The sequence below is a fragment of the Chenopodium album genome, chromosome 9 (assembly GCF_948465745.1).
Source record: "Chenopodium album chromosome 9, dcCheAlbu1.1, whole genome shotgun sequence".
Taxonomy (NCBI): Eukaryota; Viridiplantae; Streptophyta; class Magnoliopsida; order Caryophyllales; family Amaranthaceae; genus Chenopodium; species Chenopodium album.
Window position 1 is genome coordinate 68434245 of NC_137842.1, and position 53740 is coordinate 68487984.

The 53740-nt window shown below is 35.4% G+C and overlaps 8 protein-coding genes and 1 pseudogene across 8 annotated transcripts; 7 read left to right on the top strand and 2 right to left on the bottom strand.

The window, feature by feature from the left end:
* Positions 1–2969: 2969 nt before the first annotated feature.
* On the top strand, positions 2970–8592 carry LOC145558052 (aspartic proteinase nepenthesin-2-like). The gene is made up of 4 exons (XM_081619203.1): positions 2970–3229; positions 3287–3360; positions 4033–4764; positions 8300–8592. The coding sequence occupies exons 1-4, from the start codon at positions 2970–2972 to the stop codon at positions 8590–8592; spliced, it is 1359 nt and encodes a 452-aa protein (XP_081475329.1).
* LOC145561041 (small nucleolar RNA R71) lies at positions 8530–8614 on the bottom strand (annotated as a pseudogene).
* LOC145558053 (uncharacterized) lies at positions 8589–13351 on the top strand. The gene is made up of 5 exons (XM_081619204.1): positions 8589–8750; positions 8847–11322; positions 11437–12146; positions 12443–12771; positions 12805–13351. Exons 1-5 carry the CDS (start codon positions 8589–8591, stop codon positions 13349–13351), a joined length of 4224 nt encoding a protein of 1407 aa, XP_081475330.1.
* A 7236-nt stretch (positions 13352–20587) lies between these two features.
* Positions 20588–23326, top strand: LOC145558055 (aspartic proteinase nepenthesin-2-like). Its single transcript, XM_081619205.1, has 2 exons — positions 20588–21089; positions 22593–23326. The coding sequence occupies exons 1-2, from the start codon at positions 20588–20590 to the stop codon at positions 23324–23326; spliced, it is 1236 nt and encodes a 411-aa protein (XP_081475331.1).
* A 2013-nt stretch (positions 23327–25339) lies between these two features.
* LOC145558056 (uncharacterized) lies at positions 25340–31234 on the top strand. The gene is made up of 4 exons (XM_081619206.1): positions 25340–25733; positions 26480–27220; positions 28128–28721; positions 30486–31234. The coding sequence occupies exons 1-4, from the start codon at positions 25340–25342 to the stop codon at positions 31232–31234; spliced, it is 2478 nt and encodes an 825-aa protein (XP_081475332.1).
* Positions 31235–32328: 1094 nt separating this feature from the next.
* Positions 32329–34320, top strand: LOC145558057 (aspartic proteinase nepenthesin-2-like). Its single transcript, XM_081619207.1, has 2 exons — positions 32329–32785; positions 33569–34320. Exons 1-2 carry the CDS (start codon positions 32329–32331, stop codon positions 34318–34320), a joined length of 1209 nt encoding a protein of 402 aa, XP_081475333.1.
* Positions 34321–35604: 1284 nt separating this feature from the next.
* LOC145558058 (aspartic proteinase nepenthesin-1-like) lies at positions 35605–37356 on the top strand. Its single transcript, XM_081619209.1, has 2 exons — positions 35605–36190; positions 36608–37356. Exons 1-2 carry the CDS (start codon positions 35605–35607, stop codon positions 37354–37356), a joined length of 1335 nt encoding a protein of 444 aa, XP_081475335.1.
* A 10781-nt stretch (positions 37357–48137) lies between these two features.
* On the top strand, positions 48138–49650 carry LOC145558059 (scopoletin glucosyltransferase-like). The gene has a single exon (XM_081619210.1). The coding sequence runs from the start codon at positions 48138–48140 to the stop codon at positions 49551–49553; it is 1416 nt and encodes a 471-aa protein (XP_081475336.1). The 3' UTR covers positions 49554–49650.
* Positions 49651–50091: 441 nt separating this feature from the next.
* On the bottom strand, positions 50092–52928 carry LOC145560331 (putative acetyltransferase At3g50280). The gene is made up of 2 exons (XM_081621588.1): positions 52240–52928; positions 50092–51551 (listed from the first exon to the last, which is right to left on the bottom strand). The coding sequence occupies exons 1-2, from the start codon at positions 52699–52701 to the stop codon at positions 50613–50615; spliced, it is 1401 nt and encodes a 466-aa protein (XP_081477714.1). The 5' UTR covers positions 52702–52928; the 3' UTR covers positions 50092–50612.
* Positions 52929–53740: the final 812 nt, after the last annotated feature.

A 53740-nucleotide genomic window follows, 5' to 3' on the forward strand; every position in this document is an offset into this window, starting at 1 on the left:
GTTCTTTTTCGGTTCGGTTTTCTTTCACTTCGGTTTATATTCGGTTTGGTTTGTTAACGGGTTCGGTTCTTATACAGTTTAACATTATTCGGGTCGATTCGGTTTCGGGTTTACTAAAATACGGTTCGGGTCGGTTTTCGGTTTCAAAAAAATCGGTTTTTAATCGGTTCGGTTCTCATTTGGGTCGGTCGGTTTCGGGCAGTTAAACGGTTTCGGTTTGAAATTTGACAGCACTAGCTCATACATATGGTCATATTCAGTTATAACTCACCGTTTGCATGTTGATTTAGGTGATGCTGATCGATGCATGACAAAATGGTGTACTCAATAGCTAGATAAGATGAAGCAAGACGTAATTGCAATATTGTACCAGCTGGACATATTAGCCGGAAATATCGTCAATTTTTGAAGGCTACAATGGTTAGGAAATTCAAGAAATATCTTGATGCCCTTTGAAAGTCACATAAAGTGAGCAGTGTGTTGGAGGTCGTGTTTTAGATTAGGGATGCTCATCAAGTGAGTTAAGTTGTGTTTGAATTGACTTGACTTGACTTGAAATTTGTCATGCACAATACTTCAAAACTCGAACTTGAAGAAACTGACTCTATTTGAGTAACTAAAGTTTACATAAATAAGAGACATTTTTTATGGGTAGCGGGCCATTATAAGTGTCAGAGGCGCGCGGGGCTACAAATACTAACACGTTACTGGAAATGCCCAAGTGCAATTTTGTTAAATTGGGTCCTAAAATCATTTCTTTAAGGAAAAATATTTCACTAGTACTTAATTACAAATTTCATGAAAAAATAGGGCTATCTTATGGTAGTTTCATTAAGGGGTCCTGTGCGATCGATCACCCTGCACATGTTCATAACTGCTCCTGATAAGTGTTGAGTCAGTTCATAGTATGGAGACTTACGTTGTTGATGTTGCATTTTTCTATATTTTTCTTGCTTTTTCATTGTGCAACTATAAACATTAATGGGTAGCGGGCTATCATAATAAGTGGTGATCTAAATTAAGTTGTTAATATGAGACCTACATTATTGATGTCGCATTTTTCTAGATTTTCTGGCTTTTTTCATTGTGCAACGACTTAAAAAGCGTGAAATTGTGACTTGTAAGATTAAACTAATTAGATATCACGTATATAAGTGTGGATCATATTGTAGCAGTACGTGCGTATAGAGAGTGATAGATGTATTTGTGATAATGCATGCAAAACAGCTTAGCTTATATTTGCTGTCAATTTGTCAAATATATGATGGTTGTTTGTTGTCAATTTTCCATGCATGTCATTGTCTACCACAATAATCATACTTATAGTTGAAGAGTTGGTTCATGCTAAACGTGTTCATATACCATCTGTAACGGATTTTTGCATATACTACGTGTGTGCAAAACAAAATTAATTATAATAAAACTCAAATCATGTAGTACAATTTATAATTTTTTGGTGAAAATGTGTATTTAGAGTTTGTTGAATAGTAAAATAAATAGTTTTAATACAATAATATATACTTCCTCCGTTTTCTTTTACTTGCAACACACCTTTTAGGCACGCAGTTTTAGGAGATGATTAGTGAGGATAAACGAGCGATTTTATCAATATAATTTTTACACGAAAATTAGAATAGGGTTAAGTATCATTTGTAAAAATTATAATGAATAATTTATCCGTTTACATTACATAAACCCGACCTCAAAACACGTGCCACAAGGCTGTGTTGCAAGTAAAAAGAAACGGAGGAAGTAGTAGCTAGTAAGAATTAGAAAGATGATTGACCTTAACAAATAAATTGGGTGTTAAAATAAAGCTTTACACCCACTTAATAATTCAATTTGGTTTGAGTCAATAAGTTCTCAACCAAATATAAATCCAATGTAGCCAACCTAACCAGATTCGACCACACTAAATTTGTTCAACACCTTTTATATACACCAGAGTGCATATAAAGATAGGTGTATTCAATTCCTCAAAAAAAAAAAAAAAAAAAAAAAAAAAAAAGTGTATTCAAAGGTAATAGTTTTTTTTTTTGGATTATTTTATGTTTATAATCAATAAGCAGAAAAATACCCTTTACTGTTTTTTACACCCGGGTATATATAATTTATACAGATAATTGTTAAGTCTTAATTCTTATAATGAAGCATGGTGGATTTATATCCAAACTAGGGAGTATTGAGGTTGAGGAGTAGTGTTGAAAAATAAGGCCCAGTGTGCTGCAGGATCTCTTCCAGAATAGCTAAGCCCATTTATTTATTTCAAATATTTTATTGGTCCTTAGTTTTTCACAACATACATGTGAACATGTAATGGGAGCATGGGACCTAAGGATTAGCTATCAACAATAACTAAAGTTGAATAAGAAAAAAATAATTAATGAAAATAGATTGAATATGGTAATTTGCATGACATATCATTCAAGTACCAATAATGACCCCTAAAAAAAGGTACCAATAATGATCAATCATCATTAAAGTATAATTTCATCAATAATTCAAACCTATCAAAACATATAATTAAAAAAAGATATCAAAAATTAAATATAGAAGATATCATACCTTAAATTGTAAAATGAGTAGAATTTATGTGGTATATATAATAGTAACACTGTAGTAATAGGCATATTTCAATTCCATTCCATCACTTTCTTTTAACTTCTTCAATGGTTGTTCCAAATTTATTTGCTTACTCTTCACTAATTACTCTCCTTCTTTCCCTAGGAAATCTTTTTCTAATCATCCATGCTATTAACAACAATGCCACCACCCAAAAGACCAAAGGTTTTAGCTTTAGATTAATTCATCGCGACTCTCCTGAATCACCTTTGTATCGGTCAAACCTTACAAAAGTGATGAGAAGAAAGGAATACATTCAAAAGACACAAAACTCGCTTGTAAAATCAATTAGTACTAACAAAACTCGAAACCCTAACGAAGATATTGAACCAATTATACGACCACCAATGACTATACAAGAGTTTATATACCTTGTTGAAATTGACATTGGTATATTTGATGGTAAACCGGATAGTAAAACTATTTATTTAGGGCTCGATACTGGAAGTGATCTTACGTGGACACAATGTGAAAATTGTGTCAAATGCTTCCATCAAGTAAATCCCTACTATCCTGCAAGCCAATCTCATAGTTATAAGCCCATCCCTTGCTCCCAATGTGCTAGTACTGCTGAATGCTCGGAGAATGTTTGCAAGGAGACGCGCATGTATGGTGATGGCAGCGTTGTCAAAGCGATTATCGCTACTGAGTAATTTGTTTTTAGGTCTCAAAATGATGGCCTGGAAATAGATGGTATTTTATTCGGATGTGGTTTCGACATGCAAAACTTTATACAAGGTATTGTAGTACTACCTCCGTTTTTAAATAAATGCATCAATTTGACTTTTTACAGTACTATATTTTAATTTTTTTACCACTTTAATTAACAAGTTACTACATCCGATTTTTAATAGATATATTTAAATTTTACAATTTTTTTTTTTTTGTCTAATTTTGACCTTTTTATTTGCTAAATAATATAAAATGTCATAGATTTAGTTGTTATTACTTAGAGGCCATAAAAAATGGGCTAGAAGTGATAAAAAAAAAAAAATAAATAAAAAAATTGGGCCGGGGTGTCCTTGTATAAATTTTTTTGTCCAAACTCGAAAATTATGTTAGGCTTATCAGGCCCAATAATCAGGATATTACGCTTTTACCCGTTGAAATTAAATTGGATTCTGAACTAAAAATACATTTATAGTTAGTATTCCTAACATTAAGTGGTCAATTATTAATATATTAGGTCGATAATAATTATACGTACATTTTAAAACTTTTTTTTTTTCCGAGTAATGTTTAAGATTTAATGGTATGCATAAATTTTATTTTTATTTTTTTATTTTTTTATTTTTTTGACAACAGCATAAATTTTAATAATGACGGTACCTGTTTGAATTGATATTGATTTTTATCTATCATAGAGTACAACTACTGTACAAGTATGAGATAATTAAATTCGTGATGCAGGTCAAGATATGAACAATAAGTTTAACGGATATTTAGGAATGGGTTACGGCCAATACAGCTTCCCTGAACAAGCAAAGATTTTAGTAAACGGAAAATTTTCATATTGCTTACAACCAGAAGAAGAAGGACTTCCGCCAATGCACCTTCGATTCGGAGATGACGTGATACAACCCCCAGCGGAAGTTTACACCACCCCTATGTTTAAACGTGCTGACCGCGAAGGCCACCATTACTTGAACCTCTGCGGCATTAGAGTAGACGACGAAGACTTAGATCTTCCTCCGGGTGTTTTTGATATAAAAAGTGACGGAACTGGAGGGTGCATCATCGACACGGGCACACCTACTAGCCGCATAACCTCAGCGGCCTACACTATCTTCAAAGACGCGGTTGCGCGTAACATTGAATCCGCTAATAAAAATGTGGAGAGATTTCAAAGTAGTACCTCAGGGCTTGACCTTTGTTACAAGCGTGTAAATGAGCCTGAAATCGTGAACCTTCCGTACATTACATGGGTGTTTGCGGGAGCAGCAGATTTCTTTATGACTTCAGATTTAACATTTGATACGTTTCAGGAAGATGGTTTTCCTATTGTTTGCTTGCTTTTTCTTGAAAGTAACCAGGCTGTGGGTGGTTTGACCATATTAGGATCTGAACAACAGATTGATCATAGGATAATATATGATCTTACAAATGGTCAACTACACTTTGGACCAGAGGACTGCTCAAATGGTGCTTAGTTTTACATATCAATTAAGCTAATATAATTAATTATGTGAGATGTACGCAAGCTACATAACTATTTAATAATTCCAAATAATAAACATCTACAATTTTGTCATGATTCTAATAGGTTAAGAAATAATTATATTCCTAGTTATTAACCCGCACGATGCCCCGGTGTATCGTAAATTTATATATTCGTAGTGAATTTTATCAAAATTAATAAAAAGGGTTAATATTGAACAATTATTATTGAGTAAGTGAAGAACATACAAATTTATACTATTATCTTTCATTAATATATAAAATATGTCAAATGTATATAAATATATGAAGGTTAGTTATACATATGAATATTTGTTGAAGTAAATAAGAATAGAGTTTTAAAATTAATTACAAGTAATTGCAATTCAATGTGGTGAGAGAAGGGTGTTGCATATAGGATATAGGATGACACACATGTCCCAAATAATAATAAGGGTACATATGGCGTTAGCATGTTAATCCCATGAGTTTTAATAATAACATAGATGTTAGTTAATTTTAATTTTGCTAGACTTTAATATTCATTTACTAATTTCGTTGGTCTCCTACGAATCTCAACAATTTGGAGATGACAAATTAGAGCCGAATTCCGCTGATACTTCATCATCATTTCCAATCCTGTGATGTCAACTGATTACTAATACATCCACGCTTTTTGCGGAATTTCGGAGGTTACGGGGTCCGGTAGCGAAAATTCTTGAGGCCCTAGGGGATACATCTTAGGATCCTATAATGCTGTTTGGAATCATATGTGATCATTATATGTCGACATAAATGTCCGTAGTAGGTTTGAGTTCACGAAATCACTACAAGTTGTGAACAGGAAAATTGACCGTTTTAAGGCAAATTGGATGGTTCCACCCACCTAATTGTATTACCAGAGGGTATTAGGGATCATAGTAAACTTCTCGATATATTTTTTAATCGGGAGAAAAAAGGTCAAAAAATTCCAAAATTGAAGGCTATTATCCACGTTTTTTAAGGAATTTCGGAGGTTACGGGGTCCGGTGGCGAAAAGTCTTGAGGCCTTAGGGTATACATCTCAGGGTCATATAATGCCATTTGGAACCATATATGATCATTAATTGTTGTCTTAAATGTCCGTGGTAGGTTTGAGTTCACGAAATCGGCGCAAGTTGTGAACAGGTAAATTGTCCATTTTAAGGAAAATTAGATGCTATCACCCACCTAATTGTACTCCCGAAGAGTATTAGGGACCATGCTAAACATCTCGGCAATTTTTATTTCTAGGCGAAAAAAGGTTAAAAAATTCCAAAATTAAAGGCTATTATTTACGCTTTTGAGGAATTTCGGAGGTCACGGGGCCCGGTGGCGAAAATTCTTGAGGCCCTAGGAGATACATCTCAGGGTCATATAATACCGTTTGAATCCATATATGACCATTAAATGTTGTTGTAAAAGTCCGTGGTAGGTTTGATTTCACGAAATCGGCGTAAGTTGTGAACATGGTAAATTGACCGTTTTAAGACAAATTGGATGGTTTCGCCCATCTAATTGGGCTTCTAAAGGGTATTTGGGACCATGCTAAACATCTCGGCAATTTTATTTCTGCGTGAAAAGAGTAAAAAAATTCCAAAATTGAAGGCTTTATCCACGTTTTTTTAATGAATTTCGGAGGTTACGGGGCTTAGTGGCGAAAATTATGAGGCCCTAGGGGATAAATCTCAGGGTCATATAATGCCGTTTGGAACAACATATGACCATTATATGTTTTCGTAAATATCAAGTGTAGGCTTAAGTTTATGAAATCAGTGCAAGTACTGAACGGGTATATTGGTCATTTAAGGCAAATTGGATGGATTCAATAACTAATTGAACTCCCGGAGGGTATTAAGGAACATGGTAAAAATACATCTCAACAATTTTTATTTCCGAGCAAAAAAAGGGAAAAAAAAAAAATTAAGGTTATCATCCATGCTTTTTGAGGAATTTCGGAGGTTACAAGGCCTAGTGGCAAAAATTCTTGAGGCCATAGGGGATACATTTCAGGGTCATATAATGCCGTTTGGAACCATTATATGTTGTCATAAATGTCTGTGGTAGGCTTGAGCTCACGAAATCGGTGCAAGTTGTGAACGGGTAAATCGGCCTTTATAAGGCAAATTAGATGGTACCACTCACCTAATTGTACTCCCGGAGGATAATATGGACCATGGTAAACTTCTCGACAATTTTTATTTCTGGGCGAAAAAAGGTCAAAATTTTCAAAAATTGAAGGCTTATTATCCACGCTTTTTGAGGAATTTCGTAGATTACAAAGCCCGGTTGCGAAAAGACTTGAGGCCATAGGGGATACATCTCAGGATCATATAATTCCGTTTGTAACCATATATGACCATTAAATGTTGTCATAAATGTCCGTGGTAGGCTTAAGTTCACAAAATCGGTGAAAGTTGTGAACCGTTTAATTGACTTTTTTAAGGAAAATTGGATGGTTCCAGCCACCTAATTAGACTCACTCCAGGAAGGTATTTGGGACCATTCTAAACATCTCCACAATTTTTATTTCCAGGCGAAAAAAGGTCAAAAAATCAAAAATTAAAGTCTATTATTCACGCTTTTAAGTAATTTCGAAGGTCACGGGTCCCGGTGGCGAAAAGTCTTAAGACCCTAGGGATACAATCCAGGGTCATATAATGCCATTTGGAACCATATATGACCATTAAATGTTGTCCTAAACGTCCACGGTAGGCTTGAGTTTACTAAATTGGCACAAGTTGTGAACTGGTAAATTGGCTGTTTTAAGGCAAATTTGGTGGTTCCAAAAACCTAATTAGACCATCGGATGGTATTTGGGACCATGCTAAACATCTCGGCAATTTTTATTTCAGGACAAAAAAAGATCAAAAAATTTCAAAATTAAAGGCTATTATTCATGCTTTTGAGGAATTTCGGAGGTCACGGGGCCCGGTGGAGAAAAGTCTTGAGACCCTAGGGGATACATGCCAGGGTCATATAATTCCATTTGGAACCATATATGATCATTAAATGTTGTCATAAATTTCCGTGGTAGGCTTGAGTTCACAAAATCAGTGCAAGTTGTGAACATGTAAATTGACCGTTTTAAAGCATATTGGACGGTTCCATCCACCTAATTGGACCCCCGGAGGGTATTTGGGACCACGCTATACATCTTAGGAATTTTTATTTCTGGGCGAAAAAAGGTCAAAAAATTCCAAAATTAAAGACTATTATTCAAGCTTTTGAGAAATTTCAAAGGTCACGGGGCTCGGTGGCGAAAAGTCTTGAGGCCCTAGGGGATTTATCTCAGGGTCATATAATGTCATTTGGAACCATATATGACTATTAAATGTTGTTATAAATAACCATGGCAGGCTTTAGTTCATGAAATCGGTGCAAGTTGTGAACGGGTAAATTGACCTTTTTAAGGCAAGCATTGTCAGACCACCCGTTACAGCTCAGAACTTTGAATTGAAGCCACAGTTCATTCAATTCATCTCTAATGATTCATTTGCAGGCACACCTCACGAATGCCCTGTCAGTCATATTGATAGTTTCTTGGAAAAATGCGATACCATGAAACTAAATGGTTATACAGATGATGCTATTAGACTTCGCCTATTCCCTTTCTCATTACGGGATAGAGCGAAGGAATGGTTGAGAGATGAAGGTACTGGCTCTTTTGATACATGGGACAAACTAGTGAAAGCTTTTCTAGTCAAGTTCTTGGGACAAGAAAAGACTGCGAGGTTGAGAAATGAGCTATCTACTTTCGGGCAGTCAGATGATGAGTCCTTATATGAAGCATGAGACAATGCCCTCATCATGGTATTCTTGAATGGATGTTGATCCAAACCTTTTACAATGGCTTGACTCATGAGTTCCGAATCTATATTGATGCTGCATCTGGGGGTTCTCTCTTGACTAAGAACCCAACTGAGGCAAAGGAGCTAATTGAGAAGATGGCGGCAAATGATAATTACCATCCATGAGGACGACGCAATGTTAAAAAGGGAGGTATGCATGATGTTGATGCTCTAACCCTTTTAACTAGTTCTATGCAGGCACTGACAAGCAAGTTTGACAAATTCCAAGCAGCATCTTCTGGCTCATCTACTGAAACTTGTCAAATGTGTAATGTACAAGGTCACATTGCCCCTGATTGCCCACAAAATTCACAGGAGTTGTCGATTGAGGAAGCCAATGCATTCTACACTTCAAATCCCAAAAGGCCATATGATCCTCACTCAAACACATACAATGAAGGTTGGAAACATCACCCAAATTTCTCTTACAAGAATACCCAAGCTCAACAAAATCCCCCTCCACCACCACCTCGAAACAATAACTATAATGCTCCACCCGGTTTTCAAGCAAGACCACCTCTAGTCCAACAACCTATGCAACCACCTCCACAAAAATCCAACCTTGAGCTAATGCTTGAGAACTTCGTTGCCACAACGAACAACAACATCCAACAACTACAAGCTCAGAACAAGCTCATGGAAAATCAGATAAGTCAACTTGCTCATCAAGTTGGCCAATCTTTGAAGACTCCGGGCACTTTTCCGGGTCAAACAGAGCAACCACCAAAAGGGCATATGAATGCTGTGACTTTGAGGAGTGGAAAGCAATTGGAAGATCCTCCCATGAGAGAGTCATCCAAGGAGGTTGTTGACGGAGTAGTCCCAAAGGAGAAGGTGGTCGATGGTACCGCGAATGAGGAAGAGTCAAGGGCATCAACTCCACCACCACTTGTACCGTATGTGCCAACAATTCCTTTCCCGCAAAGGTTGGCCCAAGCTAAGTTAGAGAAGAAGTATGGAAAATTTCTCGATATTTTGAAGAAGCTTCACATCAACATTCCATTCTTAGATGCAATATCCGAGATGCCATCTTATGCAAAATTCTTGAAGGATATGCTCTCTAACAAGAAGAAGCTAGAGGAGAATGCTACTGTTGCGTTGAACGCAGAGTGTAGTGCTATTTTGCAAAAGACACTTCCTAAGAAATTAGGTGATCCGGGTAGCTACTCAATTCCAGTAAAGCTTGGGGACATAGAGATCAACAAGGCATTATGTGATCTTGGTGCAAGTGTGAGCCTCATGCCGCTCTCTATTTGTAAGAAGCTTCAAATGGGTGAACTAAATCCTACACGCATGTCTCTACAACTTGCAGATAGGACGGTTAAATTTCCCTTGGGTATACTTGAAGATGTTCCTCTTCGTGTGGGAAAATTATTTATCCCATGTGATTTTGTTGTGATGGAGATGGAAGAGGATGCACATGTCCCTATTATACTTGGTAGACCATTCTTAGCCACTGCAGGTGCAATCATTGATATGAAGAATGGAAAAATCACTTTTGAGGTGGGAGACGAGAAAATGGAGTATTCACTCTTGAACGCTACGGGAACTCCTTCCATGGGAGAGACTATTTGCCAAGTGGATGTCCTTGATGATCTAGAACGTGAGCAACTTCCCTTAATCAAGAAAGACGATGCATTGGAAACGGTGTTGGTAGGAAGCACCAGTGAGGAAGATTGGGAAACAAGGGAGTACACGCGGCTACTTGAGGAAGGAAAAGCAAATCCAACCACCGCTCTAGTGAAGGAAGCCCTTAGTGTATCAAGTGTTGGGGAGAGTACTACGCCTCCCGAGGTAGAGTTGAAACCCCTTCCCTCCACTCTTAAATATGCATATCTTGGTCCTACTAATACATATCCTGTTATTGTTAATGCTGAACTTAATGACACGAAATTAGAGCAACTGCTCACCGTTTTGAGAAAATACAAAAGTGTTATTGGGTACACCATTGATGATATTAAGGGTATTAATCCCTCATTTTGTATGCATAAGATAATTCTTGAGGACGATCATACCTCCTCCATAGAACCTCAACGACGACTTAATCCAAATATGATGGAGGTAGTTAAAAAAGAGGTTCTTAAATTGCTTGCTGCAGGAATAATTTACCCTATCTCAGATAGTAAGTGGGTTAGCCTTGTACAAGTAGTCCCTAAGAAGGGAGGTATGACCGTTGTTAAGAATGACAAGGGTGAGCCAATCGCCACTAGAACTGTTACAGGTTGGCGAATTTGTATCGATTACAGGAGATTGAATAAGGCCACTCGGAAGGACCATTTTCCCCTTCCCTTTATTGATCAGATGCTTGAACGTTTGGCTAAGCATTCCTTTTTCTACTACTTGGACGGATATTTTGGCTTCTTTCAAATTCCCATTCGTCCATGTGATCAGGAAAAGACTACTTTCACATGTCCCTATGGCACCTTCGCCTATCGTAGAATGCCATTTGGATTATGTAATGCTCCAGCCACTTTCCAACGTTGTATGATGGCAATTTTCTCAGGTCTTATTGAAAATTCAATGGAAGTTTTTATGGATGACTTCTCTGTCTATGGAACATCTTTTGATGTATGTCTTGAAAATTTGGAAAAGGTGCTCCATAGATGTAAAGAAGTCAATTTAATTCTAAACTGGGAAAAATGCCATTTTATGGTACAACAAGGAGTCGTTCTAGGCCATGTGGTGTCAAATAAGGGTATTGAGGTCGATAAAGCAAAGATAGAGGTCATTGAGTGATTACCCCCTCCAAATTCTGTAAAAGGAATTCGGAGCTTTCTTGGTCATGCAGGATTTTATAGGCGACTTATTAAAGATTTTTCGAAAATCGCTAGACCTCTAACTGAGCTTTTGGCCAAAGATGCCCCATTTGTATTTACTGATGCTTGTCTTGAAGCTTTTAACAGGTTGAAAGAAGCTTTGATCTCCGCTCCCGTTATGCAACCCCCGGATTGGACCCTACCATTCGAGATTATGTGTGACGCTAGTGACTATGCGATAGGGGCCGTCTTGGGGCAACGGAAGGTTAGACAACTCCACGCTATTTATTACTCTAGTAAAACTCTTGATTCTGCTCAAATGAATTATGCCACAACTGAAAAAGAGATGCTAGCGGTAATTTATGCAATAGAGAAGTTTCACTCATACCTTGTTGGCTCAAAGGTGATAATTCACACAGATCACGCCGCATTGAAATATCTGATGACTAAGAGTCACGCCAAGCCACGGTTGATTCGATGGGTCCTTCTATTGCAAGATTATGACATTGAGATAAGGGACACGAAGGGGACTGAGAATGTCGTTGCAGACCATCTTTCTCGCCTCCTTCTTGACAAGGGGGATGAAGATGATCTACCCATTGATGATTCTTTCCCTGATGAACATTTATTAGCACTTTCTCAAATTGAATCACCTTGGTATGCTGATCTGGCTAATTTTTTGTCCACAGGTACATTGCCCCATGGCTACTCATCTCAACAAAAGAAGAAATTCTTTTATGAGGCCAAGAGACATTTTTGGGAGGATCCATTTTTATACAAATTGTGTGCAGATGCAATGATTAGAAGATGTGTCCCGGAAGGTGAGGTAAACCATGTTATTTCTCATTGCCACGACTTACCATGTGGTGGACATGCAGGTCTACAAAAACGGCCGCGAAGATTTTACAATGTGGTTTTTATTGGCCAACTTTGTTCAAGGATGTCTATGCCTATGTTAAAGCATGTGACCGTTGTTAACGGACCGGTACTATTTCAAGGAAGCACGAGATGCCACTCAATAACATACTCGAGGTCGAGTTGTTTGACGTGTGGGGGATAGATTTCATGGGATCATTCCCTTCTTCCTATGGTAATCGATATATTCTAGTAGCCGTTGACTATGTCTCAAAGTGGGTTGAAGCAATTGCTACCCCAACCAATGATGCTCGGGTGGTAAGTAAGTTCTTTAAGAAATTTATTTTTCCTCGTTTTGGTTTACCACGTGTGTTAATCAGTGACAGGGGAACACATTTTTTAGAGAATCGGTTTGAAGCAATGCTGAAAAAGTATGGAGTGCAACACAGGGTTGGAATTGGCTATCACCCACAAACTAGCGGTCAAGTTGAGGTGTCCAACCGAGAAATAAAGTCTATTTTGGAGAAAACAGTCGCTAGAACAAGAAAGGATTGGTCTGTTAAGATCGATGATGCGCTATGGGAATACCGAACGACATTCAAAACGCCTATTGGTACCACTCCATATAGATTGGTGTATGGAAAGGCATGTCACTTACCCGTCGAACTAGAACACCGAGCATTTTGGGCCATCAAGAGTTTAAATTTCGATGCTCAAGCAGCGGGTGAAAAGAGATTGTTACAGTTAAATGAGCTAGATGAGCTTCGCCTTGAAGCTTATGAGAGTTCGAAGTTGTACAAGGAAAGAAAAAAAAGGTGGCATGACAAGGGTCTCATGAGAAGAGAATTCAAAGAAGGAGATCAAGTCCTCTTATTCAACTCAAGATTGAAGCTATTCTCCGGTAAGCTTCGTTCTAGGTGGTCGGGCCCATTCAAGATTTGTAAAGTCTACCCCTATGGCACCATTGAACTATGGAACAAGGATGGTGACACTTTTAAGGTGAATGGCCAAAGATTAAAACACTACCGAGTTGGTGACCCAATTGATGAGAGAGTAAACATCACGCTCTCTAATCCGGCAAAAGAAAGTTGAGCAAAAAGGTGGTCGAGCTTATGACCATATAAACAAGCGCTTACGGGAGGCAACCCGCCTTTATTTTATTTTATTTTTATTTTTATTTTTATTTTTATTTTCATTTTACTTTAATTTTTCTTTTTTTTCTTAATTTTCCTGTCTAAGAGAATGACAAGAGAATTACAGTGCCACACTCATCGTTAAAAATGGTTATGTAGGTGAAGAGCTAAAGGAATGGGGCGATAACGAGTAAAAGCTTCATTGCCCGGTTAGCCTGGGCAACGTTGCCCTACCAGTCGCGAGAAGCAGCAAGAGAAAAGGAGGAGAGAAATTTCGACCTCCCTCCGCCCGGTCAGACCGGGAAATCCCACCCTACCGGGCGCGAGCCGCACCGAAGAAAAAAAGAAGGGAAGAAAACGAACGGAGAGGAAGAACCCCCTCCGCCCGGTCGGCCCGGGCAATATTGCCCTATCGGGCGCGAGCCACAGTGGTTTCGAAAAAACAAAAAAAAAAAAAAACGGACTCCTCTTCTTCTTCTTCCCCCTTTACTTCTTTTCCCATACTTCTCTTTCTCTCTCCTCTTAAAAACCCCCAATTTCCAAACCCTAACCCCAAATTCCAATCATCAACTACTACCAAATTTTCCCCAAATTTCACATCTTTACCCATCATCTACTTCCTCTTCATCATTCTTTGCATTTTTCTCCATCAATTTTCCATCATACCCATATATTTTTCTAGAGAGAGAAAGCTTGAATATTCATCCATGGCTACAAGGAAGAGGAGTAGGATTGCAACTCAAGAACCGGCCTTGGACCTTGAAAGTGTGCCGGAATTTCCACATATCAAGTTCGTACGGCAATTCCCCAACCAAAAGGTTAGATTTTTGGAGCTTATGCATCGAAAGGTAATTCCTACCCGTTTTATTGATCATGCTTTTCTTGCTAAGTTAGGAATTCATGATGAATGTAAGCTTTTATTCTCAAAACTTGGTATGACTCAATTATTCGATATGGTTCATAACACTTATGAAGATCTAACCCTTGAATTTTTGAGCTCTTTTGGAATTGAAAAGGGGAGGAATGGGTTGGTGACATATGTTTCCTATAGGTTGTTAAACAAGAGCCATAGACTTTCTTTGGATGGGTTTGCTAGAAAATTTGGGTTGCCATCACATGGATTACAATCTCAACCGGACCATTTAATTTCGGGGGATCTTTGGTTAGCTTTAACCGGTGAACAAATAGACTCTTGGCAACATGCTTCCGCTAACAAAATTCACCAACCCGCCCTTCAGTTTTGGACCCGTACTACGGGGTGGACCATTTTCGGGAGGATAGAGCCCCATAATGTGAGAGTTGATGAGGCGGCAATTTTGGGTAGTCACTTGAAAACACAACCCGCCGAACATGCTTACACTATGAACATAGCCCACCTTTTTGCCCTTCACCTTAGGAAACAAAGTTGTACTTTCACCACCCTTAAGGCCAATGGCGAACGCACTCAAATTCCTATAGTTCTTGGCGGCCTTGTTACACACTTAGCGGTCAAGGAAGGTTTTGTTGAGGCTAGCAAGCAACCCGTAGTAGGTCCTACCCTCTTGGATCAACAATACTTCATTTCCGCGGGTTGAATTTCCATAGAATCGAATAGTATTCGATGGCTCATAGGTAAAACCTCTCGTTCTATCTTTTTACCTGCACCCGAGCTCACTAAGATCCACCCTAATCAACCTTCTTACCTCTTGGAGACCCCGGGGCAGCCAATACCTCCCATTGCCCCTGTCATGACCACCTTGACCTACTCTAGGCGATCGGATACGGGAGCTTCTTCTTCTTCTGCCCCCCCGATCATGATGCCATCATGGCCGGTATCCGTGGTCTCGAGTTGTCCCAGCAGGGCCTCTCCTCTCGTCTTTAGACCGTAGAGACCGACCTTCGCCTTTGTATGTATCCTATTTATGATTTTTTTTGCAGGCAAGGTCACATTCCCAGGGATGGCCAACATCCTTCTTGGTATGTCCTTCCCGATGATGGGAACTTTGCTGGTGGAAATGGAGCAACTGATGATGATGTTAGCGATGATGAGAACCTTCCCTGAGGTTCTCGAGTAGTGCACTACCTACCCCTCGTTGCAATGAGGTCATTGCCGAGTGTAGCTTGGGGGAGGATGTATATAGCCTTTGTTTTGGTATGTTCTCTTTTTCTCTTATGTCTTGCTAGATAGATTTTATTGCTTTGGGTAGTTTAATTTATTGCTTTCATAAATTCAAAAAAAAAAAAAAAAAAGTGAAATATGATGATGAACAACTAGTAAACAACTTCCCTGTGCCCCTTTCCTTGATGATAAAAAGGTTTTTGGCTTGATTCTGAATGAAAGACTTGCAATGCGGATTAAATGATCATGATCTGATTTTGGATTGTCTTGGCCTAATGGAAGTCAACTTTGTTCAACTGTGTATGAATCTGGAGCTTGACTGTGTTAACTGTGAGGCTTGAGCCTTTAGTATTCATTCATGTGTGTTAGTTCCTGGTGTGACATTGATCTTAGTTTTGACTTGAGACTTTTAGTAGTGTGTCATGATACATTGCACATGCACGATGAGGAGGACGAAGGCCATGTTCATTAGGTAGCCTCCAGATTAATTTAGAAATGTCTGTTCCCTTCTTGCTTACCCATGTTGTAGCCTTGTCCATGTTTTTCATCTAAGTCACAAAATTAACCTATCGGCCCCAATTAGTAACTTATCCCAAGTCTAGCTTGGGGGAGCCATCTATCTTGGTATTCTCTTTGGTTTGTGATGATGTTTTGGAGAAGTTTAATTTGAAGCCTGAAGGTTCTGGAAAATTTTGCTATATGATCTATTTTTAAGCTCTATAGTTTGTTATAAAAAAAAAAAGAAAAAAAAAAGAAAAAAAAGGAAAAAATTTCAGCTTCTTGAATGATAAATAAAAGAGCTTCAAAAATAAAAATAGTGCGATGAATTGTTATGTAGGGTGAATAAGGTGGTAGTTGCTCTTAATTCAAGTTATGTTCGGAGTGTATATTCTTGTGAATTAGTTCGATGGGATTTTGATTTGTATCGTTCATTTTTGATGGCTTCCCTGAGAGACTATATTTGCCTACATTTTCCAAATTTTTCCTACCCATTTTCACCCGGCCTACATTACAAGCTTGAAAAAGACCTTCTGACCTTCGTGCATAGTATTGTGTTCATGTGAAACGAGTCTTTTGTCAAAATGCTGGAGTATTTGTCACATTTCGAGTCGACTTTTGACTAGGTTGAGCGGCATTATCACCCTTTAAACACGCGAGTGTTGTGAGTTAGGGGGGTTATCATTATTAGTGGGGATGGAGAGAGATCGGGCTCATTTTTAGCTCGCCACATAAAATTGTGCAGAGTGACCACTAAGTGAGATATTCTAGTCATCGATTCCTTATGTGTACATGGTTGGCTTTGTTTGATGGCCATTCAGGTTGATTGATAGTCTGAATGAGGTGATTGGTTGGCTAAGATGCTTGCGTGTCCTATTTCGGTTTTGAGTATGATATTTTCAAATGTACTATGGGGTAAAGTATGTTTATCTGGTTGTTACTAATCAATGATTGTCTTGCTTGAGGGCAAGCAAGAAGATAGCTTGGGGGAATTTGATGTACACATTCTATACCACATTTTACCCTCGGTTTATAGCTATTTCTGTGTGATTTCTAAGCTTTACGGAGCTATTTCTCGCTAATATCCTCTTCTCTAGTGTGGCTTGGTCTATTTGATTGATTTTACAGGCATATGAAGATTTTCGGATGATTTGGACGCATTTTGGATTTCCACGAGAGCTTAGTAGGATGGAAGAGATTTTTCCCGTGTCCGCCCTGGAGGGCAACATGCCCTGGCAGCCAGGGCGAAGAAGAAAAGAAGCGAAGAAGTTCAGCCCTCGTCCGCCCGGACCGGGCGGCATTGCCCTGGCAGACCGGGCGAACAGGATATCGTATTTAAAGCCAAAGTGTTGGTCGCGCCCGACCGGGCGGAGTTTCGCGGATCCTATTTTCAGTTTTTCCGGGTTTTCTTATTTTAAGGGATATAAATACCCCTTTGTAAAGCCGATAAAACATACTTAGTTATTATTTTCTAGCTTTTAAACATTCATTGGAACCCTAATATTCTCTCTAGATCTAGATTAATTTGCACTTTCAAGTTTTGATCTTTGTTCATCAACAATTGGTACTTTTCTTCATTCAAGCAATTGGTATTCATCTTTATTTCTTCTTTTACTTTTCATTGCTTATTAATTATGTTTTCTTCATTGAATATTGTTTTTGCTTTCGTTAATTTGTGTGAGTAGTTTCTTTATTCCAAGATCTAGCGGATCCCGAATATGATTAATGCATGATTTAATTCTGTAAATTCTCTAACAATAATTGTAATTGATATGCTTAATTGATTATGCTTATGCCAATACTAGATTAGGGATAATTGGTATTGTTATTAATCCTTTGTTCTAATCGCAACGGGAGTTGGGTTTTGACGGATTTGAATAAATCAATTAAGGGTTTGAAGTTCATCACGGGAGTAGTTGAATGGATACTTAGGAAGTTAGAGTAATGTGCTCAAGGTCATTAATTTACATGATTCCACGGAAGTAGGCTTGATTGTGATTAGAGAAGCCATTGATAACTCGAGAGAGACCTTTGGTATTATTCATGGATTACTTTTCCTCTTAAATCAATTCAATTATGTGTTAGGGGTAGAACGACTATTGCATTAATTGTATTCGTGGTGAAGCTTGATCTTGGATGTTTTTAGCATTGATTTGTCATATTGTTTTGATTTAATCGTTTTAATTAGTTCTTTAGTTATTGATTCTCACTTATTTGAATTGGTTACTTGCTTAGTAATTGCTTGAGTCTATTTAATTAGTTGAACCATAGTCTCTTGGGATCCGACCCTTGCTTGCCCGTCTACATAGTAGTGGTCTAGTTAGGTTTATTTTTGTTAGGTACGCGACACGCCTATCAAGGATATTTGGCACCACGCTAAACAACTCGACAATTTTTATTTCCGGGCGAAAAAAGGTCAAAAAATTCAAAAATTATAGGCTATTATTCACGCTTTAAAGAAATTTCGGAGTTCACGAGGCCCGGTGGAAAAGAGTATTGAGGCCGTAGGAGATACATTTAAGGGTCATATAATGTAGTTTGGAACCATATATGACCATTAAATGTTGTCATAAATGTATGTGGTAGGTTTGAGTTCACGAATTCGGTGCAAGTTGTGAACTGGTAAATTGACTGTTTTAAGGAAAATTGGATGGTTCCACCCACCTAATTGGACTCGAGGAGGATATTTGGGACCATTCTAAGCATGTCGGCAATTTTTATTTCCAGGCGAAAAAGAGTCAAAAAATTCCAAAATTAAAGGTTATTATTCACGCTTTTGAGGAATTTTGGAGGTCACGGGGCCCGGTGGCGAAAAGTCTTGAGGCCCTAGGGGATACATCTTAGGGTCGTATAATGCCATTATGAACTATATATGACCATTAAATATTGTCATAAATATCCGTGGTAGGCTTGAGTTCACGAATCTATATATGCAAGTTGTAAATAGGTAAATTGAGCGTTTTAAGGCAAATTGGATGGATCCAACCATCAAATTGGACTCTCGATCGGAGGGTATTTGGGACCATGATAAACATCTCGGCAATTTTTATTTTTGGGCGAAAAAAGGTCAAAAAAATTCCAAAATTAAAGGCTATAATTCACGGTTTTGAGGAATTTCGAAGGTCACGGGTCTGGTGGCGAAAAGTCTTGAGGCCCTAGGGGATACATCTCAGGGTCATATGATGCCATTTGGAACCATATATGACCTTTCAATGTTGTCATAAATGTCCGTGGTAGGCTTGAGTTCACAAAATCGGTGCAAGTTGTGAACTGGTAAATTGACCGTTATAAGGCAAATTGGATTGTTCCAACCACCTAATTGTAATCCCGGAGGATATTTGGGACCATGGTAAACTTCTCGAAAATTTTTATTTCCGGGCGAAAAAGGTCAAAAAATTCCAAAATTGAATGCTATTATCCACGCTTTTTGAGGAATTTCGGAGGTTACGGGACCCGGTGGAGAAAAGTCTTGAGGCCCTAGGGGATACATCTTAGGATCATATAATGCCGTTTGGAACCATATATGACCATTTTATTTTGTCATAAATGTCCGCGGTAGGCTTGAGTTCACGAAATCGGTGCAAATTGTGAACGGGTAAATAGACCGTTTTAAAGCAAATCGGATGGTTCCACCCACCTAATCGGACTCCCATAGGGTATTAGGGACCATGGTAAACATATCGGAAATTTTTATTTTCGAGCGAAAAAAGGTCAAAAAATTCCAAAATTAAAGGCTATCCACGCTTTTTAAGGAATTTCGGAGGTTACGGGACCCGGTGGCGAAAAGTTTTGAGGCTCTAGGGGATACATTCTAGGGTCATATAATGCCGTTTGGAACCATATATGACCATTAAATGTTGTCGTAAATGTCCGTGGTAGGTTTGAGTTCACGAAATCGGTGCAAGTTGTGAACGGGTAAATTGACCACTTTAAGGCAAATTGGATGGTTTCACCCACCTAATTGGACTCGCTGAGGGTATTAGGGACCATGGTAAACATCTTGGCAATTTTTTTTTCCCGGGCGTACAAAGGTCTAAAAATTTTAATATTGAAGCAATGCAAGACTCAGCAAAGTAAAGCAGATTTTAACAAAGCAGTTTATACCACAACAACTCAAAAGATAAGAGTCTTAGTTGTAAAAAAAAAGTAAAAATTAAAAAAATTAAAAAAAAAAAAAAACTCCCACCTAAAAAGGAAATATAAGATCATAGAAGATTATTTCACCAAATAAATTAAAAAAGAAATCTACATAATATGGTAATAATAATTATAATATTTTTTTTTTTGACCAGAATATATAATAATTATAATATTAAATAATCATGATGTTTAAATATACCATAGTTAAGCAGTACTATATGCAAATTTCAATCAATATAAAACACCACTTGTTTGCACTGATACATTTTCTTTCAACAACTAGCTTCAATGTCTAATACAAAAAAATTAGCCTATTTTTCACTAATAATTATTATTATCCTTCTTTCTCTAGTTAATCGTTTACAAATCATTCATGCTATTGATAACAATGCCACCACCAATAATCACAAAGGTTTTAGCCTTAGATTAGTTCATGGAAACGGACCAAAACTTACAGAAATGGATGCAACTAGAAGGAGGGAATACATCGAATTGTCGAAGCTCAGAATCAAATCACTAATAAATAAAAACAACAAAACATTAGTCCAAGATGAAATAATACGACCGCCAATAAGATTAGACACTTTTACGTACATGGTTGAATTGGAATTGGGTACATTTGATCCTTCATCATCTCATAAAACAGTTTATCTAGGGTTCGATACCGGAAGTGATCTCATATGGACTCAATGTGAAGGTTGTGATGAATGTTTTCATCAAGTCGACCCGAATTATCCTGCAACTCAATCTTATACTTATAGTGAACTCGCTTGCTCCGAGTGCCCTGAAGAAGAATGTGTGGGCAAAACTTGCCGGGTGAAAGTGTTGTATGGAGATGGGGCTAAAGTCGTCGCGATTTTAGCTCGTGAATCTCTTACCTTCGCCACTACAACCGACACTCCTCTTACTATTGAGGGTGTTCTTTTTGGTTGTGGAATTGATATGGAAAATTTTCATGAAGGTACTGTTCGCTCTCTTATTTATTTATTTATTTATTATTAGATGAGTTCATGTGATGCACGGTTTAAGTTTTTTTTTTTTTATTTATTTATTTTATTTATAATTATTTGATTCTTTTTACTATTCAATAGTTTCAGACTAAAAAATAATACAATAATTTAATTAAATTGCTATAGCCTATTCAAATTAAAAGTCTAAGTTTTTAATTTTGTTTTAATATAATTTATGATGCAAGCTTATTTGTTATTGTTAATTACCTGGTATTTTTTATTAAAAATAAATTCATCTAAATATGTTTTGTCATTCCTAGGATTATCTTATATGCAAAAAAAATAAAATAAAATAAAATAAAATAAAATAATTCTTCCTCTTCTAGGAGGAATATTTCTCCCTCGAAAGACAGGGTTTTTCTTCCTCTTTAGGAGGATTTGACTCCTTCGAAAGACCGGGTTTTTCTTCTCTCTTTTGAGGGAGGATTTGCTTTTTTATTTCATGGATTGCTATAGAGTTGTTTCATGGGTAAAATTTTGTGCGGGATTGAAAAAGAGATTAATATTTCGACAACAATCGAAAGAATCAGACAAAAATTTTCTGCACAGCTACAACAGATCGATAGACCCCCTCACCGAAGAAGGCTATAAATCACAGCGATATGAAAGAGGGTATGAAGAATGTATGATTTGCAACAACGATCGTAGTTTTGCTTACATAATGTTTTTATTTGATTAAATTATTATGTATTTGTTAGATTTAAATCTTTTTGTAGATGTCATGACTTATTTATGAATCAATTTTATTTCAAAAAAATATATGCAAAAAAAAAAAAAAAGTTTTAAAATAATTTTTAAATAACTATTCGTTGCTTGTTTTAATATTTAAAAATTAACTCTCAAATCTCATTTGTTAATTTTGCTTACATGCCGATTGGATTTTCTAAAATAAAGTACAATTGGTTCAAATAAGCCCTTGCTTTTATGGCTTGATTATCAATGCTTCCAAAAAATGTCTTCTAATTTATATATATATTAGATTTATTTTAATCGCATTCCACTCGATCTTTTGTATGGATGAACAACTAGCTAATGAATGATTTCACTACGTTCATCTGAAAATGATTATCATACATTAAAATAAATGGCGTGTTGTAGTTAGCTGAAATTTTACATGTCATGTTTATTTTTGGTTTTTTAAATGCAAAAATTAATTAAAAATCAATTTTTTTTTAATTTATGAAAATTTCTTTATTATATTTTGAAAATATAATGGGATTTTTAGATATTATAATGATTTTAGAGTTTAAAAATCAATTTTAGAAATTAGAATATTATGTCGTTTAGTTTAGCTAATGGTAGTCATTTACCAACATACTATTATAAAATTTTCAAGCATAGTTGGTTAAAGTCTTCAGAGATGGTACTCGATCAAGACTTAGGATCAAATTCCGTTTACATCATATGTCATTGTGACTCTCGATCTATACCATTTAATTTGTGTTTTAATGCAGGTGACGAAGAAAACAATAGAATCAGTGGAATGTTCGGAATGAGTTATGGCAAATATAGCTTCCAAGCACAAAAAACTGATTTGGTTAAAGGAAAATTCCAATATTGCCTCCAAAAGAAAGAAGCTCAAGAATTGCCACCAATGTACCTTCGATTTGGAGATGATTGTATACAACCCGGAACGCCTAGTTCCATCCCAATGTTTCGACACGAGAACAGTGATTTCTACTACTTAGAAGCCCGTGGCATCCAGGTGAACCAAAAGAACCTCGAACTTCCTCCTGATGTGTTCGATATCAAGCCCGATGGAACCGGAGGATTCCTCATCGATACAGGCTCAACCGTAACTTTTCTAGCCACAAAGGCGTTCCGTGTGTTAGTAACCGAGTTGGCAGCACAAATCGAAGCTAAAAACCCAAATTTGGAGAGACTAAGTGATTCTGCAGCTCGTTACGAAGGGTTCGGGCTTTGTTACAAGCGTGTACGTGAGCCTACAACCTTTAGTCTTCCTTGGGTTACTTGGGTGTTCGCAAATAATGCAATTTTCGTAATGAATCCTGACGTAGTGTTTAATATTTACACCAAACATAGTGGCGATGTACTAGTTTGCTTGACCATTATAGACGATTCTATGACCATTTTAGGATCTCGCCACCAGGTTGGTCATCGGATAACATATGATATTCCAAATGGACAACTACTCGTTGCAAATGAGGATTGCAACATAGGTCGTTAGTTAGTTTATACTAAGATATTTTCATAGTTAGTATTTACAAATTATAACGATAAGAATAATAATTCTTTCTCAAGAGATTTTTATATTTAGACTTCATATATTTCTAAGTCTTCCTAATATAAAATATGGCACGCTTCACATGTATTTAAAAAATGTCACATAATACATTATCCATTATATTATAAGCATGTTTCAATGGCAATAAAAATGTTAATGACAAAGTTTGAACACAAGATAAAAAAAAATTGGATTAAAGCATGTGAAAATTCATCATATTTACCGAGAAGCAAATAGAGCAGTTGACTGGCTAGCGAATCAAGGTGTTTTGCAGAACAACAATATAATATTGAGTTAATTCAATTCCCCCTTTTAGCTTTAGAGCGTATTTTACTTGAAAATTTTGTAGGGGTGGCTTGGCCAAAATTTGTTCCTCCGTAATTGTTTTAGTTTTGTTCTTTGGGGGCCTAGCCCCGCCCTCTTTTGCACCCAAAAAAAAAAACATACATATTCATTTATAATGTACTAAATACTTTGTATTAGTTATTATTGTTCACTTTTTCTTAAAAATTATATACGTAGTATTATATATTTTATAACTCAAACAATATTTATTGATATTCAAAGTAAAATCTGATACATTGCTCGGGCACACTAGTGAAGTTATGTAAAAGATCTAGAAATTATACTTCATAGGAAATGTTGTATTCTTTGAAGCATGAGAAAGAATTAGTGGAGAATATATGGAATAATTTTATTTTTATTAGCTCAGGCTCTGAAAACAATTGGGTCCTCATAATTATAGGGCCTTAGATTTTTTAAAATTAGATAAATTATGTATAATTAATTTTGACATTAAAAAATAAATCAAAATCGACAATAAAAAATTAGTGTAATTAGAAACCATTTTAAGGATGATTACCATACAATCAGGACCATTTGGAACCAAAATCAACCAAATATGGCCTAAATGGTTAAAAACGTTCCAATTTGCAAAGAATTTACCAAAAAAAAAAAAAAAAAAAAAGCAAGTTACTTGTTTTTAGGACCATTAGAAACCAAAATCAATCAAATATGGCCTAAATGGCTAAAAACGTTCATGTCTTTCACATTCTCTTTCAAATGAACTTGTACAAGCTTTAAACATGTCAAATTTAGGTAGCTATAAGTGCCTAAGCAAATAGTTTACAAAAAATAGCAAGTTACTTGTTTTTAGGACCATTTGGAACCATAATCAACCAGATATGGCCTAAATGGCTAAAAGTGTTCTCATTTTTAACATTCTCTATCAAATGAACTTCTACAAGTTTTAAACATGTCATATATAGGTAGCTATAAGTGCCTAAGCAAAGAAATTACAAAAGAAAGCAACTTACTTGAGTTTAGGACCATTTAAAACCAAAATAAACCAAATATGACCTAAATGGCTAAAAAAAGTTCCTACTTTTCACATTCTTTGATCTTTCAAATGAATTTGTACAAGCTTTAAACATCTCAAATATAGATGTATATATATAAGTGCCTAAGCAAAGCATTACAAAAGAAGCAAGTTACTTGTTTTTTGGACCATTTGGAATCATTATCAACCAAATATGGCCTAAATGACTAAAAACGTGCCTATTTCACATTCTGTTTCAAATGAACTTATACAAGCTTTAAGCATGATGTCAAATAGTATAAATTAGCCCATTTTTCACATATTATTTTTCACAACTAATAGCAAGCCCTTCACCAATGGCTAATACAAATAAATCATCCTATTTTTCACAAATTATTATTATCCTTCTTTCTCTAGCTAGTCTTTCTCAAATCATCCATGCTACTCATAATAACACTACCACCCAAAATCGCAAGGGATTTAGTCTTAGACTAGTTCATCGAGATCGACCAAACTTTATGGAAATGAATGCAACAACAAGAATGAAATACATTCAAATGTCCAAGCTTAGACTAAAATCACTTGCCCGAATAGGTGAAAAAAACAAAACTAAAAATGACCCAATAATACGACCGCAAATGGTAATAGATACTACTATGTACGCGGTAGAGTTGGGAATAGGCACATTTGATCCATCTCCATCTCATAAAACAATTTATCTCGGGTTCGATACCGGAAGTGATCTCATATGGACTCAATGTAAAGGTTGTGATAAATGTTTTAAACAAGTATATCCTGTTTATCCTGCAACTGAATCTTATACTTATAGGCAACTCCCTTGCCATAACTGTCCTCCCGGCGCAACATGTGTGGACGATACTTGCCGGCTGACCAGAGAGTATGGAGATGGTGCCGTAGTTCAAGTGGTTTTGTCTTATGAATCGTTTACCTTCCAGACTGCAACTACTCCTCTAGTTTTGGATGATGTTTTATTTGGTTGCGGTATCAACATGCAAGGTTTTACCGCTGAAGGTATTTATTACTTCCTCTGTTTTTTTTTTTTTTCCGTGCGATATCTAAGATAAATTGTACTAGTAATATATCTGGTTTCGTATACGGAATGATTTTACAGCGGTCGTTTGAAAAATAATTACCATATTATTTTAATGATGTACAATATGATCGCTTCAATTTTTTCACATTACAAAATGATCATAATTAGTCTTATAATATGTACATTGCAAACATAATTTTTGAATTTTTTTTTTTGAAAAACAATTTTTGAAAATTTTAATCCAACATAAAATAAATATTTTTCGAAAAACTAATTTTTGATAATACTATTTTATATGTTGAAAATACTATTTATATCTAAAACAAAGTAACATAATTAATAATTTGGAAAAAAAAAAATCGATCCCCCACAACAACAATTGGGAGGGGATTGTTACTAACCACTCAAAAATGATCCCCGAATCCGGATTGGTCTAAAGGGTGAACCGGATGGAACAAAAAAAAAATGAAAAAATAAGTTAAATATGATAGTCACATTGTAAATGACTTCGGTAAAATTTTCAGTTAGCATAAATTATAAAAAGTTGATATTTTAAAAATAGACCTTACAAAAAACTTAACAATATTGCACATAATAAAATGTTGCAACCTTTAACAAAAAAACACTGAAATAATCAAGCACCAATTAATCATGCATATATCTTGATTTCGTTTGATAGATAAAATAACTTATTAGATACCCTATAATTTGTATTGTGTTGCAGAAGGAGATAAAAACAATAGAATAAGTGGAATGTTCGGAATGAATTATGGCGAACTTAGCTTCCAAGAACAACAAAGACAAGAGTTGGTTCACGGAAAATTTCAATATTGCTTACAAAAGAAAGTAGCTCAACCTTTACCACCAATGTTCCTTCGATTTGGAGATGATTGTATACAACCCACTGGACCGCCTCGATCCATCCCAATGTTTCGATTTCAGAACAGACCTATCTACTACATAGATCTCCGCGGCATTAGGGTTGCCCAAACAATTCTTGCGATTCCTCCTAATGTTTTTCAAATCTCCCAAAATGGAAACGGAGGAACCGTGATTGACTCAGGCACGGACGAAACCTATATAACCCCAGAGGCCTACCATGTCTTGGTAGCCGAGGTGGCAGCTTACATCGAATCTAGAAACTCGGGTGTTGTGAGATTAGATCCTTATGATCCTGATGATCATCTTTGTTACAAGCGAGTTGGTGGTGCATCTACAGCCTTTGATCTTCCTTGGATTACTTTGTTGTTTCCAAATGATGTGAATTTCCTAATTAATCCTGATGTATTATATGAAATTTACACACTTGAGGGTGAAGATTTCGTTTGCTTGTTATTTTTGGAATCGCCGGAGGAAATTGGTGGTGTGACCCTATTAGGATCACTCCACCAAGTGGGACATCGTATAACATATGATCTTCCTAATGGACAACTACTCGTTGCTGATGAGAATTGCAATTTGGGTCGTTAGTTTATACTACTTCTAGTTAACTTTTTATGATTAATAATAAGAATAGTAATTCATTGTTTGTGTTTGCTTCAATGTGTGTCCTCTTTGTTAGCCAATTGTATGTATTTTGTCATTCACTTTGCAAATAAAACAGTCCGTAAGTAGTGTATAGATGCTGCCATTTAATTTAAAATTATTTATATCAAAAAAAAAAACTTTACTTGAACTGGATTTTGGGCCGGACTGAAAATATCCGGTTTTACCTGGACCGATCCGGTCCGGTTTCAATAATGAACACCCTTAGCCTAGTAGTAGTGATAATTTATTTAGAGGTTGTGACTTAATACAAATTTAAGATAATATAGTTGATTATAAAGGTTTTGAATGATCTATTTTCTATTAAGAAAATGAGTCAACCTTTTGAAATCATGGGATACAATGTTTGATCTTGTTTTTTTATCCTTTTTTTTTTGTTTAAAAATTACCTAATTATCAGCCGTATCCTTATTCATTTGACGACGTATTGACAATTTGACACGCCAATTACATTAAATCGCGAGGTGTGATTAAGAAGAAAAATGATTTTAATGATCCTACCCACTCAAAATTGGGTGGCGTTATATGGGGTTAGTAACAGTAAAAGTGAAATTGTACATAACAAAACTTTGCTAATAGAAAAAGAAACGTGTTAATTGAGAGAATTTATAATTTTGTCTAAAAAAGAATACGGGTAAACTAAATAATAACGTACGAACGAAGTAGGCCATGTTCTCTTTACATTATTTTGCTTAACTGAAATTATTTTATCATGAAAATGTCATTTGATAAACAAATTTTGTGTATCATTTGATAAAGTAGGACAATCTCCAAAATTACTAGACTATATCAAAAGAGATACTTCGTATAAGATAATGTCCTTATAGAGACTTATGAAAGGGTTGATATCAGAGAAAAGGGGGATGCACACTTTGATAAAATTAAGGAATACGTTCAAAGTTCAATTAGCAGATTTAACTCACTAGAAACACTCTATGGAACAAAAAATATTAGCTCATCAACCAAATCGAGTTATAGTACTGATGAGTTCATTCTACCTACAATACATGGTTTTGGTCTATATTACTATGTGCAACTTGGGATTGGTAGTTTTGAACATTTTCCAAGTTACAAGACTTATAACTTCGAATTGGATACCGGAAATGATCTTACATGGATGCAATGCGAAGGTTGTGGCCAAAATTGCTTTCATCAAACAGATGCCCCATATCCTGCTAGTCAATCTAGAACCTATAAACCATATACTTGCAATCAATGCCCTTATGCATATGGTGCACATTGCCAAAGTGATGGTGCTTGTACATGGAATCGTACTTACGGGGATGGTTCATCTTTAATAGCCATTGTTGCCTCTGAAACATTCTCCACTCTTTTTCAAGGTAGCAGCCCAAACAGCCTAATAGTACAATTGCAGAATGTCACGTTTGGCTGTGGAATTAACATGCAAAATTTCAAGCAAGGTAAGATGAACTACTCGATAATCACTATGGCTTCATGTCGTATCATCTTTCTTTTAAACTTGGTTAGCTTTCGGTAATTTTTAATTTTTAATTTTTAATTTTTAATTTTTAATTTTTAATTTTTAATTTTTAATTTTTAATTTTTAATTTTTAATTTTTAATTTTTAATTTTTAATTTTTAATTTTTAATTTTTAATTTTTAATTTTTAATTTTTAATTTTTAATTTTTAATTTTTAATTTTTAATTTTTAATTTTTAATTTTTAATTTTTAATTTTTAATTTTTAATTTTTAATTTTTAATTTTTAATTTTTAATTTTTAATTTTTAATTTTTAATTTTTAATTTTTAATTTTTAATTTTTAATTTTTAATTTTTAATTTTTAATTTTTAATTTTTAATTTTTAATTTTTAATTTTTAATTTTTAATTTTTAATTTTTAATTTTTAATTTTTAATTTTTAATTTTTAATTTTTAATTTTTAATTTTTAATTTTTAATTTTTAATTTTTAATTTTTAATTTTTAATTTTTAATTTTTAATTTTTAATTTTTAATTTTTAATTTTTAATTTTTAATTTTTAATTTTTAATTTTAAGAACCATGGTTAAAATAGGGGGTTGTTAAATATCGCCCTCAAATATCTAACTAACGCCCGCAAAATAAAATAAAATTACGTATTTATCCTTATAATAATTATAAAAAATAATTAATTTTACCTCAATTTCACACTTTTACTGTACACAAATTTTTTTACCGTTCTCTCTAGTGGTCAACGGCCACCAACGCTCATCGAACAACCACCCAAACCACCGTGAGTTTCAAAATCAAACAAATTTTTAAAATTTTGCAAAATCAATTTCGTTAGATCTTATGGACAACGACGAAATACAAGAAACACAACCTTAGACGCTTGTAGAAGGCTCGTCAAACCGTATGAAATCGGTACGTCGCGATAATTTTTTTAAAAAAATTTAAAACCCAGGAAACGTCTAGTTTTTAAAATACCCTAGGTTGAAACGCCTAGTTTTTTAGAATACCCTAGGCTAAAACGCCTAGTTTTTTCGAAACATCCTAGGCTATTCGAAAAAACTAGGCGTTTCAGCCTAGGGTATTCTAAAAAACTAGGCGTTTCACCTCAAACGCCCAGATTTTTCATACAACCACACGGTTGTTCACAAGAACTAGGCGTTGGAGCCTAGGACGTGCGAAAAATCTAGGCGTTTGCCGCAAATTCAAAAAAAAAAAAAAACATTTTCTCCGTTGGCGATCGACTTTCCTTTGTCCTTACTTGTCATTATCGCGACTGTGTAGATCGTGAAACCGGAGGTAAGGAGTTGGTGGTTAAAAGAGGAGGAGGTGGTGGTGGTGGTGGTGGGTATAGTAGTATGATGAAGAGGGGGTAAATTGAGGGGGTAATTTTTTTGATAAAAAGGGTAAATTTATGTTGTATCATTGTTGTTGTGTCTTTTAGTATGTAGTTATTAATATCGTAACAATTACCTTCTATAAGGTTATACGAAGTGTAAAAATTGCATCATAGAAAAAAAAAAATCCAATTTCTCATTTTTCACATTGCAAATATTCAATATACTCATATTTTTAAAATTCTTGGTTTTAATTTGTGGGTAATTTATATGGTTATTGTAGTCCCCCTCAGTCTGTCACTACCTAGAGGGTAGTCTATTTTAATTTAATTTTTTTTGAGAATAATTTAATTATTTCATTCTATCATAATTGAAGAATAATTGTTTTCAATCTCACGCAGGTAGTATAAAAAATAACAGGATAAATGGAAAATTAGGAATGGGTAACGGCGAATTTAGTTTCCTGAATCAAGTCAGAGCATACTTCAAAGGAGTGTTCTCTTACTGCTTACCATTTGGTGATTCTACTTTGTACCTCCGATTCGGCGACGATGCGATGCAACTAGTAGACGGACTACAAAAAACAACAATAAAATTGTACCCAAGTCTCCCTAGATACTACTTGGACCTCCAAGGCATCACCGTCGATTCTACGTTACTAGATATCGATCCCAAGGTTTTCGCTTTCAATGAGAAAGATATTACAGGCGGGTGTATAATAGACCCAGTGCCGATGTTCTCTACCATGGCCTCGGAACCCTACAGTATAATGGCATCTGCGGTGATACACTACATCGAAAGCGCAAATTCTAATGTTCGAAGATTAAATGAGTCCGAGACTTTTTTGGGTCTTAAAATTTGTTACGAACAAATTTCGACGGAACCAGATATTGTTTATTTTCCTACAATCATATTCCATTTTGCTAATGCCACCGCCTTCGTTCTTTCAGATGAAACAACCTTTATTTCTAGAATATCAAAAGTTACTGGTAATTACATATATTGCTTCACAATGCTTGATAGTTCGGAAAATGTCGATACTCGGTTGACGGTTTTGGGAGCACAACAGCAGAAGAGTCATCGGATTGTATATGATGTTGATAATTCTCTACTATACTTTAATCCAGCGCCTTGTTATGGTGATAATTGATGTGTAATAGTTATTTAGCTTGCATAATTAAATAAAAATTATGTATTCCTACAAATTCTCTATTTCCAAAATCTGATATTATTTTATTTTATTTTAACCTTATATATTTTGATGGAGTATAAAAATCACACCTGGAAATAGGGGAGATTCATATGATAATGGTATAATAGTAGACATCCTTAATCTGACTATCACTCTACTTCATTTTCATTGATTGATTTTTTAATTTATTTTTGTTTGTCAAACTTATAAAAAAATTCAAAAAACAAATTTCTAAGGGTTCGTTTGGCATTGCTGTGGTTTTCTGTTTTTTAGTTTTTTGTTTTTTTAAAAGTATATTATATATGTCACATAATGAATCAAAAATTATTTAGACTTATTAAAATCATGATAATTTTGAAAACTGACAACAAAAAAGTGGAAACACCTTTTTCTTGTTTCCTGTTTTTGGTTTTTAGTTTTCAAAAAAACAGGAAACTAAAAACAAAAAATGATGCCAAACAAGCCCTAAATTAAAAATGAGTTTTTAAAAAAGGAAAAATTATTTTTAATAAATTTGACAAATAAAAAATAAATTAAAAATTGGTCAATGAAAATTAAGTATAATGTTAGTCAGGTGACTACTATAGAATTTTCAGGTATGCATCCATGGAAAGTAAATTTCACATGGTAAGGTAAAATATATAATTGGTATTTTGTATGTAATTTGACATTGAACTAATGAGTAATAAATTCATTTAATACAAATCACAAATATATAAGACCATGGCATCTTGTGGGTTGGCCAAAGGGGAGAAAGTAGGATAGGATCACATGCGCTTATATATGATAATATGACTCACAAAAACAATCAAATCAAAATAAGGGGGTCTAAAACAAATATATCTCCAAATTTAATAACACTCATCCATCCTAAATCAGTAAGAAATAAAAATCAAAGATGATTGTAATATTAAATAATCATAAATGTACATGTGCTATAAAATACAAGTATATCATATTCAAACTGTAGTATGCAAATTTCACTCAATATACTAGTATATAAAATACCACTTGCTTGCACTATTTTCATTTTCTTTCAACAACTAGCTGCAATGGCTAATCCAAATAAATTAGTCTATTTTTCATCAATTGTTGTAATTATCCTTCTTTCTCTAGCACCCAAAATCATCTATGCTATTGATGATAATGCTACCACCCAAAATCACAAAGGTTTTAGCCTTAGATTAGTTCATGGAAATGGACCAAACCTTGCACAAATGGATGCAACGAGAAGAAGGGAATTCATCAAAATGTCCAAGCTCAGAATCAAATCAAATGCAAACTTAGGTAAAAACAACAAAACCAAGAATGATGATCCAACAATACGACCATCAATAAGATTAGGTTCTTTTATCTACGCGGTAGAATTGGGAATGGGCACATTCGATCCAATTCCATCTCATAAAACAGTTCATCTAGGGTTAGATACCGCGAGTGATCTCATATGGACACAATGTGAAGGTTGCGGTAACAATTGCTTTCGACAAGTAGACCCGTTATATCCCGCAAGTAAATCTATTACTTATAAGGAAGTTTCTTGCCACACCGAGTGTCCTTCAGGCGCAAAGTGAGAACAATATTTGCAAGTTGGAAACCGACTATGGAGATGGCGCCAAAGTCGATTCGGTTTTGGCTCATGAATCTTTTACCTTCGAGACTCCAACGACTCCTCGACTAGTGGATTTTATTCTTTTTGGTTGCAGTCTCAACATGCAAGGTTTTCATCAAGGTATGATATTACTTCAATTTGTTCTTCATTTATCTTTCCATTCACATTTTATATGGCTTGTAATGTACACCGTTAATATCTTTAATTTTGTATTAGCATAAATTATAAAATCTTTATAGAATGAAAATATAAATTAGAACAATTTAACAATATTGTACAAAAAAAAAGTAACCAATCAATCTTTTACATCACTTCTCAATCACTAAAGATTTTTTTTTTTTTCCATCAATTTTGTTATTGAAAAGTACTTGGTGTCTTTCGTCATTAACAATTGTCAATTTTGAATATCAAATACAATTTGGTTTTTTAATTTTTTTTTTTAAACACAATTTTGAAAGTTACATCCTTGTTGAAAATATAGCTTTTGTTGAGAATTGACTCTTGTTATTGCTGGTATAAATATCTTTTCAAGAGCCGTTATTGGGCTATACAAAACACAGGGCCTCATTTATATTGGGCCCAAATTCTAAAATTTCATTATTCATGCATATATCTTTATTTCATTTGATATACAATAAATAACATGAGGTACCCTTTGTTTGTGTTGTAAACTTGTAATGCAGATGATGATCCAAACAACAAAATAAGTGGAATATTCGGAATGAGTTATGGCGCACGTAGCTTCCATGAACAAAAAAAAACTGTGGTTGATGGAAAATTCCAATATTGCTTACAAAAGAAAGAATATCAAGATTTACCACCAATGTTACTTCGATTTGGAGATGATTGTATACAACCCGGAAAGCCTAGTGCCACCCCAATGTTTCAACATCAGAACAAACCTTATTACTACTTAGATCTTCGCGGTATTCAGGTAAACAAAAAGGACCTTGAAATTCCTCCTAACGCGTTTCAAATCACACCAGACGGAAAAGGAGGAACCATCATCGACACAGGCACATCCATAAGCCTTGTAACTACTTCGGCGTACCAAGCCTTAGAAAAAGAGGTGGCAGCATCTATTGAATCTAGAAACTCAAATTTAGAGAGATTAGATGATGCTTCAGCAAGGTATGAAGGGTTTGGCCTTTGTTACAGGCGTGTACGTGAGCCTACAACCCTTAATCTTCCTTGGATTACTTGGAAGTTTGCAAATAATGTGATTTTCGTGATGAATTCTGACGTAACATTTGAAATTTACACCAAACATGATGGTCAAGTCCTAGTTTGCTTGAAGATTTTCGAAAACAGTATGGAAGACGGTGATGGTATGACCGTATTAGGATCTACACAACAAGTTGGTCATCGGATAACATATGATATTCCAAATGGACAACTACTCGTTGCAAATGAGGATTGCAACAAGGGTCGTTGATACTAGCTAGCCATATTCTTAGCCGTAAATAATAACATTAAGAGGATTGCAACAAGGGTCGTTCGTTGATACTAGCTTAGCTATCTTCTTATACATAAATAATGTTACCTCCGGTCCAAATTACTCGCAATTTTGAAATATTTTATATCTCACAAATAATACCTCAAGCGAGTAATTTGGACCGAAGGTAGTAACATTAGTTGTTTGAGTTTTCAGTTTGCTTTAATATAATGTCCTCTCTTTTTGGATTATGGTTGTGAATTATCTATAATCTACAATCTACTCCCTCCAAACCAAATTTTCAGTTCAAACTCTAAAAAGTTTGACCACAAATTCTCCCTAATCTATAAGAAATGATAAACAGGTTTAAACCACACCCATCACAATTGTCCGCTTTATATGCCTAAGGAGGTTCCACCTCAAAATAATATGACAATAAGGGGAGTAGCCCCTTAGCCTTATAAAGTGGACACAATTATCTTCTTTCTTCAATGTGAGATACACATTCCAATACAAAATCTCACTTATACACTCAACTAATGTGCCCAGATCACAACACAACCCAACTTGGCTCTGATACCATGATAAACGAATTTGGGCCACACCCGTCACAACTGTCCACTTTATACGACCAATGAGGTTCCACTTTAAAATCATAGTTCAATAAGGGGAGTAGCCCCTTGGCCTTATAAAGTAGACACAACAATTATCTTCTTTCTTCAACGTGGGATACACATTCCAATACAAACTCTCACTTATACACTCAACTAATATGGGACAACACACCACTCACATGTGGGTTTTCTCATGGGATCAACAAGAAAATATATAGTCAAGTGAAATCTCCATTTTTTTTTTTAAATGTCCAATTAAAAATTTGTTTAGGTAGTATATCAAAGATATTTACTATATAATAAGTAACTTATCATTTTGATATCATTAATCATATTACATTCCATAAATAAAACAATTATCTTTGACCAGCATTATTGGTGAGAAATTTATTATAGTACTAATGAATAAATAAGTGATTATTGATAGAATCAACCTGTCAACAAAAAAAAAACAAATTGATAGAGTCAAGCTAAGTAAACTCTCTGAAAAAAAAAAAAAAAAAAAAAAAAAAAAAAAAAACTGAGGGATTCGCAATTTTCAAAGACCTTTTTATTGTCTATGGCTAATCCCTTGTTACAGCTTTTTTTAGTGTCACTCCTTTTCTTTATAATCGATAACTTCCTTCAAAGTAGTCATGCTACTAAAAACCATATTGGTTTTAGTCTTAAAATGATTCATCGATACTCTCCTGAATCACCTATACATCGCACCAACAACCTTACTGTAAACAAGAAATGGGAAGAGTATATTCGTTTGTCGAATTCTAGAGTTAAATCCCTAACAAGGTTACATGGTACCAATACAAATACTACCTCTTTGAAGTCGCGTCACATAAATGATTGGATCGTACGACCTTCTTTAGGTCTCGTGGATCTATTATATTATGTGCAAGTTGGTATTGGTACATTTAATCAAGATCCAAGGTACAAAACTTATTACCTAGGCTTAGATACGGGCAGTGATCTTACATGGACACAATGCGAAGGTTGTGGCCAAAATTGCTTTCATCAAGCAGATCCCTTATTTCCAGCTAGTCAATCACAATCTTACAAACCACTTCCTTGCGAACATTGCCCTTCTAGTGCACAATGCCAAAGTGATGGTTGTAAATTGGAACGAGTTTATAGCGACGATTCATCCGTATTAGCTATTGCTGCCTTGGAAACTTTAACCTTCCAATCTGACTACGACCAATATGTAGCTGTATTTAACGCCTTTTTCGGTTGTGGCATTAACATGCAAAATTTTAAAGAAGGTACGAGTAATACGTAGTCGATTTTTTATTTGTTCTGTCATGTTGTGTCATGTTTTTTTTTAAGAAGATCTGCATAATTAATTCACTCAATTATTAGCCAATCAATCCATAACTTTGTGTCCTTATTTCATTTTATTTTAATATTTTATATTTCACACAAAATAAGTTTAGAATGAATACTACCTTCGTTAATTATTATATGCAATTTTTGGGTATTATTGGTGAGTTATAAAATATTCCAAAGTTATATATAACATTTAACGGAGATAGTAGTTATTACAGAAATAAGATTAAAATTTTCAAATAAAATAATTAGTACACGATATATTTTAATAAAATAAAATCAATTTAGATAAAATAATTTCAGGCAAAATTGAATAAATCGACTTGAAATGTTGAATATATATTTTTGTGCAGGAGTTAAAGATGATAACAAAATCAGCGGACTTATGGGCATGGGTTACGGCGATTTTAGTTTCTGGAACCGAGCTGATGCAGTGTCGAAGGGACGATTCTCATACTGCTTACAATTGCCGTCAGCCAAAGCAGCTGGTGGTTCACCAATGTTCCTTCGATTTGGAACCGATGTGGTTGAACCATCAGGAATGAAATCGACACCGTTACAACGCTTCCAAGACCGTTCAACGTACTACTTAACCCTCGAAGGGATCACTGTAGGCCCTCAACGACTAGATGTTGATCCCTCAATGTTCCAACTAACCGCAGATGGTAGAGGAGGGTGTATCATAGACTCGGGGGCCGCAACCTCGTACATTGTCTCGGAAGCCTACGGAAAGTTTTTAGATGCTGTTTCGAACGTCATTGAAACAAGCAATCACAATGTGAGGAAGATGGATCAGCCGGAATTGGGACTTAGGCTTTGTTACGAACGTATTGCGGATCCGATTGACATTAAGGTTCCAATTATTACATATCATTTTGCTAATAATGCGGACTTGGTTATACCACCACCTGCGAGCTTTGTCATCAGCCAAGCCAGTAGCGGAAATGCCATGGTTTGTTTGATGTACCTCGAAAGTACACAAGAAGAACATAATAGTGTTACATACTTGGGAGCTTACCAGCAGATGAACCAACGGATTATATATGATAATCATGTTGGCCAGTTACTCTTTGCGCAAGCAGATTGTTCAATGGCTAATTAATGGATTTATAACTAACATGAATAAATGTTATAAAATTAAATAAATGGGATTACAATGGATTTCAACAGTTTTCTTTTCATGTACTCATTTGTTTCTTTGCATTATTAATTATAATACACTTTTTAAAAATAAGGTAAAATTGGTATAAAGCACCTTTTTTGTCCAACTTTTTTGAAAAAATCACCTTTTATGTTTTTTTATTTACAAAACCACATTTTAAGTACCTAAATTTTTTATCGCACCACCCCTATTTCAAATCTAAGAGATTGTATCTCAACCATCCACTTCCAAATCATCAACCATAGCAAAACCTTCCCTTCCATCTCAACCATAACTTCAATAACCTCAAGAATAAACAAATACTACAATTTAATTTTTGTAGCAAAATTTCGTTTGGTTTTTTAAAGATTTACTCAATTTAGTCATGCATTTATATAGAGGGGAGGGTCAAATGTTTTTTGGGGTGAAAAAAATACATAATTTAGGAGCGAAAGACACAAGTTGTAGGCCCCTTTGACATTTCAGTTAATTTTTTTGTCAAATTTAAAACAGGGGTGATGCAATCAAGAATTATGGTACTTAAAAGGTGGTTTAGTAAATAAAAAAAAAACATAAAAGGTGGTTTTTTCAAAAAAGTTGGACAAAAATAAGTGATTTATACTAATTTTGCCTATTTATAATTTCATATTATCAATATTTATTAAAATCTACTTTCGGAAACTATATACAGAACGACTTTATTTAAACTTCCATTGACTATGTAAAATGAGTAATATATGTTTGAAACATATTAGTCATTATTGACTCATGATTCCTTAATCCCCTTCTTTCAGTATTATTGCCTAACTGTATTAATTTTTGGAGTACGACAACTGGAAAATTAATAATTTACGAGTAGATCGAGCTGTCAAATTGGGAAAACAGGTCGGGTTTGGGTCGGGTAATAGTGGGTCGGTTCAACTCGGATCGGGAAAATTAAGATTAATTCCATAACCTATGTGGGTCGAATTCAGATTGGGTCATGCTTGAGTCGGGTCACGTCAGGTCATACTTCTTATCGGGTTTGGATCGGGTTTAGGTCGGGTTGATAACATGTCGGGCTACATTCGAGTCGGGTGAACAATAGGTCGGGTTTAATTCGGGATTTCAAGGGTTAAAACGGGTTAGGATAATTCTCTTGTTTGAGTCAGGTTCGGTTCAAGTTAATAATTTGCGAGTTAGAATCAGATCGAATCATTCTCGAGTTTGAGTCGGGTTCGGTTCAAGTCAATAATTTGCGGATTATAATTAGATTAGGGCCATTTTCAAGTCAGGTCATTCTTGGGTTAAAGTCGGGTTTGATTCAAGTCAATAATATGTCGGTTATAATCAGGTTAGGTCATTTCCAAGTCGGGTCATTCTTGGATTCAAGTCGGGTTATGTTCAAGTCAATAATTTGCAGGTTACAATCAGGTTAGGTCATTTCCAAGTCAGGTTATATTCGAGTTCAACTAATTATAAATAGATAATTATCATTTTTATCAAGCTAATTATTTCCTTTGACTATAATATATATATGGCAATACACTAGGGAACTATAGTGTATAATTTAGGAATATAATTATCTCCTTTGACAATACAAAAGATATATACTATATTTAACTCTTAATTTTGAGGATGATGCTCCTTTCTTAATTTTGCTGGCCTGGACCGACTTGGTCTCCCAAGACAAAATGCTTTGATCAACAATAATAAGGTGGTCTAAATTGCATTTAAGGTGGCCTGGACCGACTTGGTCAGGAAAATTTGCGTTGAATTTAGGTCGGGTCAATAACAAGTCGTGTTAGTAATAGATCGGATTGAATTTTTGGGTTAGGTAAGTAATAGGTATGGTATAATTTAGGTCGGGTCAATACCAAGTTGGATTGAATTTGGGTCAGGTCAATAACAAGTCGGGTTTATTTCGGGTCAGGTTTGTAACAGGTTGGGTTAAATTCGGGTCAGGTTAGGAACGGGTCGGGTTGAATTCAGGCCAGATATGTAACAAGTCGGGTTAAATTCGGGTTTTGACGGGTTAAAACGAATTTGGGTCAGTTTCGGTTCAAGTCGGGTTCGATGCAAGTTTATTAAATTGGTCGTTGTAAACCGGTAAATCGGTGCAAGTTGTAAATCGGTAAATTGGCCGTTTAAAAGCAAATTGAATGGTTCCACACACCCAATTGGACTCTCGGAGGGCATTAGGGACCATGGTAAACATTACGGAAATTTTTATTTCCAGCCGAAAAAAGGTCAAAAAATTCTAAAATTGAAGGCTAATATCCACGCTTTTTGAGAAATTTTGGAGGTTTCGGGGCCCGGTGTCGAAAAGTCTTGAAATTATATGAGATACATTTCGGGGTCATATAATGCCGTTTCGAGTCATATATAATCATTATTTGTTGTCATAAATGTTCGTGGTAGACTTGAATCAATGAAATCAGTGCAAGTTGTAAACTGGTAATTCGGTCGTTTAAACACAAATTGGATAATTCCACCCACCTAATTGGACTCCCAGAGGGTATTAGAAACCATTGTAAATATTTCGACAACTTTTATTTTCGGGCGAGAAAAAATCAAAAAATTTCAAAATTGAAGGCTAATATCCACGCTTTTTGAGAAATTTTGGAGGTTTCGGGTCCTGGTGTAAAAAAGTATTATTATTTTAGGGGATACATCTCGGGGTCATATAATGTCGTTTGGTACCATATAAGATCATTATATGTTGTCATAAATTTTAGAGTAAGCTTAAGTTAATGACATCCGTGCAAGTTGTAAACCGGTAATTAAATTGGTCATTTAAAAGCAAATTGGTTGGTTCAACCAACCCAATAAGAATCCTGAATGGTATTAGGGACCATGAAAAACATTTCGGCAATTTTTATTTCCGGGAAAAAAAAAGTCAAAAAATTCCAAAATTAAAAGCTAATTTCAACGCTTTTTGAGAAATTTGGGAGGTTTCGAATCCCGGTGTCGAAAATTCTAAAATTTTTGGGGATACATCTCGGGGTCATATAATGTTGTTTGGAACCATATATGATCATTATTAATTGTCATAAATGTTCGTGTTAAGCTTGAGTTAATTAAATCAGTGCAAGTTGTAAACCGGTAAAATGGTCGTTTAAAGTAAAATTGGATGGTTCCACCCACCCAATGGGACTTCCGGACAATATTAGGGATCATGGTAAATATTTCGGCAATTTTTTTTCTGGGCGAAAAAGTCAAAAAATTTCAAAATTGAAGGCTAATATCCACGCTTTTTGAGAAATTTTGGAGGATTCGGGGCCCGGTGTCGAAAAGTCTTGAAATTTTAGGAGATACATCTCAGAATCATTTAATGTCGTTTAAAACCATATATGACCTTTATATGTTGTCATAAATGTTCGTAGTAGGCTTGAGTTAGTGACATCCGTGCAAGTTGTAAATCGGTAATTAAATTGGTTGTTTAAGGGCAAATTGGATGGTTCCACCCACCCAATGGAACGCCCAGACAGTATTAGGGACCATGGTAAATATTTCGGCAATTTTTATTTTCGGGCGAATAAAAGTCAAAAAATTTTAAAATTGATGGCTAATATCCACGCTTTTTGAGAAATTTTAGAGGATTCGGGGCCCGGTGTCGAAAAGTCTTGAAATTCTAGGGGATACATCTCGAGATCATTTAATGTCGTTTGGAACCATATATGATCATTATATGTTTTCATAAATGTTCGTAGTAGGCTTGAGTTAATGACATCTGTGCAAGTTGTAATCCGGTAATTAAATTGGTCGTTTAAAGTTTAATTGGATGGTTCAACCAACCCAATTGGACTCCCAGAGGGTATTAGGGACCATGAAAAACTTTTCAGAAATTTTTATTTCCGGACAAAAAAAAAGTCAAAAAATTCCAAAATTGAATGCATGCTAATATCCACGCTTCTTGAGAAATGTTGGAGGTTTCAGGGCCCGGTGTCGAAAAGTCTTGAAATTTTAGGGATACATCTCAGGGTCATATAATGATGTTTGGAACCATATATGATCATTATTTGTTGTCATAAATGTTTGTGGTAGCCTTGATCTAATGAAATCGGTGCAACTTGTAAACCGGTAAATTGGTCGTTTAAAGGCAAATGGTCCCACCTCCCAATGGGACTCCCAAAGGATATTAGGGATCATTGTAAAAATTTCGGCAATTTTTATTTTTGGGAGAAATAAAGTCAAAAAATTACAAAATTGAATGCTTAATATCCATGCTTTTTGAGAAATTTTTGAGGTTGGGTACGGTGTCGAAAAACCTTGAGATTTTAGGGATTATATCTCGGGGTCATATAATGCCGTTTGGAACCATATATGATCATTATATGTTGTCATAAATGTTTGTGGTAGGCTTGATCTAATGAAATCGGTGCAAGTTGTAAATCGGTAAATTGGCTGTTTAAAGGCAAATTAGATGGTTCCAACCACCCAATTGGACTCCCGAAGTGTATTACTGACCATTGTAAACATTTCGGCAATTTTTATTTCCAGGCGTAAAAAGGTTAAAAAAAATTCCAAAATTGAAGTCGAATATCCACGCTTTTTGAGAGATTTTGGAGGGGGTCCAGTGTCGAAAAGTCTTGAAATTTTAAGGAATACATTTCGGCGTTATATAATGTCGTTTGGAACCATATATGGTCATTATTTGTTGTCATAAATGTACGTGGTAGGCTTGAGTTAATGAAATCAGTGCAAGTTGCACTACTAAAATTCGGCTAAATTGCGGCCTTTTTTACGACCATCTGAAAAACGGTCGCAAAATATGAATATTGCGACCGTTTTTTATGCGGTCGCAATATTACGACTGCTTTGACAACGGTCGCAAATTTGCGACAGTTTTGCGACCGTTTTTAGCCTTTTAGACGGTCGCTAGGACATTTAAACAATTAAAAATAATTTTAAATTAAAATAAATCATTTGCGACCGTCAAAGACAGTCGTAAATGTCATAATCTGCGACCGTCAAAGAGACGATCGTAAATATCATAATCTGCGACCGTCAAAGACGGTCGTAAAATTCATAATCTGCGGCCGTATTAGAGACGGTCGTAAATAGCATAATCTGCGACCGTCTTGACGGTCGTAAATGTCACAATCTGCGACCGTCACAGTGACGGTCGTAAATGTCATAATCTGCGACCGTCAAAGACGGTCGTAAAATTCAAAATCTGCGACCGTCATAGAGACGGTCGTAAATATCATAATCTGCGACCGTCTAAGACGGTCGCAAAAAGCTTATTTTTTTATTAAAAAAAATCGGGTATAAAATGACACCATCTCACCTAACCCTAATTTACTACTCCGTATCCAGCCTCACGCCGCTCCTCTTTCTCTTTCCTCTCTTCTCTTCCATTTTCTTTCCTCTCTCCTCTAAATCTCTGATTTCTTTCCACACTTCTTTCTCTTTCCTCTACTTCCTTTCTCTTTCCTCATCCTCCATCTCTTTCCTAAGAATTGAAGAATCAGAAGTTGATAAATTTGCTTGGTGTTGATGCCGACGCTTGCTATCGATCACCTCCGCGCTGCTCGTCACGACTGCACACGTACTCGAGCCACTGTCACGACCTCCACCGTCACAAGAGCGAACCTAAAACAAGTCAAGGTTTTCTAGATATGATATTTAAATTAGTTAGATTGTAGATCTAGTTTTATTGTTTCTAATTATTTCTGATTATGTATAATTGTTATATTGTAATTTTTGTTTATAAATTTTGAAAAAATTTCATTATTATTTCATTTCGAATTTATGGGTAATCTTTTGTATTTTGTATAATTGTTTAATTTCGAATTTATGGGTAATCTTTTGTATTTTGTATAATTGTTTAATTTCGAATTTATGGGTAATTTTCTGTATTTTGATTGTTTTATTTCTGATTTTGTGGTTTTTTTTTCAATTTTTGATAATTTTGTTGCCGGTGGTGGTGGGTACTGGGTAAGGGTGGTTTTGGGTCAGATCAAGTGTTTGGTAAGTAAAGGTGGTTTCGGGTGAGAGGCAGTTGGTCGTTGTGGGTTGAGGGTATTTCGGATGAGAGGCAATTGGTTGTGTGTTGAGGGTGTTTCGAGTTGAGGTGAAGTGGCGGTGGTAGCTGTTTGGGTGGGCGGTGATGGTGGGTCTGTGTTTTTTAGGGTGGTGGTGGTGGTTTGAGTGGGAAGTGATGGACTGATGGTGGTGGGTAGTAGCGTTGGGTACAGTTGGTTTGGGTGGTGGGATAACTGGTTGCGGGGTACAGGATGTGAGTGGGTTTTTTTTCTTTTTTTTTTTTGTTTGTTTTAAACTTTTTAGCGACCGCCTTTAGCCGTCGTTAATTCTTAAAATTGCGACTGCTTATAAAAACGGTCGTAAATTTTAATTTTTGCGACCGTTTTCCTTGCGGTCGTTGAAAATATTAAAAACGGTCGCAATAAATCTACGACCGTCAAACGGTCGTAATAATTTTTTTTGCGACCAAGGAAATAACGACCACCCCTTTACGACCGTTGACGGTCGCAAAAATGAATTGCGACCGTTTTTGCTTTTTTTTGCGACCGTTAGAGGCGGTCGCAAAAACCTTAATTTTTAGTAGTGTTGTAAACTGGTAAATCGGTTGTTTAATGGCAAATTGGATGGTGATGAGTGTCATTTATGGCACTCATAGGGTAGCCTTTTAGGATGATTTCATCTTCCTTTTTATGCTTTCTTATCTTATTTTCGGTCCTTTTTCCTTTAATTCCTTTCTTTCTTTCTTTCCTTGTGTTTTTCGTGTTTTCTTCGTGTTTTCCTTTTATTTGGTTCTTTTTCCCTTTTATTCCTTTTCGTTGTTTGTTTTTGTAGGTACATAGGATTTGTCTCTTCAAGGGAATCAAGATGGGCTATATTGACTAAGCAAGGAGGAAATAATCGGCTCGGAGAGGGCTCAGAGAGGGCATGGAGAGGGCATCAAGCCCTGCCAGTCTGCCGCGGGCGCGGGCTCATATGCACAAAGTGGCAGATTTCGACCAGGAACTCTCCGCGGTCTGGCCGCGGGCTTGCCGCGGCGCGGGTAGATTCGAGAGCCCGCTCGTACCAGAGAGACCGCGGCCCTTTGATCACCCTTTGGGAGCAGGGGATTCGCCGCGCTTTTGCCGCGGGCGCGGGTGTTGCCCAGAAAGCCCGCGGAGTTTTTAATGGGTTCCGTACCCATTTTTCCGCGGGTGCGGGGTTTATTGGAGAGGGCGCGGGAATCCCGTTTTTCTTCTTTGCTTATAAATACACTTGTAATTCCTTTTTGAAGATAACTTTTAGATAATTTTTCATTAGCTTAATTTTAGAGAGAGAAGTTAGAGAGAAGTTCTTGGTTTTGGATTTGTATTTCAACATTGGATTAATTGAGCTTGGATTTCTTCATTTTCAATCATTAATGTTAGTAAGATTTTCTTCTTCTAGTTCATCTCTTACTTGATTGATTTAGTTTCATCTTTGATTGTTTGTATTGCTTGGATTTGAATTGGATATTGTAGTTGATATTGCTTTCTCTTGATTTTGATTTAGAATGATGATCAATGCTAATTCTAGTGATTTGTTCTTGAGTTACACCATGATTAGTGAGTAGATTAGTTGCTAGGGAGAAGGGGAAGCATGCTTGATTTATAATTTGTGCTAGTTGATGATCTTTGATTGATTGAATTGTTGCAATTAAATTGGTTGACATAGTTTTGCATGTGATTAATTAGATTAGGAATGATCAACCTATAAGATTAATCTAGATTGCATTGCATTTCTTAATGTCATGACCCATCAATTTGAGAATTGCTTTAATTGGTTGAGTTTGATTGTGAATTTCCTTGATTAGCCATTCATAGTGACCCCTAGTTTGGCCTCTAGGAGATAGCTCTTGCACTCTCTTGATTTCTACTATTGTTTGTCCTTTGCAATGCTTGAATCAAACGAAGAAATTGTCGATTAGCACGATTATTGAATTAGCATGTGGAACCAATATCCCTAGCATTTAGCTTATTGAATTACTTGATTAGTCTAATTTTGCTATCATAACACCAACCATTTTCTCACTTCAATCTCCGAAATAGCTTGATTTAGGCTAAAGATAACACAAACTAACTCCTTTGGGTTCGACCCTATACTCACCTATACTTGTTTTAGGTTGGTTTAGGATTTTATAAATAGTGTTTGATTTTGGGATAGGCAATTAACGACTAGTTTATTCCTCTATCAGATGGTTCCACCCAGCCAGGTGTACTCCCGAAGGGTATTAGGGACCATTTCAAACATTGCGACAATTTTTTTTTCCGGACGAATAAAAGTCAAAAAATTCCAAAATTGAAGTCTAATATCCACACATTTTGCGAAATTTTGGAGGTTTCGGGGCCCTATGTCAAAAAGTATTGAATTTATAGGGAATACATCTTGGGGTCATATAATGCCATTTGAAACCATATATGATCATTATATGTTGTCATAAATGTTCGTGGTAAGATTGAGTTAATGAAATCGGTGCAAGTTATAAATCGGTAAATAGGCTGTTTAAAGGCAAATTGGATGATTCTACCAACACAATTGGACTCTGGGAGGGTGTTAGGGACCATGGTAAACATTTCGGAAATTTTTACTTATGTGCAAAAAAAAAAGTCAAAAATTAAAGGCTTGAATTATATCCACGCTTTTTGAGAAATTTTGAAGGTTTTGGGGCCCGTTGTTGAAAAGCCTTAAGATTTTAGGAGATACATCTCGGGGTCATATAATGCAATTTGGAACCATATATGATCATTATATGTTGTCATAAATGTTTGTGATAGGCTTGAATTAATGAAATCGATTTAAGTTATAAATCGGTAAATTGGTCGTTCAAAGGCAAATTGAATGGTTTCACCCACCCAATAGGACTCCCGGAGAGTATTAGGGACCATGGTAAATATTTCGGAATTTTTTATTTCCGGGCAAAAAAAAGTCAAAAAATTCCAAAATTAAAGGCTAATATCCACGGCTTTAGAGAAATTTTGGAGGTTTCGGGGCACGGTGTCGAAAAGGCTTGAGATTTTAGGGGATACATCTCAGAGTCATATAATGCCGTTTGGAACCATATATGAACATTATATGTTTTCATAAATGTTCATGGTAAGCTTGAGTTAATGAAATCGATGCAAGTTGTAAACCGGTAAATTTGTCGTTTAAAGGCAAATTGGATGGTTCCACCCAGCCAATTGGACTTCCAGAGGGTATTATGGACCATGTTAAACATTTTGGAAATTTTTATTTCCGGACAAAAAAAAGTCAAAAAATACCAAAATTATAGGCTAATAACTGGACTTTTTGAGAAATTTTGGAGGTTTCGGGGTCTTGTGTCAAAAAGTTTTGAAATTCTAGTAGATATATCTCAGGGTCATATAATGTCGTTTGGAAACATATATGATCATTATTTGTTGTTATAAATGTTCGTGGTAGGCTTGAGTTAATGAAATTGGTGCAGGTTGTAAACCGGGAAATTGGTCGTTTAAATCCAAATTGGATGATTCTACCCACCCAATTGGACTCCCAGCGGATATTAGGGACCATGGTAAAAATTTCGACAATTTTTATATTCAGGCGAAAAAAAAAACAAAAATTTCAAAAATTGAAGGCTAATATCCTCGTTTATTGTATCACTTAGGGTGAACAAAAAATTCTATTTTATGAGCATTTGATCAGTATTATTGTATCACTTAGGGGTGAGCAAAAATTCCGGCTACCCGGAATTGGAACTGAAACCAGTTAGGAACTGGCGAGTCCGGATATAGAATTGGTTGCAATTCCGGGTAATAAATTTAGGAACTGGTTGCAACCGGTTCCAATTCCAATTCTCAATTTTTTGGACCCGGAACCGGTTGGGTACCTGGTTATCCAATATATATTAAACTAAATACACTTTTTCCTTAAAAAAAATATGTTAAATGTATCTAGCTAGTAAAATAAAAATAATATATATATATATATATATATATATATATATATATATATATATATATATATATATATATATATACATATATATTATTAATATCTAACCTAAATAAAATTGCTTCATGCAATCATGCATATATAAATATAAGTATTAAACGCTAAAAATGAAAATGGATCAAATAAATATTAAAATTTAATAATTATGTACATAAGTGGGTACCCGGAACCAGACCCGGTACCCGGCAATTCTAATTCCAATTCCTAAAGTTTAGGATCGGTTGAAGTGGTTCCAATTCCAATTTCAAATTTTAAGATCCGGTATGAACAAATTTCGGGTCCGGTTCCTAAAAATTTGACCGGATACCCGATTTGCTCACTTAGTATCCTTCTCGGCTTCTCCATCTTGTTCTCTAATTTTCAGATTTTAATGCTTTCTCTTGCTATTTGTCACGAGTCTAAAGCAAGTGGACATGTGCTAACTCTTTTCTAAATGTGCCAACTGCTAATTTGTCACCATGTTGAGTTGATTCACTTGTCCAATTGAGCATTTAAATTGATTTTTTAAGGTAAGCAGAATAAACTCGCTCAAATCTCAACTTTTATGGTTACTTAATTAGTGTTCTTCTATTCTATATTTGCTAATTAGACGATAAAACGTTGACCCAATCATCGACATGGGTATCCAAAGGTAATTATATTTACACAATAATTCAATCTAAAATCTCTAAAATATGTGTACCACTTGTATACAATGCAGTTGTACACCCTCAATTCAATAAATCAAATTCAACCCTCTTCCCCGAGGTCATTGCCCATCTTCAAATCTTGCAAGAAAACCAAAAATGAACTCAAAGCAAGATCAACCTCACATATTTTTCCTCCCTTTCTTAGCTCCAGGCCATATGATTCCATCCATGGATATGGTAAGACTATTCGCCACTCGAGGACTCAAAACCACCATTGTTACCACGCCTGCCAACGTGCATTATTTTGCTAAAGCCATTAAAATTGATACCCAAAGTTCGAGCATTGAAATCAACCTACTAACCATCGAATTCCCTTTTAAAGAAGTAGGACTTCCTAAAGGATGTGAAAATTTTGATTGTGTCACAACCCCTGAAATGTTCTTTAAGTTTTTTAAGGCCGTCGATCTTCTTCAACAGCCTTTTACAAACTTAGTGGAAAAAAACCACCCTACTTGTTTAGTAGCAGATGTTTTCTTTCATTGGGCTAACTCTGTTGCTAGTAAGTTCGAGGTTCCACGTTTAGGATTCCATGGAAGTAATTACTTTTCGCGGTGCATTGTTTACAATCTACTTCAGCATGAACCGCACAAGAAACTTTCATCTGATTCGGAAACTTTTGTGGTACCTGGCGATCTTCCTCATGAGGTAACGTTATCAAATTTGGAGTTGGCCCCTTACGACAAGAAACAAGGTTCAATTTTCTTACTCGAATTGATGGATAAAATAAGAGAGGGTGTGAAAGAATGTTATGGGGTTATAATGAACAGTTTTTATGAGTTAGAATCTGATTACATTGATTATTATGAGAATGTTATGGGCATGAAACAATGGCATATTGGACCATTTTCGCTTTACTTTAATAATGAAGGAGAAAATGATGTTAGTGAATGTAGAAGATGGCTTAATGAGAAAGAGACTAATTCAGTAATCTACGTTTGTTTTGGGAGTGTGTCAAATGTATCAAATGCTCAGTTACATGAAATAGCAATAGCCCTAGAAGATTTGGGTCAAAATTTCATCCTAGTTGTTAGGGAGGACACAAAGGAGTGGATCACGGATGGGTTTGAGGCAAAAACTAAGGGCCGAGGTTTGATTATAAGAGGATGGGCACCACAAAAAATGATTCTTAATCATTCAAGTGTGGGCGGATTTGTGACTCATTGTGGATGGAACTCGATACTAGAAGGGGTGATCACAGGTGTTCCTATGGTTACATGGCCACTCCATGCTGAACAATTTTATAATGAGAAGTTGGTAACAGATGTTCTAAGGATTGGAATTCAAGTCGGGTCAAAACAATTTGTTCCAAGAGTTGGGTATCATAATATAATTATTGGAAATAAAGAGATTTTGAAGGCAGTGAAAAGTGTGATGATTGGTGAAGAAGCTCAAGATATGAGAAATAGGGTTCAGAAGCTAAAAGAGATGGCAAGGAAGACTATATCCGAAGGAGGATCATCTTACTCTCAATTAACTGCTTTAATTACAGAAATTAAATCATTCAAGAGCTAAATGAACATAAATTAAATATGTTTTTTTGGATCTAATTGTGAGTTCTCAATTCAGTATTGAATGTTGCACCTCAATTGTAACTTTTAATTGTGTCATTCAAGAAGTTGTAGAAGGGATAGGCTTACCCCCTTGTGTCCTTCATTGTGTTAAAGAAGTGTTACTACATAAAGTGTGTTAATTTTTCTTGTTATATTACTTCTGTTATGGGATAGCTGTACCATTTCTACTCTTTTGAAAGTCAATGTTTTAAAATTTGCCCATAGATTCTCATGAATAAAATCATCATTAGGTGTAATCATGCTATAATGGTCTCAATATATATTTTAAAACTATTACCGTTTCATACTTTATTCTAATATTAGCTAATATAAGGTCAACTAATATATTGACACCATAAAAAAATAATAATAATAATAATAAAAATTTTAAAAAAAATATTAAAAAATAAAATAAAAAAAAATAATAATAATAATTTAAAAAAAAAAAAAAAAAAAAAAAAAAAAAAAAAAAAAAAAAAACAAAAAAAAGACATAATCCATAATGCATTTTGAAACGCAAGAAGTAATAAGGCTCAAATTAGCTATTATCCGGCTTAACCACTCCAACTACTACTCAAAGATGATTGAAGTGCAACTTTCATAAACTTTTTCTGTACAATTGCATTATTGACAATTCCACTTTAGTTAATTAACCAGCTCTTTTCAACCTTCTTTCTACTCCATGATAACAAAAACAATACTGTAAAGATATTGATATTATAAACAAATACTCATTCGGTCTAAGATTAGCTTCCATAAGACATTCTGGTCAAATTTCGCTAACCTTGACTAATTATTAAACTTGCTACTATACTTGCTAGAGTTGCAAGTCTTGCAACCCACAAGAAACTGCCCAGTAGCAAACACAATACTATAGGATCAGTGGATCATAGCACTCTCCAGCCCACACAGCAGACTCCGGACTCTAATCACTGCGCAACAATCATGTGTCAGGATGCATAAAAGACTTGTTGGCCTTGCATCCTAACACAGTAACACGTAACGCTAGATCTTTGAAGAGTTAACCTAGTGTAACAAAACTCATAAACTCTTCATCCATTTCAAGAGCACTCATAGTTGAAGGCGCAAGGGAAACCTCTAGATCAACGCTCCCTGCCCCTTCACTTCCTTGACTAACAGAAACTCTTCCTTCAACTTCATTGACATTTCCGGTACGAATAGCTACAGGTCTCCCCATCCCAAATTCAGTCCCAAACAAATTGGACCTATGCGACCCAACAATCTTAACAAAATTAACCCCAAAGAACGCGGAATCATTAGCAAGTTGGCCTATAATTGGAGCTTCACAATACTTCCTAAACGATTCAATAATTGCTTTGTCATCCACGTTTTTTAGACTTGCATGAAGCAACAATGAACCCCAGCTTAAGCCAGTGTTTAAGAGCTCCCCAACTTTGCAACTGGCCCTAATCCTTGAGAAATAATTCCCAAAGTATTCTTGTGAAAGTGGAGGAATCAAACGAGGCCTCAAGTTCATGGTAAGGGAACAGTTAGTCTCCATTTCAGGTTCTAGTTTCCGAGCTCTGGTTATAGCCCTCCATACAAGCCCTGACAGCGCTTGGAAAGAGGATATTTCATTATTACGGTTTCCATCATTACGTACGCCGTTGTTCGCCATGGCTTTAAGCCTTGACATTGACACACGTGAAAACTGAAATATTTTCTCTCTAATGGAGGCAGGATTTTCCCTGGACAAGAACTCAGATGGTTCAACATATGGTAGCTTAAGAACTGGGCCATATCCGTCAGGAAAGAAGGGTTTGAAGATTGGTTCCCTAGAGATGGGGACATAGGTTAGTTCTTCCCCATTTTGCAGGTTATTACCAACAGAATTGAAAATCTCTGACAAGGTGGTGATAAAATGTTCAAGGGAAGTGCCATCCCCTATTGAATGGCTGAAGGAAAATCCGATAAATATTCCATCTATAAGCTCTGTGACCTACAAAATGTTCACATATTACAGTAACATTACTCGTATACTGTCAAATTAAGTAGATAAAACATAGAGCAGGGAAAAAAAAAAAAAAAAAAAAAAAAAAAAAGGAGAGAGAGAGAGAGAGAGAGACCCGAAATGCAGGACAAATTCGAATTGGAAAACCCTTTACTTCTTGATTTAACTCATTACTACACAGGGATCATAATTTTTTATAAAGATAGGTTATTAGGTTGTAGTAGAGAGAAATTATAAAGGTATAAAAGAATGCAGATTTATCATCCCCAACCAATAAATATCTCAATAACTAAAACAAGGCTTTACATGAGAAAATAAAGCCTGCCTATATAAGAATATTAGTTAGTAAAGCAATTTGTATAATTGTTAAACAGGCCTACACCGCACACCCGCCACAAGGAGAGAGTCCAAGTTCAACGAATTTCCACCTCAAAATTATATGCAATAAAGGGAATAGGCCCTTATAAAGTGGGCACAACATCTACCTTCTGTAATGTGAAAACACATCTCAACACTCCCTCTTACATTTGCATAATGTGGACAACACTTCCACTCACATGTCGCATTTGAGTTTGTTCATAACTCAACATGTATAATTGTATACTACAGTCTACAATAACGGTTAGTGTGACCACCATAATTAACTGAAAATGTACTTTAATACAGAGTAAGTTACCTGAAGTGATAACAGAGCATTGGTGTGGCCATCATAATTAATTGCCCTCTCACCAAGATCATAAAAGGATCTGAAAGCAGGGTTGACGTCAGTGCCAGAGAGAACATCAGATACAGTGGAGTTTAGGGAAGCATGGATAAATCTAGCACCAGGGCTGTTGACACAATCAAGGAAAATGCAACAAGCATGCTCATCTGGGAAAGTTTGGGTAGCGAAACGGCCAGCTAGTGGGTAGAAATGGACGAGAGAAAGAGAAAAGGAGTGTTTAAGTTTCAACAGGAAAACCTCAGTTTGAAAACCAGCATCATAAGGTTTGGTGTACATGAGACCTTTTTGCATGTAGTTAGCACACAATGTGTCAATGTCCATAGGACTTAAGTTGTAAGGTTTCTTTGAGGCTTCACTAACTGCCTCGAGATTTGGCTTGATGAAGCATTCTGAGACCAACTTCACTTGTGCCATTTTTTAAAATTATTTGTGGTTTGAAGCTTAATTAATGCTCTCTTTAATTGTCTCTTTGGTTTGCAATTTCATATTTATGGTCGATGCATTATAATTGAGTGGGTGAAAACTCGACAAGAATTTTCATGAGAATCATGTCAATGTATATAAATATTTCTTCATCAATCATGTTAGTGTATGTACATAAATAATTCTTTATTGTAAGATGAGGGATGTGACTATACATTTGTCATTTTGTCATAATTGTTGTTGTTAACATTATTGGTTAGATAGTGGTTTGCCTATGTTTTTGTAGTTGGTTGATTAATATTTCCTCTATTTCTCGCTATATGCAATATTATGAACTTACCACTATTTTTATTTGTAGGATGCCCGATGATTACTATTAACCTATTTGATATAAAACCAACATGTTGAATAGTTCTCCATCTCCATGGTGTGGACAGATTAGTTCCAAGAGTGGTGGTTTTTTATATCATGCTAATTGATGTTCCTATTAGATCTCAAAGATTATTACATAAAGAAAGCAGAGTTTGAACAATAAACATGAACCTAATATAAAATTCCTCCACTATACAAATATTCCAAAAATTATCATTTTAGGAAAATTAACAAAGATTACAACATTTCCCTATTAGGGCATATGTTTTCTCTCTTTCTATCTCCTTATTACAAGGGTCCCTATCTTAATTCATCTCTATCTCTCTCCTTTTCTTAAAAATCGTGTCTCATCCCCATGTTACAATATTTAGGAAACAGAGGAAGTTACATACACATCTAAACTTTGTAAAATAAGGAGTTAAAGAGGAAATCAATGGAATATTGTGGGCCGATAGCCCCTTAATGGCCTCACCGCCCCACCAAAAAATAACCCAAATTTCCCCTACATAATTGAAGCCTGAAGTTACCTCTATAATATAGGTAATACTCCCTCCGTTTTATAATGTTAGTGTCATTTACGTATATCGATACAATATCTTTAATTTCGAACTAGCTAAAATTAAAAAATAAATAAATAAATAAATAAATATTAATAAAG

Excerpts from the sequence above, each read along its gene's own strand:
- LOC145558053 (XM_081619204.1), top strand. The coding sequence starts at position 8,589 with ATGAGACAATGCCCTCATCATGGTATTCTTGAATGGATGTTGATCCAA. Across the intron at positions 12,147-12,442 it reads AGAAGAAATTCTTTTATGAG|TTGTTTGACGTGTGGGGGAT; the intron begins GCCAAGAGACAT and ends CTCGAGGTCGAG. Across the intron at positions 12,772-12,804 it reads GTGTCCAACCGAGAAATAAA|AAAGGATTGGTCTGTTAAGA; the intron begins GTCTATTTTGGA and ends CGCTAGAACAAG.
- LOC145558052 (XM_081619203.1), top strand. The coding sequence starts at position 2,970 with ATGACTATACAAGAGTTTATATACCTTGTTGAAATTGACATTGGTATA. Across the intron at positions 3,361-4,032 it reads CATGCAAAACTTTATACAAG|GTCAAGATATGAACAATAAG; the intron begins GTATTGTAGTAC and ends TTCGTGATGCAG. Across the intron at positions 4,765-8,299 it reads ACCAGAGGACTGCTCAAATG|GCACACCTCACGAATGCCCT; the intron begins GTGCTTAGTTTT and ends ATTCATTTGCAG.
- LOC145558058 (XM_081619209.1), top strand. The coding sequence starts at position 35,605 with ATGATTCATCGATACTCTCCTGAATCACCTATACATCGCACCAACAAC. Across the intron at positions 36,191-36,607 it reads CATGCAAAATTTTAAAGAAG|GAGTTAAAGATGATAACAAA; the intron begins GTACGAGTAATA and ends ATTTTTGTGCAG.
- LOC145558059 (XM_081619210.1), top strand. The coding sequence starts at position 48,138 with ATGAACTCAAAGCAAGATCAACCTCACATATTTTTCCTCCCTTTCTTA.
- LOC145558055 (XM_081619205.1), top strand. The coding sequence starts at position 20,588 with ATGGATGCAACTAGAAGGAGGGAATACATCGAATTGTCGAAGCTCAGA. Across the intron at positions 21,090-22,592 it reads TATGGAAAATTTTCATGAAG|GTGACGAAGAAAACAATAGA; the intron begins GTACTGTTCGCT and ends GTTTTAATGCAG.
- LOC145558057 (XM_081619207.1), top strand. The coding sequence starts at position 32,329 with ATGGCTAATCCAAATAAATTAGTCTATTTTTCATCAATTGTTGTAATT. Across the intron at positions 32,786-33,568 it reads AGACCCGTTATATCCCGCAA|ATGATGATCCAAACAACAAA; the intron begins GTAAATCTATTA and ends CTTGTAATGCAG.
- LOC145558056 (XM_081619206.1), top strand. The coding sequence starts at position 25,340 with ATGGTAATAGATACTACTATGTACGCGGTAGAGTTGGGAATAGGCACA. Across the intron at positions 25,734-26,479 it reads GCAAGGTTTTACCGCTGAAG|AAGGAGATAAAAACAATAGA; the intron begins GTATTTATTACT and ends ATTGTGTTGCAG. Across the intron at positions 28,722-30,485 it reads CATGCAAAATTTCAAGCAAG|GTAGTATAAAAAATAACAGG; the intron begins GTAAGATGAACT and ends AATCTCACGCAG.
- LOC145560331 (XM_081621588.1), bottom strand. The coding sequence starts at position 52,701 with ATGGCACAAGTGAAGTTGGTCTCAGAATGCTTCATCAAGCCAAATCTC. Across the intron at positions 51,552-52,239 it reads ATGCTCTGTTATCACTTCAG|GTCACAGAGCTTATAGATGG; the intron begins GTAACTTACTCT and ends AACATTTTGTAG.